The 72,089-nt window shown below is 49.3% G+C and overlaps 1 protein-coding gene across 1 annotated transcript; it reads right to left on the bottom strand.

The window, feature by feature from the left end:
• Positions 1-29,814: 29,814 nt before the first annotated feature.
• On the bottom strand, positions 29,815-58,063 carry LOC140455451 (class I histocompatibility antigen, F10 alpha chain-like). Its single transcript, XM_072550326.1, has 7 exons — positions 57,554-58,063; positions 48,808-49,071; positions 40,555-40,830; positions 37,194-37,460; positions 35,480-35,620; positions 33,619-33,645; positions 29,815-32,054 (listed from the first exon to the last, which is right to left on the bottom strand). Exons 1-7 carry the CDS (start codon positions 57,603-57,605, stop codon positions 31,852-31,854), a joined length of 1,230 nt encoding a protein of 409 aa, XP_072406427.1. The 5' UTR covers positions 57,606-58,063; the 3' UTR covers positions 29,815-31,851.
• Between the last annotated feature and the right edge of the window lie 14,026 nt (positions 58,064-72,089).

Consider the following 72,089-nt stretch of genomic DNA (forward strand, 5'->3'; position numbering starts at 1 on the left):
ACGAGCAGTTACACAAGGATCGACACCAGGAGAGACACGAGCAGTTACACAGGGAACTACACCAGGAGAGACACGAGCAGTTACACATGAACCGACGCCAGGAGATACACGAGCATTTACACAGGGAATGACACCAGGCGAGACACGAGCAGTTACACAGGGAATGACACCAGGAGAGACACGAGCAGTTACACCGGGAACGGCACCAGGAGAGACACGGGCAGTTACACAGGAAACGGCACCAGTAGAGACACGAGCAGTTACTCAGGGAACTACAGCAGGAGAGAGTTAATCAGTTATACAGGGAACGACGCCAGGAGAGACACGAGCAATTACACAGGGAATGACACCAGGAGAGACACGAGCAGTTACACAGGGAATGACACCAGGAGAGACACGAGCAGTTACACAGGGAATGACACCAGGAGAGACATGAGCAGTTACACAGGGAATGACACCAGGAGAGACATGAGCAATTACACAGGGAACTACACCAGGAGAGACATGAGCAGTTACACAGGGAACTACACCAGGAGAGACACGAGCAATTACACAGGGAATGGCACCAGGAGAGACACGAGCAGTTACACAGGGAACTACACCAGGAGAGACACGAGCAGTTACACAGGGAACTACACCAGGAGAGACATGAGCAGTTACACAGGGAATGGCACCAGGAGAGACACGAGCAGTTTCACAGGGATCTACACCAGGAGAGACACGAGCAGTTACACAGGGAACTACACCAGGAGAGACACGAACAGTTACACAGGGAACGACACCAGGAGAGACACGAGCAGTTACACAGGGAACGGCACCAGGAGAGACACGAGCAGTTACACAGGGAACGGCACCAGGAGAGACACGAGCAGTTACAGAGGGAACGGCACCAGGAGAGACACGAGCAGTTACACAGGGAACTACACCAGGAGAGACGCGAGCAGTGACACAGGGAACTACACCAGGAGAGACACGAGCAGTTGCCCAGGGAACTACACCAGGAGAGACACGAGCGGTTACACAGGGAACGGCACCAGGTGAGACACGAGCAGTTACACAGGGAACGACATCAGGAGAGACACGAGCAGTTGCCCAGGGAACTACACCAGGAGAGACACGAGCAGTTACACAGGGAACGACATCAGGAGAGACACGAGCAGTTACACAGGGAACGGCACCAGGAGCAACACGAGCAGTTTCAAAGGGAACTACACCAGGAGAGACATGAGCAGTTACACAGGGAACTACACCAGGAGAGACACGAGCAGTTACACAGGGAACGACACGTGGAGAGATACGAGCAGTTACACGGGGAATGACACCAGGAGAGACACGAACAGTTACAAAGGGAATGGCACCAGGAACGACACAAGCAGTTACACAGGGAACGACACGTGGAGAGACACGAGCAGTTACACGGGGAATGACACCAGGAGAGACACGAACAGTTACAAAGGGAATGGCACCAGGAGCGACACGAGCAGTTACACAGGGAATGACACCAGGAGAGACACGAGCAGTTACACAGGGTACAACACACGGAGAGACACGAGCAGTTACACGGGGAATGACACCAGGAGAGACACAAACAGTTACAAAGGGATCTACACCAGGAGCGAGACAAGCAGTTACACAGGTAACGACACCAGGAGACACACGAGCATTTAGACAGGGAACTACACCAGGAGAGACAGGAGCAGTTACACAGGGAACTACACCAGGAGAGACACGAGCAGTTACACAGGGAACGACACGTGGAGAGACACGAGCAGTTACACGGGGAATGACACCAGGAGAGACACGAACAGTTACAAAGGGAATGGCACCAGGAGCGACACAAGCAGTTACACAGGGAACTACACCAGGAGAGACACGAGCATTTACACAGGGAACTAAACAAGGAGAGACACGAGCATTTACACAGGGAACTACACCAGGAGAGACACGAGCATTTACACAGGGAACTACACCAGGAGAGACACGAGCAGTTACACAGGGAACTACACCAGGAGAGACACGGCCAGTTACACAGCGAACTACACCAGGAGAGAGACGAGCAGTTACACAGGGATCGACACCAGGAGAGACACGAGCAGTTACACAGGGAACTACACCAGGAGAGACACGGGCATTTACACAGGGAACTACACCAGGAGAGACACGAGCAGTTACACAGGGAACTACACCAGGAGAGACACGAGCAGTTACACAGGGAACTACACCAGGAGAGACACGGGCAGTTAGACAGGGAACTACGCCTTGAGAGACCTGAGCAGTTACACAGGGAACTACACCTGGAGAGACACAAGCGGTTACACAGAGAACTACAACAGGAGAGACACGAGCGGTTACTCTGGGGATGGCACCAGGAGAGACAAGGGCAGTTACACAGGGAACTACACCAGGAGAGACACGAGCAGTTACACAGGGAACTACACCAGGAGAGACACGAGCAGTTACACAGGAAATGACGCCAGGAAAGACACGAGCAGTTACACAGGGAACGGCACCAGGAGAGACACGAGCAGTTACACGGGGAACGGCACCAGGAGAGACACGAGCAGTTACACAGGGAATGACACCAGTAGAGACACGAGCAGTTACACAGGGAACGGCACCATGAGAGACATGAACAGTTAGACAGGGAACTACACCAGGAGCGACACAAGCATTTACACAGGGAACGACACCAGGAGAGACACGGGCAGTTACACAGGGAATGGCACCAGGAAAGACACGTGCAGTTACACAGGGAACTACCCCAGGAGAGACATGAGCAGTTACACAGGGAATGGCACCAGGAAAGACACGAGCAGTTACACAAGGAACTACACCAGGGGAGACACGAGCAGTTACACAGGGAACGACACCAGAAGAGACACGAGCAGTTACCCAGGGAACGGCACCAGGAGAGTCACAAGCACTTACACAGGGAACGACACCAGGAGAGACACGAGCAGTTACACAGGGAACGACACGTGGAGAGACACGAGCAGTTACACGGGGAAGGACACCAGGAGAGACACGAACAGTTACAAAGGGAATGGCACCAGGAGCGACACAAGCAGTTACACAGGGAACTACACCAGGAGAGACACGAGCATTTACACAGGGAACTAAACGAGGAGAGACACGAGCATTTACACAGGGAACTACACCAGGAGAGACACGAGCATTTACACAGGGAACTACACCAGGAGAGACACGAGCAGTTACACAGGGAACTACACCAGGAGAGACACGGCCAGTTACACAGCGAACTACACCAGGAGAGAGACGAGCAGTTACACAGGGATCGACACCAGGAGAGACACGAGCAGTTACACAGGGAACTACACCAGGAGAGACACGGGCATTTACACAGGGAACTACACCAGGAGAGACACGAGCAGTTACACAGGGAACTACACCAGGAGAGACACGAGCAGTTACACAGGGAACTACACCAGGAGAGACACGGGCAGTTGGACCGGGAACTACGCCTTGAGAGACCTGAGCAGTTACACAGGGAACTACACCTGGAGAGACACAAGCGGTTACACAGAGAACTACAACAGGAGAGACACGAGCGGTTACTCTGGGGATGGCACCAGGAGAGACAAGGGCAGTTACACAGGGAACTACACCGGGAGAGACACGAGCAGTTACACAGGGAACTACACCAGGAGAGACACGAGCAGTTACACTGGGGATGGCACCAGGAGAGACACGAGCAGTTACCCAGGGAACTACACCAGGAGAGACACGAGCAGTTACACAGGGAACTACACCAGGAGAGACACGAGCAGTTACACGGGGAACGGCACCAGGAGAGACACGAGCAGTTACACAGGGAATGACACCAGTAGAGACACGAGCAGTTACACAGGGAACGGCACCATGAGAGACATGAACAGTTAGACAGGGAACTACACCAGGAGCGACACGGGCAGTTACACAGGGAATGGCACCAGGAAAGACACGTGCAGTTACACGGGGAACTACCCCAGGAGAGACATGAGCAGTTACACAGGGAATGGCACCAGGAAAGACACGAGCAGTAACACAAGGAACTACACCAGGGGAGACACGAGCAGTTACACAGGGAACGACACCAGAAGACACACGAGCAGTTACCCAGGGAACGGCACCAGGAGAGTCACAAGCACTTACACAGGGAACGACACCAGGAGAGACACGAGCAGTTACACAGGGAATGACACGTGGAGAGACACGAGCAGTTACACGGGGAATGACACCAGGAGAGACACGAACAGTTACAAAGGGAATGGCACCAGGAGCGACACAAGCAGTTACACAGGGAACTACACCAGGAGAGACACGAGCATTTACACAGGGAACTAAACGAGGAGAGACACGAGCATTTACACAGGGTTCTACACCAGGAGAGACACGAGCATTTACACAGGGAACTACACCAGGAGAGACACGAGCAGTTACACAGGGAACTACACCAGGAGAGACACGGCCAGTTACACAGCGAACTACACCAGGAGAGAGACGAGCAGTTACACAGGGATCGACACCAGGAGAGACACGAGCAGTTACACGGGGAACGGCACCAGGAGAGACACGAGCAGTTACACAGGGAATGACACCAGTAGAGACACGAGCAGTTACACAGGGAACGACACCAGGAGAGACACGAGCAGTTACACAGGGAATGGCACCAGGAAAGACACGTACAGTTACACAGGGAACTACCCCAGGAGAGACATGAGCAGTTACACAGGGAATGGCACCAGGAAAGACACGAGCAGTTACACAAGGAACTACACCAGGGGAGACACGAGCAGTTACACAGGGAACGACACCAGAAGAGACACGAGCAGTTACCCAGGGAACGGCACCAGGAGAGTCACAAGCACTTACACAGGGAACGACACCAGGAGAGACACGAACAGGTACACAGGGAACTACACCAGGAGAGACACGAGCAGTTACACAGGGAACTACACCAGGAGAGACACGAGTAGTTACTCAGAGAACGACACCAGGAGAGAGTCAAACAGTTATACAGGGAACGACACCAGGAGATACACGAGCATTTACACAGGGAATGACACCAGGCGATACACGAGCTGTTACACAGTGAACGGCACCAGGAGAGACACGGGCAGTTAGACAGGGAACGGCACCAGGAGAGACACGAGCAGTTACTCAGGGAACGACACCCGGAGAGACACGAGCAGTTACACAGGGAATGACACCAGGAGAGACACGAGCATTTACACAGGGAACTAAACCAGGAGAGACACGAGCATTTACACAGGGAACTACACCAGGAGAGACACGAGCAGTTACACAGGGAACTACACCAGGAGAGACACGGGCAGTTACACAGGGAATGACACCAGGAGAGGCACGAGCAGTTACACAGGGAACGGCACCTGGAGAGACACGAGCAGTTACACAGGGAATGACACCAGGAGAGACACGAGCATTTACACAGGGAACTAAACCAGGAGAGACACGAGCATTTACACAGGGAACTACACCAGGAGAGACACGAGCAGTTACACAGGGAATGACACCAGAAGAGACACGAGGAGTTACACAGGGAATGACACCAGGAGAGAGACGAGCAGTTACACAGGGATCTACGCCAGGAGAGACACGAGCAGTTACACAGGGAACTACACCAGGAGAGATACGGGCATTTACACAGGGAACTACACCAGGAGAGACACGAGCAGTTCCACAGGGAACTACACCAGGAGAGACACAAGCAGTTACACAGGGAACGACACCAGGAGAGACACGAGCAGTTACACAGGGAACGACACCAGGAGAGACACGGTCAGTTACACAGGGAATGACACCAGGAGAGACAAGATCAGTTACACAGGGAACGGCACCAGGAGAGACATGAACAGTTACACAGGGAACTGCACCAGGAGCGACACAAGCATTTACTCAGGGAACTACACCAGGAGAGACACGGGCAGTTACACAGGGAATGGCACCAGGAAAGACAAGAGCAGTTACACAGGGATCTACACCAGGAGAGACACGAGCAGTTACACAGGGAACTACACCAGGAGAGATACGGGCATTTACACAGGGAACTACACCAGGAGAGACACGAGCAGTTCCACAGGGAACTACACCAGGAGAGACACAAGCAGTTACACAGGGAACGACACCAGGAGAGACACGAGCAGTTACACAGGGAACGACACCAGGACAGACACGGTCAGTTACACAGGGAATGACACCAGGAGAGACAAGATCAGTTACACAGGGAACGGCACCAGGAGAGACATGAACAGTTTGATAGGGAACTGCACCAGGAGCGACACATGCATTTACTCAGGGAACTACACCAGGAGAGACACGGGCAGTTACACAGGGAATGGCACCAGGAAAGACAAGAGCAGTTACACAGGGAACTACACCAGGAGAGACTTGAGCAGTTACACAGGGAACAACACCAGGAGAGTCACAAGCACTTACACAGGGAACGACACCAGAAGAGACACGAGCAGTTACACAGGGAACTACACCAGGAGAGACACGAGCAGTTACCCAGGGAACGGCACCAGGAGAGTCACAAGCACTTACAAAGGGAACGACACCAGAAGAGACACGAGTAGTTACACAGGGAACTACACCAGGAGAGACACGAGCAGTTACACAGGGAACTACACCAGGAGAGACACGAGCAGTTACACAGGGAACTACACCAGGAGAGACACGAGCAGTTACACAGGAAATGACGCCAGGAAAGACACGAGCAGTTACACAGGGAACGGCACCAGGAGAGACACGAGCAGTTACACGGGGAACAGCACCAGGAGAGACACGAGCAGTTACACAGGGAATGACACCAGTAGAGACACGAGCAGTTACACAGGGAACGGCACCATGAGAGACATGAACAGTTAGACAGGGAACTACACCAGGAGCGACACAAGCATTTACACAGGGAACGACACCAGGAGAGACACGGGCAGTTACACAGGGAACTACACCAGGAGAGACACGAGCAGTTACACAAGGAACTACACCTGGAGAGACACAAGCGGTTACACAGAGAACTACAACAGGAGAGACACGAGCGGTTACTCTGGGGATGGCACCAGGAGAGACAAGGGCAGTTACACAGGGAACTACACCAGGAGAGACACGAGCAGTTACACAGGGAACTACACCAGGAGAGACACGAGCAGTTACACAGGAAATGACGCCAGGAAAGACACGAGCAGTTACACAGGGAACGGCACCAGGAGAGACACGAGCAGTTACACGGGGAACGGCACCAGGAGAGACACGAGCAGTTACACAGGGAATGACACCAGTAGAGACATGAGCAGTTACACAGGGAACGGCACCATGAGAGACATGAACAGTTAGACAGGGAAGTACACCAGGAGCGACACAAGCATTTACACAGGGAACGTCACCAGGAGAGACACGGGCAGTTACACAGGGAATGGCACCAGGAAAGACACGTGCAGTTACACAGGGAACTACCCCAGGAGAGACATGAGCAGTTACACAGGGAATGGCACCAGGAAAGACACGAGCAGTTACACAAGGAACTACACCAGGGGAGACACGAGCAGTTACACAGGGAACGACACCAGAAGAGACACGAGCAGTTACCCAGGGAACGGCACCAGGAGAGTCACAAGCACTTACACAGGGAACGACACCAGGAGAGACACGAGCAGTTACACAGGGAACGACACGTGGAGAGACACGAGCAGTTACATGGGGAATGACACCAGGAGAGACACGAACAGTTACAAAGGGAATGGCACCAGGAGCGACACAAGCAGTTACACAGGGAACTACACCAGGAGAGACACGAGCATTTACACAGGGAACTAAACGAGGAGAGACACGAGCATTTACACAGGGAACTACACCAGGAGAGACACGAGCATTTACACAGGGAACTACACCAGGAGAGACACGAGCAGTTACACAGGGAACTACACCAGGAGAGACACGGCCAGTTACACAGCGAACTACACCAGGAGAGAGACGAGCAGTTACACAGGGATCGACACCAGGAGAGACACGAGCAGTTACACGGGGAACGGCACCAGGAGAGACACGAGCAGTTACACAGGGAATGACACCAGTAGAGACACGAGCAGTTACACAGGGAACGACACCAGGAGAGACACGAGCAGTTACACAGGGAATGGCACCAGGAAAGACACGTGCAGTTACACAGGGAACTATACCAGGAGAGACATGAGCAGTTACACAGGGAATGGCACCAGGAAAGACACGAGCAGTTACACAAGGAACTACACCAGGGGAGACACGAGCAGTTACACAGGGAACGACACCAGAAGAGACACGAGCAGTTACCCAGGGAACGGCACCAGGAGAGTCACAAGCACTTACACAGGGAACGACACCAGGAGAGACACGAACAGGTACACAGGGAACTACACCAGGAGAGACACGTGCAGTTACACAGGGAATGACACCAGGAGAGAGACGAGCAGTTACACAGGGATCTACGCCAGGAGAGACACGAGCAGTTACACAGGGAACTACACCAGGAGAGATACGGGCATTTACACAGGGAACTACACCAGGAGAGACACGAGCAGTTCCACAGGGAACTACACCAGGAGAGACACAAGCAGTTACACAGGGAACGACACCAGGAGAGACACGAGCAGTTACACAGGGAACGACACCAGGAGAGACACGGTCAGTTACAAAGGGAATGACACCAGGAGAGACAAGATCAGTTACACAGGGAACGGCACCAGGAGAGACATGAACAGTTACACAGGGAACTGCACCAGGATCGACACAAGCATTTACTCAGGGAACTACACCAGGAGAGACACGGGCAGTTACACAGGGAATGGCACCAGGAAAGACAAGAGCAGTTACACAGGGATCTACACCAGGAGAGACACGAGCAGTTACACAGGGAACTACACCAGGAGAGATACGGGCATTTACACAGGGAACTACACCAGGAGAGACACGAGCAGTTACACAGGGAACGACACCAGGAGAGACACGAGCAGTTACACAGGGAACGACACCAGGACACACACGGTCAGTTACACAGGGAATGACACCAGGAGAGACAAGATCAGTTACACAGGGTACGGCACCAGGAGAGACATGAACAGTTATATAGGGAACTGCACCAGGAGCGACACATGCATTTACTCAGGGAACTACACCAGGAGAGACACGGGCAGTAACACAGGGAATGGCACCAGGAAAGACAAGAGCAGTTACACAGGCAACTACACCAGGAGAGACTTGAGCAGTTACACAGGGAACAACACCAGGAGAGTCACAAGCACTTACACAGGGAACGACACCAGAAGAGACACGAGCAGTTACACAGGGAACTACACCAGGAGAGACACGAGCAGTTACCCAGGGAACGGCACCAGGAGAGTCACAAGCACTTACACAGGGAACGACACCAGAAGAGACACGAGTAGTTACACAGGGAACTACACCAGGAGAGACACGAGCAGTTACACAGGGAACTACACCAGGAGAGACACGAGCAGTTACACAGGGAACTACACCAGGAGAGACATGAGCAGTTACAAAGGGAATGGCACCAGGAGAGACACGACCAGTTACACAGGGAACTACACCAGGAGATACACGACCAGTTACACAGGGATCGACACCAGGAGAGACACGAGCAGTTACACAGGGAACTACACCAGGAGAGACACGAGCAGGTACACACGGAACTACACCAGGAGATACACAAGCATTTACACAGGGAATGACACCAGGCGAGACACGAGCAGTTACACAGGGAACGGCACCAGGAGAGACACGAGCAGTTACACAGGGAACTACACTAGGAGAGACACGAGCAGTTACACTGGGGATGGCACCAGGAGAGACACGAGCAGTTACACAGGGAACACCACCAGGGGAGACACGAGCAGTTACACAGGGAACTACACCGGGAGAGACACGAGCAGTTACACAGGGAACTACACCAGGGGAGACACGAGCGGTTACACAGGGAACTACGCCTTGAGAGACCTGAGCAGTTACACAGGGAACTACACCTGGAGAGACACAAGCGGTTACACAGAGAACTACACCAGGAGAGACACAAGCGGTTACACAGAGAACTACACCAGGAGAGACATGAGCATTTACAGAGGGAACTACACCAGGAGAGACACGTGCAGTGACACAGGGAACGGCACCAGGAGAGACACGAGCAATCACACAGGGAATGACACCAGGAGAGACACGAGCAGTTACACAGGGAACTACACTAGGAGAGACACGAGCAGTTACACTGGGGATGGCACCAGGAGAGACACGAGCAGTTACACAGGGAACACCACCAGGGGAGACACGAGCAGTTACACAGGGAACTACACCGGGAGAGACACGAGCAGTTACACAGGGAACTACACCAGGGGAGACACGAGCGGTTACACAGGGAACTACGCCTTGAGAGACCTGAGCAGTTACACAGGGAACTACACCTGGAGAGACACAAGCGGTTACACAGAGAACTACACCAGGAGAGACACAAGCGGTTACACAGAGAACTACACCAGGAGAGACATGAGCATTTACACAGGGAACTACACCAGGAGAGACACGAGCAGTTACACTGGGGTTGGCACCAGGAGAGACATGGGCAGTTAGACAGGGAACTACACCAGGAGAGACACCAGCGGTTACACAGAGAACTACACCAGGAGAGACATGAGCATTTACACAGGGAACTACACCAGGAGAGACACGAGCAGTCACACAGGGAACGACACCAGGAGAGACACGAGCAGTTACACAGGGAACGGCACCAGGAGAGACAAGATCAGTTACACAGGGAACGGCACCAGGAGATACACGAGCAGTTACACAGGGAACGGCACCAGGAGAGACACGAGCAGTTACACAGGGAACTACACCAGGAGAGACACGGGCAGTTACACAGGGAACGGCACCAGGAGAGACACGAGCAGTTACACAGGGAATGGCACCAGGAAAGACATGAACAGTTAGACAGGGAACTACACCAGGAGAGGCACGAGCATTTACACAGGGAACTACACCAGGAGAGACACGAGCATTTACACAGCGAACTACACCAGGAGAGACGCGGGCAGTTACACAGAGAATGGCACCAGGAAAGACACGGGCAGTTACACAGGGAATGGCACCAGGAAAGACACGAGCAGTTACACAGGGAACTACACCAGGAGAGACATGAGCAGTTATACAGGGAACGACACCCGAAGAGACACGAGCAGTTACACAGGGAACTACACCAGGAGAGACACAGCAGTTCCACAGGGAATGACACCAGGAGAGACACGAGCAGTTCCACATGAACCGACGCCAGGAGATACACGAGCATTTACACAGGGAACGGCACCAGGAGAGACACGAGCAGTTCCACAGGGAAGTACACCAGGAGAGGCACGAGCAGTTACACAGTAAATTCCACCAGGAGAAACACGAGCAGTTACATCGGGAATGCCACCAGGACAGACACAAGCAGTTATACAGGGAACGGCACCAGGAGAGACACGAGCAGTTACACAGGGAACTACACCAGGAGAGACACGAGCAGTTACACAGTTAATTTCACCAGTAGAGTCACGAGCAGTTATATCGGGAATGCCACCAGGAGAGACACGAGCAGTTACTCAGGAAACTACACCAGGAGAGAGTCAACCAGTTATACAGGGAACGACGCCAGGAGAGACACGAGCAATTACACAGGGAATGACACCAGGAGAGACACGAGCAGTTACACAGGGAACGGCACCAGGAGAGACACGAGCAGTTACACAGGGAACGGCACCAGGAGAGACACGAGCAGTTACACAGGGAACGGCACCAGGAGAGATAGGAGCAGTTACACAGGGAACGACACCAGGAGAGACACGAGCAGTTACACAGGGAATGGCACCGGGAGAGACACGAGCAGTTACACAGGGAATGGCACCGGGAGAGACACGAGCAGTTACACAGGGAACTGCACCAGGAGAGATAGGAGCAGTTACACAGGGAACGACACCAGGAGAGACACGAGCAGTGACACAGGGAACTACACTAGGAGAGTCACTCTGAACAACAGTACATGGATCTACACCAGACGCTAAACTGGAATCTAGAATATGAGAGTCCCACAGTGACGCCCTGTCCACCTGAGTATCTCCTGCCTCCTGCCTGGTTATGAACAAGAGCAGTCCTATAAGTAGACTCCCTTTGTGCCATTATGTCTGAAACTGAAAGTGATGGGCAACACGAGCAGTTACACAGGGAACTACTCCTGGAGAGACACGAGCAGTTACACTGGGAATGATGCCAGGAGATACACGAGCAGTTACACAGGGAACGACAACAGGAGAGACACGAGCAGGTACACAGGGAACGACACCAGGAGAGACATGAAGAGTTACACAGGGAACGACAACAGGAGAGACACGAAGAGTTACACAGGGAACGACAACACGAGAGACACGAGCAGTTACACAGGGAACGACACCAGGAGAGACACGAGCAGTTACACAGAGAACGACAGCAGGAGAGACACGAGCAGTTAGACAGGGAACTGCACCAGGAGAGACACGAGCAGTTACACAGGGAACCACACCAGGAGAGACACGAGCAGTTACACAGGGAACGACACCAGGAGAGACACGAGCAATAACAAAGGGAATGGCACCAGGAGAGACACGAGCAGTTGCACAGGGAACGACACCAGGAGAGGCACGAGCAGTTACACAGGGAATGACACCAGGAGAGACACGAGCAGTGACACAGGGAACTACACCTGGAGAGTCACTCTGAACAACAGTACATGGTTCTACACCAGACGCTAAACTGGAATCTCGACTAGGAGAGTCCCACAGTGACGCCCTGTCCACCTAAGTATCTCCTGCCTCCTGCCTGTTTCTGAACAAGAGCAGTCCTATAAGTAGACTCCCTTTGTGCCATTATGTCTGAAACTGATAGTGAAGGGCCACAGTCCTCAGGCGCTGACTCCTTCCGAGGATGGCCTGGTCTCTGCCTGCCGATTGCACCAGGATACAGGGTGGGAAAGCCACTGAGCCTGACCTGAAGCATGTCCAAACGTGCAGAGCTGTCAGTTCTGTGTGACTTCCCCATTGATATGTGACATCACCCACTGGAGGGGCATTTACAACCTTACCATCTGGCAGGAGATGGGAGAACTGAGTCACGGGCAGCAGCTTCTTGTGAATACCTTGCCAGGATTTCCAAGAAGCACTGCTATACGACTCAGGATTAGCACGCAATGTTTCTTGTTCAGTCATCAAAGCCTCAGCGGTTTGACTGAAGTGCTCTTTAATGTCTGTCCCCATCACCTAGCCTGGCACTGATCAAATTTACCACAGTTCAGCACAGGGGTGATCGCCTACACTTCCTCAGTAGCACAAGGGGAAAATGCCTGTAAGAATTCATTCAGAAACTAAAGTGTGTTTCATTTAAGTCCTAAGGAAAAGTCATAAAAACAGAAACTGCTGGGGAGCAGTGGCCCCAAGCGAGGCCCTGTACCCTTCTGGTAGAACAAGGACTCATTTTCCGCTTGCAGTCTTCAGAACTCAATGTCAAGTTAGGGCCTGAAGACCACCTTCCATCCCCACAACCCCAGCCCTGTCATGCTCATGGGCTGCTAACAGCACAGCCAACAAATTGTCACTCGCTTCTAGTTCCCATTATCACTTTCATCCCTAACTTCCTAACCTTTAGTCTGGCAAACTCTCTCTCTCTCTCTCTGGTTTTCGCCTCTACCCATTCTCCAGTGCCACGCAATCGGCATTAACCCCACCTTTTCCTCGCCACTGTCAGCCCTGGATTCCAAACTTTGCTTTCTCTCCAAAGATTCCACCAGACCTGTTGAGTTTCCCCAGCAATTTCTGATTTCGTTTCAGATTTCCAGCATTCACAATTCTTTGGCTTTTCTTTTGATTAATGTAATGCATGTGTGTTTTGCATAATTTTATGGTATAAATCATTGTTGTGGTTCTGTTCGCTGAGCTGGGAATTTGTGTTGCAGCCGTTTCGTCCCCTGTCTAGGTGACATCCTCAGTGCTTGGGAGCCTCCTGTGAAGCGCTTCTGTGATCTTTCCTCCAGCATTTGTAGTGGTTTGAATCTGCCGCTTCCAGGTGTCAGTTCGGTGAACAGAACCATAACAACGAGCACCCGAGCTACAAATCCTCTCACAAACTATAAACTATTGCTTTAACAAGGTCAGGAAGTTTTATTTTCAAGGTTTTTTTTGTTGCATTAGTACATAAATACATTTCATCCATTTTGTTTATTATCTAGACAAATGTTGTGTTCTCCCAGAGGTCCCTGACAATCTATCAGATATTTGCTTTGCAAATGTGGCTCCCAATTGCTTTACTTTAGGTGCAAGGTTATTCAGGTGAAAAGGCTTAGTGATCCCTGAACTGCACTGAGTGTGCGTTACGCTCTGTCTTGTGCCCCTGGGCCCCCATTCCAATATTAACATTCAGCTGCACATCTAGCCCTAGTTGTTACACCCTTAGCACCATTCGTCACCTGGTTACTCCTGCACCTCTCATTCCTCAACTTCTCAGACCTGAACGCCTCACTCCTGCGTTTGTCACTCCTGCACCCTTAACTCTATATTCCTCAATGTACTCCACTCCACACCCTTCACCGCTGCAGCCTCCACTCACGGCTTCACCCCTCGCTGCCACAATCTCCTTCCCTACAACTCTCTTGCATCTGTCAATCCTGCACCACTCAGTGCCAGATCCCTCAATCCTGAATCCCTCACCGCTGCACCCCTCACTCCTGCAGCACTCACACTTAGACAGGTACATGGATGGGATGTGTGTAGAGGGATATGGAGCAAACACAGGCAAGTGGGACGAGTTTACTTGTGAAAACTGGGCTGCATGAGCAAGTTAGGCCTGTTGCCATGCTGTAGATCGTGATGACACTCATTAACGTACCCCTCGTTCCTGTACAACATAATGCTTCACCCCTCAGTCCTGCACCTCTCAGTTTTTCACCCCTCAGTCTGCCACCCTCACTTCTGCACATCCCCTGCCCCCTCACTGTTCCACCCTCACTACACCCTTCACTGTCTCTACCTTTCATTCCTGTACCCATCCCTTTGGACCCCTCACTGTCTTCAGTCTTCACTTCTCACTGCCCCATCTTTCTTTCGTAGAATCCCTACACAGTGGAAACAGGCCATTCAGCCCATCGGGTCCACACCAACCCTCCGGAAAGCATTCCGCCCATATCCACGCCACTATCCTATCCCCATTTCCTATTGCTAATCCAATTGAACTACACGGCCCTGGGCATGATGAGCAATGTAGAATGGCCGGTCCACCCTAACCTGCACAGCTTTGAATTGTTGGAGGAAACCAGAACACCCAGAGGAAACCCACACAAACACAGGAAGAATGTGCATACTCCACAGAAACAGGTGCCCGAGGGTGGAATCGAACCTGGTTCACTGACGCTGTGAGGCAGTAGTGCTAACCACTGTACCCCCATGTCACCCTGCTGTCCTCAATCCTCTATCCTTCACTTTTCCAATACTTACTTCTCAACCACTCACCGACCGATTAGCCGAACCTCGGTCATGGGTAAGATCCTGGAATCCATTGTGGAGGATGAGATTTCTGAATACCTGGAAATGTTTGTTAAAATAGGGCAAATACAGCATGGTTTCATCAAGGGGAGGTCATGCCTAACAAATCTTCTAGGATTCTTCGAGGAAGTAGCAAGCAGGTTTGAGCAAGGAGAGCCAATGGATGTTATCTACCTGAACCTCAAGGAGGCCTTTGACAAGATGTCCCACAGGAGACTGCTGAGTCAGATATGGGTCCTTGGTGTTAGAGACAAGGTGCTAGCATGGATAGAAGCTTGGCTATCTGGCAGGAAACAGAGAGTGGGGATAAAAGGGTCCTTCTCAGGATGGAAGCCAGTGACAAGTGGTGTTCTTCAAGGGTCAGTGTTGTGACCACAGCTTTTCACTGTATGCATGAACAACCTAGATAAAGGAACTGACAGCACTCTAGCTACATTTGCAAACAATACAAAGAGAGGTGGAGGGAAAGGTAGCATTGAGGAGGCAGGAAGACTGCAGAAGGATTTGGACAGGTTAGAAGAGTGGGCAAAGAAGTGGCAGATGGAGTACAACATGGGAAAGTGTGAGGTCATGCAGTTTGGTAGGAAGATTAGAGGCTTGGACTATTTTCTAAATGGGGAGAAAATTCAGAAGTCTGAATTGCAGAGAGACTTGAGAGTTCTAGTCCAGGATTCTCTCAAGGTAAACTTGCAGGTTGAGTCAGTGGTAAGGAAGGAAGGTGCAATGATGGCATTTATTTTGAGAGGGCTTGAATATAAAAGCAGGGAAGTATTTCTGAGGTTCTATGATGATCTGGTCAGACCACATTTGGAGTATTGTTTGCTGTTTTGGGCCCTATACTCAGGAAGGATGTACTTGTTCAGGGGAAGTTCATGAGAATGCTCTCGGCAATGAAAAGCTTAACATATGAGGAACATTTGAGGAGTCTGGGTCTATACCCAATGGAGTTTAGAAGGATGAGGGAGATCTAGTTGAAACTTACAGAATACTGAATGGCCTGGACAGAGTGGATGTTGGGGAGATGCTTCCATTGGTAGGAGAGATCAGGACCCGAGGGCATAGCCTTAGAGTAAAAGGGAAAACTCTTTAGAATGGAGGTAAGGAGAAAATTCTTCAGCCGGAGAGTGGTGAATCTATGGAATTCACTACCACAGAGGGCTGTGGAGGCCTAGTCATTGAGTATATTTAAAATGGAGATAGATAGGTTCTTGACTGTCAAGGGGATCAAGGGTTACAGGGAGAAAGTGGGAGAATGGTGTTGAGAAACTTATCAGCCATGGCAGAGTCGACTCAATGGACTGAATGGCCTAACTTTTGCTCTTGTGGTTTATGGTCTGTTGGTCTTATTTCTCTCTTTCTTTTCCTACCATTTTGCAGTCCCCAACAATTGCCTGTAACATTGATAAGGGGGAAGTGATCCAACTGGATGAAATCATTTGCAAAATTTATGAACAGCAGGCCAGCTCAGCCAAGCAACATGTCTATCCTGCGATATGTGGGAAGCTATGGGTGCACCATATGCCTCAGATGAATGCGCCTACAGAAGTGTAACCAACTGTAGCAGCTTGAAATCGGAGTTTTGCAAGTGGTGGCTAGACTTACTGCTATGCAGCGTCAGACAGAGAACCATTTGTATAACATGGATAAGGAAGTAGTTACACCACATGGCAGCGGAGTGTGGTCAAGAGGAAATCACCCTCAGCAGTATTCAAAGTGGAAAACTGATTTGCGGGCAGTGTGGAAGTTCCCTGATTCGATCATGTTTGGATACTGGTGACAGCACTGGTCCCTCAGGCGAGTGTGACTGCAGCCCAGTCTGTGGCACCTCTAGGCATGCAGCTAAGTGGGAGAGGCTAAAAAAGTGTGCAAGAGTGATGGTGGTAAAGGATTCCATATTCAGGGGAACAAACCAGCATTTCAGAAGCGGTAAACATGACTCCAGGATGGTGCGGTACCTCCCTGTTTCCAGGGTCAAGAATGTTCCAGAACATCTGCAGGGCATCCTTCTCCTGGATGGTAAACAGCAAAGGTTATGGTCTACATTGGTATCAACGGCACAGATTGGAATAGAGATGAGGTCTTGGAAAGAATATTGTAGAGAGTTCAGGAGGATTTTTTTTTAAAACAAGGAGGAGATTAGGAGCAGTTATCTGATGATTACCCCCAGTGCTACAAGCAAAGGATTAGAAAGTTGGATCGATTGAACACTTGACTAGAGCATTCGTGTGGGAGGGAGGCAGCAGATATTGGGGTCAGTTCTAGGGCAGGACAGACATATGCAAACTTCACGAGTTGCACCTTAACAGGACCGGGACTGAGAAGGAGATTTGTAATTGCTGAAAAATGTAATCTGACTCAGGGAAGCCGAGGAACAGCGCAAATTGGAAGGAGGCAAAACTGGTAACAGGAAATGAAAAAGTGGCAAGTGAAATTAGAAGGAGGTGATTTGCAGTCCAGTATCAACTTAGCTTAGATTCTAAAATGACAAGGTTAATGACTGTCTACCTCAGTACATGTAGCATTCGCAATCAGATAGATGATTTAAATGCACAAATAGAGGTGAGTACGCATGATCTAATCTCCATTGTGGAAATGCGGCTACGAGATGACGAAAATGGCAGCTGAATATTTGAGGACATTTAACATAGAGTTATGGAGTCTTAGAACATAGAAACAGACCCTTCAGTCCAACCAGTCCAGGCTGATCATAATCAGAAAATTAAACTAGTTCCACCTGCCTGTCCTTGGCCTATATCCCTCCAAACATTTCTTAATCATGTACTTTTCTAAACATCTTTTAAACACTGTAACTCTACCTGCATCCAATACATCATCTGGAAGTTCATTCCACATGCAAACCACACTGTATGGAAAAAGTTGCCCCCATGTCTTTTTAAAATCTTTCTCCTCTCACCTTAAGAATATGCCCCGTGATCTTGAAATCCCCATCCTGGGGAAAATCACTCACCTTATCGATACCTGTCGGAGAAATTCAGCCCAGTGGATCAGAGACCACAAACAAGGATCGCAGTGAAATTGACAAGTGGTTTAATGCCTGAAGCGATATTGCAGAAGAGAAGTTGACCAGGCTGGCACAGAACTGATTCTCTGCACAGATGGTCAGATGCGCTTCCCTGAGTGGAAGGTACAGGAAGGCTTTATAGGGGTACAACACAAAGGTGAGAATTGTAAACCAGTTACAGTACAATGCTGAAAATTGTGAAGTGACTAAAACAAGAATAAACTGAATGGAAATTAATCAAACATCCGGCAGTAGCAATTCATTTGTAATTGACAGGGGAGATTCCGGCCTTCTCCATGAGTGGGTGACAATGTCTTCTAGAGGACTCTTCACTGTATTTCCTGTCCATGCGAATATGTGTAAATGCCCCTTCTCCTGGCATTCAGGTCTGTCCATGGTGTTCCTCCTGTAAGCAAAGTCTTCCAGGGCCTCTTGGTTTGCCTGCTTGTTTATGCGGTACAGTTTCAATGGGAAATCAACCTGTCCCTAAGGTATTGGGACCGCCGTGCTAATCTGTGCTGGGAGCTTTACTGCGAAGGCTGTTTGGGAAGTGTATTCTCTGGTCTGGGAGTAGCTTGGCCATGTCTGGTTTCTTTGTTCACCTGTTTGGCCAAGCCTGAGGCATCGTGAGTGTGCTCTAAGTGTGTTGGCAGCCTTGATCTCTGTGTTTCTCATGTGGTCATGCTGTGGATGGGCAGGGTAGCAGATCTTTCTCCCACCATACCTCGCCTGATTTTATAAAACTCTGTAACGTCACCCCTCAACCACCTACACTCCAGTTAAAAAGGTCCCAGACTAGCCAGCCTCTCCTCATAATTCTAACCCTCCATCCCTGGCTACATCCAGGGAAATCTCTTCTGAACCCTCTCCAGATTAATAATATGATTCGGAGATGCCGGTGTTGGACTGGGGTGTACAAAGTTAAAAATCACAAAACACCAGGTTATAGTCCAACAGGTTTAATTGGAAGCACACTAGCTTTCGGAGCGACGGTCCTTCATCAGGTGATAGTGGAGGACTCGATTGTAACACAGAATTTATAGCAAAAATTTGCAGTGTGATGTAACTGAAATTATACATTGAAGAATTGATTGTCTGTTAAGCCTTTCATCTGTTAGAATACAGTGATAGTTTCACTTCTTTAATGTGTAAATCACAAAACCCTTTTTTTAAAAGTTGCATTCTTGGGTTGGCTGTTAACAATGGTGATAGCTAGAGAATATGTTGAAGGTGTTAGCCCCCTGTGTTCTCTGTCTATGACCTGATGTTTAGATTGATCTGTTAGATTGATAACAGAGTTTTACATAAATTCATGCATTTTTGAGCCCTGAGTTCTACATGAATGTATGTAGTTTTTGAGCAAAGTGCAATGTAACTCTGAAAGTACAAAAGAATTCACCGCACAAAATATATGTGTGCATGTGGGTCTTTGTCTGTCTGTGTGTGTGTCTGTCTGGGGTGGGGGTTGTGAGTGTGAGAAAGTGTGTGTGTGTGTGTGTGTGTCTGTGTGTGTGTGTGTGTAGTGAGTGCAGAGTGTCTTAAGTCTGTGAGGGGGTGCATGTGTGCGTGTGGGAGTGTGTGTGTCTGTAATGGTGTGTGTGGGTGTCTGTGTGCGCGTCTGTGTGTACCTGTGTCCGTGTGTATGTGAGAGTGTGTGTGTGTGTAGGAACATCTGTGTGTGTGCGTGTAGTGCAATGGTGGTCACCTGTAGTGTGACATGAACCCAAGGTCCCGGTTGAGGCCCTCCCTATGGGTACCGAACTTAGCTATCAGCCTCTGCTCGGCCACTTTTCTCTGCTGCCTGTCCCGAGGTCCACCTTGGATGATGGTCACCCGAAGGTCCAATGCTGAATGTCCTGGACCACTGAAGTGTTCCCCAACTGGGAGGGAACCCTCCTGTCTGTTGATTGTTGTGCGGTGCCCATTCATCCGTTGTCGTAGCCTTTGCTGGGTTTCCCCAATGTACCATGTCTCAGGGCATCCTTGCCTGCAAATTATAAGATAGACAATGTTGGCTGAGTCACATGAGTACCTGCCATGTACAAGGTGGGAGGTGTTCCTACGTGTAATAGTGGTATCTGTGTCCACAATCTGACAAGTCTTGCAGCGTCCACCATGACAGGGTTGTATGGAGTTGTCCTGAGAGCCGGGCAGTTTGCTACAAACAATAATCTGTTTGAGGTTTAGCGGTTGTTTAAAGGCGAGCAGTGAAGGTGTGGGGAAGGCCTTGGTGAGGTGCTCATCCTCATTGATAATGTGTTGCAGCCCCTGGGAAGTACTGAACAATGAAGGGTACCCTGTCAGTTGCAGCCCGTGTCTGTCTTCAACATATTGTCTAGCTATCACCATTGTTAACAGCTAACCCGAGAATGCAACTTTAAAAAAAGGGTTTTGTGATTTACACATGAAAGAAGTGAAACTATCACTGTATTCTAACAGATGAAAGGCTTAACAGACAATCAATTCTTCAATGTATAATTTCAGTTACATCACACTGCAAATTTTTGCTATAAATTCTGCGTTACGATCGAGCCCTCCACAATCACCTGATGAAGGAGCGACGCTCTGAAAGCTAGTGTGCTTCCAGTTAAACCTGTTGGACTATAACCTGGTGTTGTGTGATTTTTAACAGATTAATAATAACCTTCCTATTACAGTTCAACAATCAATGAAAATAACTGAAATCCCTCATTCCTGTGACCATTCAAGTAAATCTCGTCTGTATTTTTTTGCCCAAGTGTTCACGTCCTTCCTAATACATTGATTCATTCGCAGAATGTGGGCTTTTCTGGCTGGATCAGCAATTATTGCCCATCCCTAATTGGCCTTGAGAAGGTGGTCGTGAGTTACTTTCTTGAACTGCTGCAGTCTGTGTACTGTAGTGCCTTGAATTAAAAGCAGTCCTTTAACTATCATCGGTAAGTTTCGCGTAACTTTGTATCGACCTTACTTTATCCCTCTACCAATCAAGCCCATGATTAGAAATACTTTATTAACTGTTTTGTTAGCCTGTTCTGTCATGTTTGTATCCAAGTCTCTCCAAGTTGCCCTATCCTTCCATACCATTTTAACTCAATGATGTCACAATATTGACTTAGTTACAAATCACACAACACCAGGTTATAGTCCAACAGGTTCAATCGGAAGCACTAGCGTCCAGCTGTGGAGCACTTACAGGATCGGTATCCTTCTATTCCCTTCCTATTCATGTGTTCATCCAGATGTTTCTTGAACGCTGCTATTCTGTCTGCTTCCAACACTCCTCTGGCAGCACATTCCAGGCACTCACCACCTTCTGTGTGAGAAACATACCTTGCACATCTCTTTTCTCTTACTGGAAAATGTTTATTCGTTTACAAAAATTTTTAAAATACAAAGATGCTGAAGAATAGAGATAATGCAACATTATTATGTTACAGTAATATTAGCAATAAACCACCTACTATTCTACAAGATACAATCAACTTATACTTACATAACACAAATTAAACTAAAATGAAATGAAATGAAATTAAGTTACGTTACATTACATTACTCCACCTGTCACACCTCCACCGACGCTCCCATCCACAGCAGCAACAGTTATTATACCTGTATTTATCCTCCTCCCCCAATTCCCTAAACTGCTAGATCCGTCCTCCACGGCTATACAAAGGCCCCAGTCAGTATCACCAACAAATCCGTGTCTATGTAATTTAAAAAGGGCTGCCTCATCTTATAATATCGTTCTGTTCCATGGTGCAGCATACTTGTCAGATAATCTTGGGGGGATGTGCTCCATCACGAGTCAGCGTCACCCCGCAAGATCTGGGGGGGGTTTCTGATGTCCAGTTCACCAGAATGTTTTACCTCACACAGTGTGGAAGAATGTTAAATATCCTCTTCCCGTGCTCACCCAGAGAGGGCAGATTCGGTAATCCCAAAAGAAGAGATACCGGGTCTGCCTCAAGTTCAATGCCCAGGATCTTCTCCAACTTGGCACTCTAGTATCCATGAATCTTGCAACAGGACCAGAAACAATGTGTAAGGGTGCCTGTGCTAATTTTACATCTAGGACATCCTGCACACGTCTCTTTTAAACATCCCCTTCCCCGCACTTTGAACCTATGTTAGAAATGGGGTAAAGTGTTGCTTTTACAGATATAGAAAAAACATACAGAAAAGGGGTACAGCAAGAGAACTATTAACTCTGCAGGTATTTAGGGAAGAGTATCTCTACTTTTCAGTGCATAATTATGGATAATTAAGTACTAACTTTAATGTAGATTTATTAAAGAAAATAATTCCTTTTACCATAATGTTTAAAACAACAGTTTCAGCAAAAAGCTAAGATTACTGAAACATATAAGCGAAACACGAGAAAGATACATTGTTAAGATGTATGTACAAGAATGGAATGTACCTAGGGATAATGAAAGAAGTTACAAAGGGGAACATGGAGATAGGAGTTTAGCCTTAGGACAGCACGTGCAAGGGGGAGAATTGCCAACTTGGAAAGAGAGGGGCAATGAGCGTGGAGCATAGATGGGTGAAATAGTAAGAGAGACTGGGTAATGTCGGGATCGGAAGGGGTGATGTCACTCAGCTCAAAGGGTATAACTGTACACTAACCTAAGTTCTAATTTGCTTTTATTTGCTTATGCAATTAAAGCCCTTACTTGCAAATTCGTAATAAATTGTCTTTTTTCCAGCTTTGGTGGTCTCGTCTAAATTTTATTGAATTTTGTTTCTAACACCTAGTAATTGACCCCTCCCCCTGTGAAAAAGCCTCATACTTCCCACTCTATCTATGCCATTCACAATCTTATAAATTTCTATATAAACTTATAACCTCAACCTCATGCGTTCCAGTGAAAACAAACCCATTTCATCCAACCTTTCTTCGTAGCTAAAATCTCTTATAGCAGATAACATGCTGGTAAACCTTTCCGGGGTTCTCCGTAAAGCATCCAAATCCTTCTGGTGGTTTGGTGACCAGAAATGTATGCAATATTCCAAGTGTGGCCTAACTAAAGTTCTATAAAGCTGCAGCATAACTCGCCTCTCCTTGTACTCAATGCCCCTTTCAATGAAGGCAAGCCATAGGCCTTTTCTACTACTTTTATTTACCTTCAGTGACCTGTGGACCCGCATATTCAGATCCCTCTGCATATTAATACTCCTAAGGGTTCTGCCATTCACTGTATAATTTCTACCTGACTTGACTGTCCTAAGTGCATCACCTCTCGTACAATGGTTGACAAACAATTAGAGAAAGTGTACCTTGCTCAGTAATTAATGCAACCTTCTTATGGCTTGTTGAGTGATAGCAGACTATTTTCTTCATCTGCAATCATTACCACCCTCAACACTGCACACTGGTTGTGCTGACAACACCTGTCTTGCTTGACAACGAGATTCAAGGCTATGGGAGTGGAACAGAATGTAGAGGCCACACTCAGATCAGTCATGAGCTCAGTCAAGGGCAGAATTGACGCAGGCGACCAAATGGCCTTCCCCTGCTCTTAACTCCTATGTTGGGATATCCATTCTTGCAACTCAGGGGAGAGGAACCAAGCCTTTTGGAATCGGGAGCGAGTGAAAGAGTTATGGAGGGTGGAGGGTCGGCAGGGGTGTGGGGTTGAGGCTGAAATTAGATCATAGTAAATGCTGGAGCAGGCTCGAGGGGTTGGATTGCCTCCTCCTGCTTCGCATTCCTCCATTTGTATTTCCTTTAGCTGCTTCCGAAAGCCCAATACCTGCTCCTCATTTCATCCCAACCGTTCAGACAGTGTGATCTCACAGTGTGCATTCCTGTTTCCAACTCAGTCAGAAGCACCTTTCAGGCAGCATCCGAGGAGCAGGAAAATCGACATTTCGGGCCAGAATTCCTGATGAAGGGCTCCAGCCCGAAACGACAATTTTCCTGCTCCTTGGATGCTGACTGACCTGCTGCGTTTTTCCAGCACCACATTCTCAACTCTGATCTCCAGCATCTGCAGTCCTCACTTTCTCCCAAAAGCACATCTTGTCACTCATTACATTGCTGGATGTGGGATCTTGCTGTGCATAAATTGTGTTTCCCTGAAAGTAGAGACTCTTCAATAAAGCACTTTTTGATTCCAAGTGTGGCCTAACTAAAGTTCTATAAAGCCGCAGCATAACTTGGCTATTCTTGTACTCAATGCCCTTTCCAACGACACATCCTGAGGCTGTGAAAGATGTTATATCAATAAAGCCCTTTATTGATAGTAATTGTTCAGTTGACCTTAGCATGGATCAGGAGTGCAGCCACTGCAATAACCTTCTGAGCTACAGCCATGGGCACCCGCACGGGCCCCAGCTATGCCTGCCTCTTCGTCGGATAGGTGGAACAGTCCATCTTCCGCAGCTACACTGGCACCAACCCCCCACCTTTTCCTCCGCCACATCGATGACTGTATCAGCGCTACCTCGTGCTCCCACAAGGAAGTTGAACAGTTCATCCACTTTACTAACACCTTCCATCCCGATCTCAAATTTACCTGGAACATCTCAGACTCCTCCCTCTAGACCTCTCCATTTCTATCTCGGGCGACCGACTCAACACGAACATTTACTATAAACCGACTGACTCCCACAGCTACCCTAGATTACACCTCCTCCCACCCTGCCCCCTGTAAAAAGGCCATCCCATATTTCCAATTCCTTCGCCTAAGCTGCATCTGCTCCTAGGAGGACCAGTTCCAATACCGTACAACCCAGATGGCCTCCTTCTTCAAAGACCGCAATTTCCCCTCAGACCTGGTTGACAATGCTCTCCACCACATCTCCTCCACTTCCTGTGCCTCTGCCCTTGAACCCGGCCCCTCCAATCGCCACCAGGACAGAACCCCACTGGTCCTCACCTACCACCCCACCAACCACCATATACATCGTATCATCCTTCGTCATTTCTGCCACCTCCAAATGGACCCCACCACCAGGGATATATTTCCCTTCCCTCCCCTATCGGCGTTCCAAAAAGACCACTCCCTCCGTGACTCCCTCGTCAGGTCCACACCCCCACCAACCCAACCTCCACTCCCAGCACCTTCCCCTGCAACCGCAAGAAATGCAAAACTTGCGCCCACACCACCCCCCCCCCCCCACTTCCCTCCAAGGCCCCAAGGGATCCTTCCATATCCGTCACAAATTCACCTGCACCTCCACACACATCATTTACTGTATCCGCTGCACCCGACGTGGTCTCTTCTACATTGGGGAGACAGGCCGCTTACTTGCAGAACGTTTCAGGGAACACCTCTGGGACACCCGCACCAACCAACCCAACCGCCCTGTGGCTGAACACTTTAACTCCCCCTCCCACTCCACCAAGGACATGCAGGTCCTTGGCCTCCTCCATCGCCAGACCATGGCAACACGACGCCTGGAGGAAGAGCTCCTCATCTTTTGCCTAGGAACCCTCCAACCACAAGGGATGAATGCAGATTTCTCCAGCTTCCTCATTTCCCCTCCCCCCACCTTATCTCAGTCCCAACCCTCGGACTCAGCACCACCTTCTTGGCCTGCAATCTTCTTCCCGACCTCTCAGCCCCTGCCCCCTCTCCGGCCTATCACCCTCACCTTAACCTCCTTCCACCTATCGCATTCCCAACGTCCCTCCCCCAAGTCCCTCCTCCCCATCTTTTACCTTAGCCTGCTTGGCACACCCTCCTCATTCCTGAAGAAGGGCTTATGCCCGAAATGTTGATTCTCCTGCTCCTTGGATGCTGCCTGACCTGCTGTGCTTTTCCCGCAACACATTTTTCAGCTCCTTTCTGAGCTACAGGATAAAGACAAAATTAAGCAAAGCCTCATGTTTCAGGAAACAAACACATGGAACTAAGCTGAGGGCAAGGTGCCCCCAGAGTAGAATGGTACTCCCTTCTGAGGTTAACCTGTGGCCTGTTTTCACACCTTGTCTGACCGGGAAGCAGTAAATTTACATCGTCGTGCCCTCTTGTGATTAATCACTCCCGCATTATGACATTGGATCAAGGTTGAAATCACATGCTTGTCATAAGAGGTCAAATGCATCATATTACACTGGTTTGCCAGTGTACATTACGTGTGTATTCCATCTATGACCTATTTTTTAAAAAAATGTTGGCACCCCATCTCCCATCCTGTTCAATTTTGGTGGGACTGTGTAGTGCATTCATTGATCGCCAAACCTTAAAATGATAGAGTGGTTATGTTGCAGGAGACCAGCTCTCTACAACTGTTCATCTCACTCCCCTGTACTCCAGTCCCTCTACAGATGTTTGCTCTTCAAATGCTTAACCTTTTAGAATATTCCGAGATTGAATACTCCCCCATCACAGTTTGAGGCAGTGTATTCCAGATCCTCACTGCTCGTGCTGTCATTAGTGTGCCTGGCATGTACCTTGAAGCAGTGTCCCCTCATTCCCAGGTCAGCAGGGTTTTGTTACGTTACTCTGTCTAAGTCCCTCTTGGTTCTGAACTCTGTGATTATATGGCCTCTCAGGACAGCAGCCTTGCCTTCTCTATTCTGTCGACATAACCAAATCCTGGATGTAAGTTTGTTCACTGAGCTGGAAGGTTTGTTTTCAGATGTTTTATTACCATGACGAGGTAACATCATCACTGTGAGCCTCTGGTGAAGCGCTGGTGCTATGTCCCGCCTCTTTATTTATAGGTCTTGGTGTCTTAAGGTCAGCGATATCAGTTCTGGTTCTTTTTATTAGAGGATGGTAAATGGGGTCCAAATCAATGTGCATATCGATGGAGTTCTGATCAGAATGCCAGGTTTCTAGGAATTCTCAGACATGTCTTTGTATCGCCTGTCCTAGAAAGTCATGTCCATCTTTGTCTGTTTGTATAGAAACTAGTGATAGTGGATCATGTCTTTCGGTGGTGAGCTGGTTTCATGCATCCTGGTGGCTTGTTTGTCCAATATAGTGTTTGTTGCAGTTCTTGCATGGTATTTTGTAAATGATGTTCGTTTTGCTGGTAGATTTATTGGACCCTTGAGGTTCATTAGTCACTGTTTAAGGGTATTGATGGGTTTGTGGGCTAACATGATGCAAGGGGTCTGAGTATTCTGGGAGTCATTTCTGATATGTCCTTGATGTAAGGTAACACGGCTGTAGTTTTTGGTTGTATTCTGTCTGCTTGTTTGGGTTGGTTTCTGAGGAACGGGCGGTTCTGAGGAACATACGAGAATCCCTAGAAACCTGGCATTCTAACCAGAACTCCATCGATATACACATTGATTTGGACCCCATTTACCATCCTCTGATAAAATGAACCAGAAACGTTATCACTGACCTTAAGGGGGGCACGGTGGCTCAGTGGTTAGCTACTGCTGCCTCACAACACCCAGGTTCGATTCCAGCCTCTGGTAACTGTCTGTGTGGAGTTTGCACATTCTCCCTGGGTTTGCTCCAGTTCCCTCCCACAGTCCAAAGATGTGCGGGTCAGGTTAATTGGCCGTGCTAAATTGCCCATAGTGTTCGGTGTGTTAGTCGGAGGGAAATGGGTCTGGGTGGGTTACTCTTCGGAGGGTCAGTGTGGACTGGTTGGGCTGACGGGCCTGTTTCCATACTGTAGGGAATCTGAATCTAATCGGTGGGCTGTGTTTATTGGGTACGTATTCTTCTTGAAAACATTGTACAGATATTTATCTTCCGCTTTTTGTAGTTCTTGGGTGCTGCAGTGTGAAACAATATGCTGATGCAACTCCATTCATGGGTGTTGGGGTGATTGCCTCTGAAGATGAGTCTTTGGTCTGGGTTTGTTGTTTTCCTGTCGAACACAATCACCCCAACAAACCCAGACCAAATACTCAACGTCAGAAGCAATCACCCCAACACCCACAAACAGAGCTGCATCAGGACTGTATTTCAACGGGGATACATGAGCACCAACTACCAGGAAATGACATCACCAACCTTAAGAAACCAAGACCTATAAATAGAGAGGCGGGCCATACCACCAGTGCTTCACTGGAGGCTCAGTGATGTTGTTACTTAGTCATGGTGACAAAATGTCTGAAAACACACCTCAGCGAGCAAACCTACATCCTGAGCTACAAATCTTTTCAAAAATCACTACTTACTGAATCCCTCAGTCCCAAGCACTATCCTGTTGAAAACTTTGCTGTATCTTCCTTCCCGTCTTTACATCTGCCTGGTCTGTGATATTCAGAATTGTACCTGTGCTACTTCGGGTCAAACCACATTATTGCTATGTAAAGCTCACTGGTTAGCTCAGTTGGCTGTATGGCTGGTCTGTGATGCAGATCATGGGTTGATTTGCTGCGCTGGCTGAGCTGACCATAAAGGATTCTCCTTCTTAATCTCTCTCCTCACACAAGGCATGGTGACCCTTAGGTTAAACCACTACCCTTCATTGCTGTCTGATCAGAGAGAGCGGCCCTCCAGTCTGGTGAGAACTATGGTGATTTTACCTTTATTATAACTTCTCTGTTTTTCCATACTAATCCTCCATTTAAAAGTCCAGGGGCCCAGATGTCATTTCAAAATTCCCCACCACCTTCAGCAATTTGTGCGTACATTGCATACACCAGTTGGCGTTTAGACAAACAGGAAGTGACATCATCAAACCTCCAAGATTTGGAGGGGGCTGGTTTTGGTAATTACTGAAGCAATGTTTCCCCACATCCATCTGGTTTGCTAATATTTTTAGGACAGAGGTAGAGAGGTGTCTTGTTAGATGAAGGAATGAAAGGCGATTGAGGATAGATGGGGGCAAGGAATCTGTAACAACAGACAGATCAGCCATGATCTTTTTTAATAGTAGATCAAGGCTCAAGCAGCCAAATAGTCCACTACTGCACGTAAGGTGTGGGACAGGAAGTAGCCATTTCTGGGAATGGCGTCTTCATAGTCGGCATCAAGATGAAGCAATCTGCGGAAGGTGTCCTCTCCCACCCCTTTCCCCCCATCTCATTCCCACACCCGATCTTCCTCCCTCGCCCTCCCCTCCTACTCTACACTCCCCTTATCCCATACCCCTACCTAAACACCTTCCCCCTTGTTCCCTGTCATGTCCTCTACTGTATCCTTCCCACCTGCATCAAAATGGGATCAGAATGGAAACGTTGACGGATTTACCATTCCAGACAGAGATGGTGTTCCCAAGAGATAACGCAGGACCTGTCTGTTGAAGTTGAAGATGAGAATTTAGTGTCAGACACGCCCACAAACCCAGTTTTTAAATTCTTTATTTGTTTTCACAAAACATGTAAAAATAAAACAGAATAGCAAAGAGGAATAATTGAAAATTATGATATTTTAATACATTATAATTCCCAGCTTCAAGCAATTATGCCCTCAGATCAATAATCTAATCATGAAATCTTTCACATTCTCTCCAAGACCAAATTATATAAAATCCAGGTGGGACTGGATGGGTTAGATGCAGGAAGAATGCAACCGATGTTAAGCACGTCCACAACTCGGAGTTACAGTCCAAGAATAAAGGGTAAGTCATTCAGGCCTGAGATGAGAAAGAATTTCTTCACTCAAGAGAGTTGTGAAGCTGTGGAATTCTCCTCCAAAAGCTACTGGGGCCACTTCATTATCCATATTACAGGTGGAAATGGATGCAGCCCTTGCAGCTGAAGGGGTCAAGGGATACGGGGAGAGGGCAGTAATGGGATACTGAGATTGTATGATCAGCCATGATCGTCCTGAATGGTGGTGCAGGCTCAAAGGGGTAAATGGTCTACCCGCACCTATTGTCTATATTTCTATGTAAAACAAGAAACCTCTAACACCCCACCTCTATCCTCCTTACATGAGCCTTAACTCTTGCCTCGGCACATTAATTTCCCTCCAAGGAGTAATCCAAGCACAGCATTAACCCTCCTACTAGTGCATTAATCTCCTTCCAAGAATTAACCCATTCAGAACATTACTTCTCCCATCGAATTCAGCCACCATTCAAGAATCAAGTGCCCCTTTGATTATTAAGGTTTTAAGCCTGACTCAAAGCATTAATCGCGATTCGAGTGGTGCTGAAAAAGCACAGCAGTCCCGGCAGCGTCCGAAAAGTAGGAAAATTGACTTTTCGGGCAAAAGCCCTTCATCAGGCATTAATCCACTTCCGACCACTTTAAAGACCCTCCCATAAACATTAAAATTCACCAAGTACTAACCCTAACTCTTGTGCATGAAGACACTTTATGCAACAACCATGTTGAGCATTGATGAACTCTTGGCTTGGGAGGCTCTCTCGGAGTATTAACTCCCCAGTCTGAACTCCATCCCTTCCGAGGATTAATATGCTCGGAGTACTATTCCCACCTCCACCCCACTGAGAATTACTTTGTTCTGAACATTAAATCACCCCACCTCCCCTCACATTAAAACTCCCTAAGCACTAACCCATTCTACTATCAAATAAATGATGTTAGTTCACTCCCGATGCTAAGCTGCCCTTGAATGTATTATAGATTATAACACAATGTCTGGTTACAAATATATTATGCAAGAATTTTGAAAATCTTGGTCCCAATTATCTGTTATAAGGGTATTTGGTGCCAGTTTTCCAGTGTGTTTGATATGAAGTGTGAGACTGGACCTGTATTCAATGGAGTGGTTCTGACCCTTGGTCAGACGCAGCTGAGAGAGCAGTGCCCACTCACTCTTTCCCTTCTGTGCTCTCTTGATCTTTATTGCTTATTCTCCCAGGTCTGAGAGAGAGCCAGAGACCCTCTGCAATTAATGAGGCAGGTAAATGGAGGACAGGGAGAGTGTGGAGAGGATTCTTCCTGGATCAGGAAGGGCTCAGGGGGGCACCTTCAGTACTGCCTGATCTGATGCCTCTGGCCCTTGGAAAGGACACTGAGTGGATCAGCTGATCATGGAGTTACGGATCTGGAATGTCACATACAGGGGAAAGGATGACCAAATTCCTTGCTTACTTGGCGTTTGTCCACCAACCCGGTTCCCAAGAACAATTCACGGTGGTTTTTAGACTATTATTAAAACACACCTTTTACCATTTGCCATGGTGGGATTTGAACTCTGGTCCCCAGACCATTAGCTTGGTGATTAACAGTGCTGTGATTTTACCACTATATCACGGTTACCAAGGTAACTGAACATAAAGCAAGTTTAAAAATGCAGATTGTTACAGCAGCAGAGTGTGAATCATCAAATTTATAAATTATTTCTGTCTAATTCAGATCACATCAAGTGAATGAAGAAAGTGTCACAGAGAAGCAAGAGCTGCAAAACACTATTTTTCAATTTCTACCGTCATGTGATCAGGGGCAGCCCCAGTATTGGGCAGAGAAGGGTCTGGCTTCGTAACCAGTGGTTCCTCCACACTCTGCATACTGCCTCCTGTACTGGTATCGCTGGAAGGAGGTGTGACAAGAGGCTTTGCACTTTCACTGGTGTCTGAACTGTTGCCGTGTAGTGTTTGGCTGCCTTCACAACCTAATGAAGAGAGAAACGGCGAGAGGTCAGTGAGTCCAGCTGCACAAAGAGCACAGTCTCTGCCAGGTCACTGTGGCCCAGGGGACCCGGGCCGAGTCATGTGGCCCACGACACTGACTGACCGGCTCGGGGTTGGGTGGGGGAAGCTGGATCCCTGTAGGAAGCCGTCCCTTTCTCCAGTCACTTACCCACGCCCAGTCTCCAGGCAACAGGACGGCCCACTCCCGGATCATTCGCAAAAAAACAATAGCAGCTTGGGAATCTCTGGGATATCTGTCCAGCATGGGGAGCTGTGCAGACCATACCAATGCATTGATCTCGCAACCTGGAACACATATCTGTCCAGGACTGGAAGTACTGTAGACCACAGTAGTGCATGGATCTATGCAACTGGACGCAACATGTGCTGACCACAGTAGTGCATGGAGCCAGAAACAGATGATGAAAGACTGGATCAACTGAGCTTGTGTTTTCTTTAAAGAAATAACTCACCCAGACCCCACTATACATTTCCTCTGACTAACGCACCTAACCTACCCATCCCTGAACATGGCCAGTTCACCTGACCTACGCACCTTTGGGTTGTGGGAGGAAACCGGAGCAAACCCACACAGACACGGGGAGAACGTGCAAACTCCACACAGACAGACGCCCGAGGCTGGAATCGAACCTGGGACCCTGGGCCTATGAGGCAGCAGTGCTAACCCCTGAGCCACCATGCCACCCTTCAACTGGGCTTCTATTTGCTGGACTTTAGAAGATTGGGGGCATGGGGAAGGATCTCATAGATACACATAAAACCCTGATGGGACTGGACAGGTGAGATGCAGGAAGAATGTTCCTGATGTTGGCCAAGTCCAAAACTGGGACTCAATAAAAATAAGGATTAAGCCATTCAGGACTGAGATGAAGAAGAATTGTTTTCAGAGAGTTTTGAACCTGTGGAATTCTCTCCCACAGGAAGCTGTTGGGGCCAGTTTGTTAGATATAGTCACGAGGGAGCTCGATATGAGCCTTGGGCCCGAAGGGATCAGGGGTATGGAGAAAGAGAGAGTGGGAATGGGATACCGAGATGGCTTGGTCAGCCATGATCAGATTGAATGGTGGTGCATGCTGAAGGGCCGAATGGCCCACTCCTGCAGCTATTTTCAACATTTCCCTGTTTCCAATCTATCTGTGCAACCTGGGGAACTGGGTAGATCTTGCCAGTTTCATTGATCTAGAAACCAAAACAAGATATTTGTCATCATGGGAGTGTTGTGCAGACCAGTATTCTGCCATCGCAGTGAGAAAGCTGACCCATTCGGGGGAGAAGTGGGAAGTTTGCTGAGCAATTCTATATTCACTGGCAGCGCACACATTCAGTCAGCAATGAGCGCATGGGAAGATCTCCACGTTCCTCTCCTCTGACTGTCCCCTTCTCCGACCCCCCTCTTCCAGCAGCACCATACCCCCTCGCCAGCAATTTCCCCCTGCTCCCTCAGGTGTGAGGCTGTCATCATTCCCTAGAACAGACCATCCCTTGACAAACAATTGCACTTCAATCTATTTCGAATGTACTCACTGGTTGATGAGCCGCTGGACTCTGACCCTGAAAAAAAACAAACACATACACACAACTTCAGTCAACGGGAGATCAGTGTGAAGACAGTGCAACCTTTGACAAACTTCGGGAGCAAATGATTTGATCATGTGGTGAGTCAGAGTCATGACAGGGAGGAGCAGTAAATTACTGCAGATGTCAGAATCGGTACTGGAAACAAAACATGCTGGTGATCCCAGCGAGTCAGGCAGCAGCCACGCAGAGACAGCAAGCTAACATTTCCAGTCTAAATGACTCTTCGTCAGAATCACCTAGACTCGAAACATGAGTTTGCTCTCTATCCACGCACACGGCCAGACTCGCTGGGATTTACAGCATTCTTCGCTTTCAAACACTTGGGTGAAATTGTTGAGGGGTTGCTTCCATCAGAGTTGCGAAGACAGGCAATGGAAATGACTGACGCAAACAGGTATATGGAGGTTACTTCCTGCTGAGGGAGTGCCACACTGTCAGAGGGTCAGTACTGAGGGAGTGCCGCACTGTCAGAGGGTCAGTACTGAGGGAGTGCCACACTATCAGGGGGTCAGTACTGAGGGAGTGCCGCACTGTCACAGGGTCAGCACTGAGGGAGTGCCGCACTGTCACAGGGTCAGCACTGAGGGTGTGCCGCACTGTCAGAGGGTCAGCACTGAGGGAGTGCCGCACTGTCACAGGGTCAGCACTGAGGGAGAGCCGCACTGTCACAGGGTCAGTACTGAAGGAGTGCCGCACTGTCACAGGGTCAGTACTGAGGGAGTGCCGCACAGTCAGAGGGTCAGTACTGAGGGTGTGCCGCACTGTCAGAGGGTCAGTACTGAGGGTGTGCCGCACTGTCAGAGGGTCAGTACTGAGGAAGTGCCGCACTGTCAGAGGGTCAGTACTGAGGGAGTGCCGCACTGTCAGAGGGTCAGTACTGAGGGAGTGCCGCACTGTCAGAGGGTCACTACTGAGGGAGTGCCGCACTGTCAGAGGGTCACTACTGAGGGTGTGCCGCACTATCAGAGGGTCAGTACTGAGGGAGTGCCGCACTGTCAGAGGGTCAGTACTGAGGGAGTGCCGCACTGTCAGAGGGTCAGTACTGAGGGAGTGCCACACTGTCAGAGTGTCAGTACTGAGGAAGTGCCGCACTGTCAGAGGGTCAGGACTGAGGGAGTGCCACACTGTCAGAGTGTCAGTACTGAGGAAGTGCCGCACTGTCAGAGGGTCAGTACTGAGGGAGTGCCGCACTGTCAGAGGGTCAGTACTGAGGGAGTGCCGCACTGTCAGAGGGTCAGCACTGAGGGAGTTCCGCACTGTCACAGGGTCAGCACTGAGGGAGTGCCGCACTGTCACAGGGTCAGCACTGAAGGAGTGCCGCACTGTCACAGGGTCAGTCCTGAGAGAGTACCGCACTGTCAATGGGTGCATCGTGAAGGAGTGCGTCTTTGCTTGAGCAGCTGAACTATGCCAGTTGTGGTGTACTTGAACGGCTGCAGTGAGTTCCGGGTACATTTTCTAAAGATGGCATTTTTGGATGGTTGCGGTCCCTTCCATCTATTTTTTTGGAAGCATAAAACCTTCCACAATGCTCTGCAACGGAGCGTGGGCAAGTGTCACTATGCATTGTGGGTATTATTGGTTCCTCAAACACGTACATGGCAATTGATTATTTGGTCATTCTATCTCTACGTGTACTAACTCACTGTTCTGATTTCGAGATGACCACGTTACCCACTGGATTGGTCTTTAAAAGTGCCCTATAACAGTGAGGCTTCCTTTTAAGTCCTGTCCCAATACACCTGTTGTAAAATGCAGGGTGATGACTGTGAGGTATGGATGGAGCTGAATAAATTATCACTCTCACCATGTGTGAAACAGCTGGGGAACCTTTTCTTCACTTCAGCTTTGTGCTTCCTGTAGTAAATGCCAGCTGCGATGCAGAAAATGAGCAGCACAAGCACAAAGATAGCGCCAATCATCCCTGGTACCACACTGCCACCTTTCTCTGAAAGAACAAAGAACACATCGAGTCTCGGCCCCTCATCCCAGCCTGAAATATCCCGATCCAATGGAATAGGTAAACTTTCTTCGACTCCGGCCTGCGCAGTTCTGGTCACAGTCCCAGTTGTTCAGGAGAGGGACAATGGGCCTTGAGCCACGGAGCACTCAAAAATCAAATCGGTTTGCAATTTGGACAGTGACCGGGGCGATCTTTGCTGAGAAAGTTCAGACCCCCCCACCCAGCAGTCAGACAACTGCTGGAAAAGGCAGCGATGAAGCTTGGTTTCTCTCCTCCCTGAGCACGCAAGGATCCCTTCCACACAAACAGAATGCGACTCAGGAATACCACTCCTACTCTCCTCTTGCGCAAAGCCTTTCCACCCAGGTTAGTCCAATTGCCTCCTTCTTCCCATTGCTTCCTGGCATTCCTCATCCCTGGTTATTCCCATTCCTTCTCCTCCTGGGCAATTCCCATTCCTTCTTAGAGTCCTACAGCGTGGAAACAGACCCTTCGGTCCAACCATTTCACGCCAAACATAATCCCAATCTAAGATAGTCCCACCTGGTCCAAATCCCTCCAAACCATTCCTACTTATTCAATTGTTTTTCAAAATGGAAACTGTGCCCACCTCTGCCATTTCCTTAGGAAGTTCCTTCCATATGTGAACCAACTCTGTAAAACATTTGCCCCTTGTGTCGTTCATAGATCTCTCTCCCGTGACCTTAAAACTATGGCCCCACTTAGGTTTGAAATCTCCCACTTCTGGTGCTCAGTCTCCCAAAGGGTGTTCCCACTGAGAACACTGCCAACTCTGCCATGGATATAGGGCATGGAGGTAGTAGGGCTGGGACAAAGATCAAACGCCATGCTGTTGGCACCAAGGTGTCCCCCACAAACACTGTGCACTGAGGCATGAGGAAAGACAATAGCCTTTGGTATTGTCGCTGGACTATCAATTCAGGACACTCAACTAATGTCACTGGACCCCGGGTTCAAATCCCACCATAACAGAGGGTGGACTTTGAGTTCAATATGAATTCTGGCATTAAGAGTCTAATGATGGCTATGAAATTGTAGTCATGGGAGAGCCACCCGGTTCATGAATGCCCCGTCGGGGAGGGAAACTGTCACCTTTACCCAGTCTTGTCCGCACGTGACTCCAGACCCACAGCAAGGACTCAACTACCCTTTCGAAAATCAGGGACGGACAACAAATGCTGGCTATGCCCACGTCCCGGGAACGAATGAACAGTGTCTTGAAAGTGAACATCTCCCCGGCCTGCCACCTCCCAGACTGAGAATACAACCCCCGAGTTTCTGGATCACCATTCCACTCTCATCTTGATGATCCGTGTTCCCAGTCTACTACATTCCCCTTCCTTTCCCCACATTCCGACCATTCCTCACCCAGAAGCATGACTCATCCTGGCTTTCTCTCACTCTTTACGCTCTTGTGCCGATTTCGGAATCCAGATTTCACTCCCGTTTCCGGTGCTGGGTAATCAGTTATCCCTCCTCCCATCCTCCCGCCCAGTGTATTCCCGTTCGGAGTCTGTGGGTCAGTCCCATCTCTTACCCCATATTATCTTCAGTGGTGCAGGCAGGCTGCTGTGTTCAATATGGCAGACGTGATTCCGGTCATCCCCGGGCTCGATCTGGAAAGTTACCCGAATTTGGTAGGTGCCATCGTGGTTGGGTAGAATGCCTGTGCTGTGGGTTCCGGAGACTGGCACTCCGTCTGCAAACCAGGTCACATTGATTGATCGTGGGTAAAAGCCAGTGACCAGGCAGTGGAGGTTGACATTATGCCCATTTGTGTAGTAGACATTTGCCTCAGGGACAACTGTGTGAGAGAGAGAGAGAGAGAGAGAGAGAGAGAGAGTCACTTTAACTGCAATGGCTCCCTTGGACTGGTTTTACTTTCCCATATTCCCAGTAATTTTGGTGAAATAAGAAGTACAGACTCAGGGATCAGTCTGTGTGGGAATCTCAACCAAGTCCCGCCCTCTTGGCAAATCAGTCCATTGAGCACCGGAGCGTCCAGCCGTCCTCAGTACTGCCCTCACCTTGCTGCGGTTCAGCAGATTAACTGTGGCCCACTCACTAACAGCTCTGGGAAATTCATGCTCTTCATCGACACAGAACGACAGCAGCATTCGATGAGGAAGATGATAAAAAAATGGAGACGGCCTTGAGAGAAACCAGAGTCAATCCCGGTGAAGAGTGCTATGGATTGTGCACTGCACACCGACCCGGTTATTGTGTTCTGTGCCTGGTGTACTGTGCTGTGTACAGTGCCCCGTCCCTTGTACACTGTGATGTGTACAGTGCCCTGTGCCCAGTGTACTGTGCTGTGTACAGTGCTCTGCCCCCTGTGTACTGTGCTGTGTACAGTGCCCGTGCACTGCATGCTGTGCTGTGTACAGTGATCCATGCCCTGCGTACTGTGCTGTGTACAGTGCCCCATGCCTTGCATACTGTGCTGTGTACAGGGCCCTGTGCTCTGCGTACTGAGCTGTGTACAATGCCATGCGCCTTGTGTACTGTGCTGTATACAGTGCCCCGGGCCCTGCGTGCTGTGTTCAGTGCCATGCGCCCTCTGTCCTGTGCTGTGTACAGTGCCCCGTGCCCTGCATACTGAGCTGTGTACAATGCCATGCGCCTTGTGTACTGTGCTGTATACAGTGCCCCGGGCCCTGCGTGCTGTGTTCAGTGCCATGCGCCCTCTGTACTGTGCTGTGTACAGTGCCCCGTGCCCTGCATACTGAGCTGTGTACAATGCCATGCGCCTTGTGTACTGTGCTGTATACAGTGCCCCGGGCCCTGCGTGCTGTGCGGTGTACAATGCCATGTGCCCTGCGTGCTGTGCTGTGGACAGTGCCCCATGCTCTGCGTGCTGTGCTGTGTTCAGTGCACTGTGCCCTGCGTACTGTGCTGTGTACAGTGCCCCGTACCCTGCATACTGTGCTGTGTACAGTACCACGTGCCCTGCGTACTGTGCTGTATACAGTGCCCCATGCCCTGCTGTGTACAGTGCTCTGCGCCCTGCGTGCTGTGCTGTGTACAGTGCCCTGTGCCCTGCATACTGTGCTGTGTACAGTGCCCTGTGCCATGTGTACCGTACTGTGTACAGTGCCTGTGCCTGCGTACTGTGCTATGTACAGTGCCCCATGCACTGGATACTGCGTTGTGTACAGTGCCCTGTACCCCGCGTACTGTGCTGTGTACAGTGCCCCATGCCCTGTATACTGTGCTGTGTACAGTGCCACATGCCCTGCGTGCTGTGCTATATACAGTGACCCGTGCCCTGCATCCTGTGTTGTGTACAGTGACCCGTGTGCTGAGCTGTGTACAGTGCCCCATGCCCTGCGTGCTGTGTTCAGTGCCCCGTGCATTGTGCTGTGTAATGTGTCCCGTGCCCTACATGCTGTGTACAATGCCATGCGCCCAGTGTACTGTGCTGTGTATAGTGTCCCATGCCTGCGTGAAGTGCTGTGTACAGTGCCCTGTGCCTTGTGTACTGTGCTGTGTACAGTGCCCTGCATACTGTGCTGTGTACAGGCCCTGTGCCGTGTACAGAGCCCCGTGCCTTCTGTACTGTGCTGTGTACAGTGCCCCGCGTCATGCGTACTGTGCACAGTGCCCCACGCCCTGCATACCTGTGATGTGTACAGTGTCCTGTGCCCTGCGTACTGTGCTGTGCACAATGCCCCGCGCCCTGCGTACTGTGCTGTGTACAGTGCCCCATGCCCTGCGTACTGTGCTGTGCACAGTGCCCTGTACCGTGCATACTGTGCAGTGTACAGTGCCATGCGCCCTGTGTACTGTACTGTGTACAGGGCCCAGTGCCCTGCATACTGTGCTGTGTACAGTGCCCCGTACCCTGCGTGCTGCGCTGTGTACAGTTACCCATGCCCTGCATACTGTGTTGTGTATAGTGACCTGTGCCCTGCATACTGTGCTGTGTACAGTGCCCTGTGTTCTGAGCTGTGTACAGTGCCCCATACCCTTCATGCTGTGTTCAGTGCCCTGTGTACTGTGCTGTGTACAGTGTCCCGTGCTCTGCGTATGGTGCTATGTACAACGCCATGCGCCCTGTGTACTGTGCTATGTACAATGCCATGCACCCTGCGTGCTGTGCTGTGTACAGTGCCACATGCACTGTGTGTTGTGCTGTGCACAGTGCCCTGCATACTGTGCACAGTGTCACGTGCCCTGCGTACTGTGCTGTGTACAGTGTCACGTGCCCTGCATACTGTGCTGTGTACAGTGTCACGCGCCCTGCGTACTGTGCTGTGTACAGTGTCACGCGCCTTGCATACTGTGCTGTGTACAGTGCTCCGCGCTCTGCGTGCTGTGCTGTGTACAGTGCCCCGTGCCCTGCGTACTATGCTTTGTACTGTGCTGTATACAGTGCCCCGTTACCTGGGTACTGTGCTGTGAACAGTGCCCTGTGCCCTGCGTGCTGTGCTCAGTGCCCTGCGTACTGTGCTGTGTACAGTGCCACGTGCGCTGTGTACTGTGCACAGTGCCCTGTACAGTGCCACGCGCCCTGCGTACTGTGCTGTGTACAGTGTCACGTGCCCTGCATACTGTGCTGTGTACAATGCCCCATGCCCTGCGTGCTGTGCTGTGTACAGTGCCCCATGCCCTGTGTACTGTGCTGTGTATAGTGCCCCGTGCCTTGTGTACTATGCTGGGAGCTGTGTCCACACTTCCTGTGCTCTGTGTCGACTGTTTTGTGACTTGCTTTGTATTCAATTGTACGTGCCCTGTATGTTTGCTGTGGGTTGCCTGTGTTCCCTACACTCTCTGCCTTGTGGATGTTGTGTTGATCCAATGCCTGGGTCGTCTCCGCAGCGAGTGTGCCACACTGGACAGCCATTTCATTGCATTTTACGCTGGGCTTGTGACAGCAATGTTTGGGTCTGACCTACCTTTGCGATTCAGGAATGCCTGACCATAACCACGGTACGTGTTTAACCAATCGACGCAAATTCTCTTTGTGTACTGTTTCTTGTACTCGTTGTCATCCTTGTTGCTGTTCCACTTGTTCTGGGTCGACACCGCGTACGGGGAGGCAGCAACCCAGATACTGTGCTCCAGGTCGAAGCTGATCAGCTCTTGCCCGTTGAAGGCGTACTGCCGTTTTCCAGTGACAGTCCCATCCTCCAGTACCTCACAGCCTGAGGTGTACTGCAGGTAGTTCAAACCTAAATACAACCAGAACCCAACAGACGTGAGCTTAAACCCAGCTTCTGCATTACGCGTGATCACACCTTAAACTCTAAACCGATATTCAAGCGCAAGCCTGTCATCGAATCTCAGAATCTCAACAGTGTAGAAACAGGCCCCTCGGCCCGACAAGTCCACCCTGACCCTCCGAACAGGATTCCACCCAAACCCATTCCACATTCCTCCACATTTACCTCTGACGAATGCATCTAATTGACACATCCCTGAACACTATGGGCATTTTAGCATATCCAATTCACCCTAACCTGCACATCTTTGTCTGTGGGAAGAAATCAGAGCATCCAGACGCAGATTTAGGGAGAACGTCTGTGTGGAGTTTGCAGAGTCACCTGAGGCTGGAATCGAACCCAGGTCCCTGTTGGTACTGTGAGGCAGTAGTGCTAACCACTGGGCCACCGTGCCGCCCTGCATTCACATGACAGTGAGAATGCAAAACAGTACAATGCAGGTACAAGCCCTTCCTCCCACCATGTCTGTACAGACTGTGAGGGCCAGCAATTGAATATGTTAACCACTGCGCCCCATGAGTGCCAACAGGGCAGTATGGTGGCACTGTGTTTAGCACTGCTGCCTCACAGCACCAGTGACCCAGGTTTGATTCCAGCCCAAAGACCTGCAGGTTAGATAGATTGGCCATACTAAATTGTCTTGTCGTATCCATGGTTATACACACTGGGTGGATTAGCATGGTAAATGCAGGGTTATGGGGATGGGAAGGGTCTGGGAAAAGATGCCCTTCAGAGGGTTGGTACCATTCTAAACTAACCCCACACACATGTGCACATTCCATATCCTTTGATTCCCTACCCGTTTGTGTGTCTGTCTAAATGCCTCTTAAATATTGCTGTTGTATCTGCTTCTACGACCTCCCCTGGCAATATGTTCCAGGCATGTGCAACCCTCTGCATGAAAAGACGAGCCTCATACATCATTTTTAAACTTATCTACTCTCACCTTAAATCTGTGCCCCTTACTACTTAACATTTTCACCATGTCAAAGAGACCGCAACTACCCACCCTATCCATGCCTCTCATAATGTTACACACATCTGTCAGATGACCCCTCAGCCTCTAATGCTCTAACAAAGACAATCCAAGTTTGTCCAACCTCTCCTGACAGCAAATACACTGCAATCCAGGCAACATCTTGATAAACCTCTTTTGTACCCGCTCCAAAGCCTCCATATCTTTCCTGTAGTGTGGTCACCAGAATTGTAGGCAACACTCCAAGTGTGGCCAGATCAAAGACTTAAACAGCTGCAACATGACTTGCCCAAGTTTTATACTCAATGCCCTGACAGATGAGAACGAGCATGCCATACACCTTCTTTACCACGTTATCCACTTGTGTTGCCATCTTCAGGGAGCTAAGGACTTGCACCCCAAGATCCCCACAATGCTCTTAAGTTTGTATTGTACACTTTCCTCTTGCATTTGACCTCCTAAGATGCATCACCTCACACTTGTCCGGACTAAACTCCATCTGCTAATTCTCTGTCCAACTTTCCTAATGATTTATATCCTACTGTATCTTTTGACAATCTTCCTCAATATCCACACTTCCATTTTGAGTCATCTGCAAACTTACTAATCAGACCACCTACCTTTCATCCAATATTACCCAACAGAGGTCCCAACACCCATCCTTGCAGAGCACCACTGGTTATAGACCTACAGTCAGAACAATGCTCCATCGCTACTCTGTCTACTATGGCCAAGCCAATTTTGCATCTGACTTGCCAACACACTATGGATCCCAAGAGACATAATCTTCTGGACCATCATTCTGGAACATGTCTGATCTTGTCAAATACCTGAGTGAAGTCCATGCAGACAATATGCACTACCCGAGCCTCAATAGTCATCTTTGTCACTTCCTTGAAACTTCACTTGAATTTGTGAGATAAACACAATTGTGCCCAAAGCCACGCTAACTATCTCAAACAATATCCATTCCTTTCCAAACGTGAGGATATCCTAACGTTTGGAATCTTCTCCAACAATTTCTCTATCACTGATGTAAAGTTCAGCAGCCTCGAGTTTCCCTTTGCCTTCCTTAAACAACAGAACAACACTGACTCTTCCCCATCTTCCGGGACCTCGCCTGTGGCTAAAGAGGATTCGGAGATCTCTGTCAAGGCCCCGGCAATTTCCTCCCTTGCCTCCTTCAGTATCCTGGGATAGATCCCAGCAGGCCCTGGGAACCTATCCAAGTTGATGTCTTTCAACACCACCTCCTTCTTAATATTGACATGACCCAGAATTTCAACCACCTCATATAGCCCTCCTTAATCTTCCCATCATGCATATCCTTCTCCTGGCTGAATACTGATGAGTAGTACTCATTAAGGACCTCACCCATTTACTCCTTGCATAAATTCCACCTTTGTCTCTGAATGAACTTGCCCTTTCTCTGGTTAACCACGTGCTGCTCATGTATCTATAAAATATCTTGGCATTCTCCTTATTCCTACTTACAGCCCCATCTAACCCACCAAATCTCATGCTGAAGTTCTTTTCTGCTTCCTTTATATTCCTAAACCTTAGATTCCTAGATTCCCTATAGTGTGGAAACAGGCCCTTTGGCCCAACAAGTCCACACCGAGCCTCTAAACAGTAACTCACCCAGTCCCATTTCCCTCTGACTCATGTACCTAACACTATGGGCAATTTAACATGGCCAATTGACCTAACCTGCACATCTTTAGACTGTGGGAGGAAACCAGAGCACCCGGAGGAAACCCACACAGACATGGGGAGAATGTGCAAACTCCACACAGACAGTCACCCCCGAGGCTGGGATTGAACCTGGGACCCTGGTGCTGTGAGGTAGCAGTGCTAACCACTGAGCCACCGTGCTGCCCCAAAACCTTACATATGCTTCTTTTTCTTTTTTGACTAAACTCTGAATATCTCTTGTCATCCAGGGTTCCTGAATCTTGCTGTCCTTGTCTTCCATTGTCACAGGGACAAGCTGGTCCTGGCCTTTGGTCAACTGGCCTTTAAAAGGCTCCCTCATTTCAAATAGGAATTTACCCTCTAAAAAGCCACACCCAGTCTCATTTCTCCTGTCCCTGCTTAATACTGTTGTAATCAGCCTCCCCCAATATATTTCGTCTGAGGACCAGTTTTACCCTTAACTATCGTCAAACTTATGGAATTACAATTACTGTTCCCGAAACGTGCCACCACTGAAAATGGGATCACTTGCGCAGGCTCATTTCCCGATAAGTAATCGAATGCACCCCTTTCCTAGTTGGGACTATCTACATTTCAGGAAACCTTCCTGGGTGTACGGAACCAATGCGCATGAGCCAAAGAGAACTCCTACAGCATGCCCCAAAGACTGCTGCCCTGAAGCTCTTCAACCACGTTCTGAAACAGACTCACTACCACAGCCCTCCAACCTTTCAGCTCAGCACTGTCCCCATGACGTGTCCTACCTGCCTATCTTCCTTCCCACCTATCCACTTCACCCTCCTCTTTAACCTATCACCTTCATCCCCACCCCCATTCACCCACTGTACTCTTTGCTACCTCCCCCCACCCTCCTCTCTGACCTATCACCTTCATCCCCATCCCCCATTCACCCACTGTACTCTTTGCTACCTTCCCCCATCCTCCTCTCTGACCTATCACCTCCACCTCCCCCCATTTACCTATGCTACTTTCTCCCCACCCCCACCCCCTCTCACTTATCTCTTCACTGTGCAGGCACCCTGCCTCTATTCCTGGTGAAGGGTTTTTGCCCGAAACGTCGATTTTCCTGCTCCTCGGATGCTGCCTGACTTGCTGTGCTTTTCCAGCACCACTCTAATCTAGATTGCTACCTGATGGACTCTGACCTCCAGTATTATGAAGTGCTTCAAGAGGTTAGTCATGCTTCACATCAACTCCAGCCTACCCAACTGCTTGGATGATTTGTAATTCACTGACCAGTGCAATCGGTCCACAGCAGATGCCAATTCCTTGGTGCTACATTCAGCCCAGGAACATTGGAAAACAAGAATACCTATATCTGGCTCCGACTTATTGACTACAGTTCCGCCTTCAACACAACAATTCCAAACTCATCTCTGACCTCGGTGACCTAGGTCTTGGCTCCCTGCTCTGTGACTGGATCCTCCACTTTCTGACCCACAGACCACAATCAATAAGAATAGGCCAGAAGACCTCTTCCAGCATAATCCCCAATGCTGATGCCCCACAAGGCTGCATACTTAGCCCCTTTCAAAACTCCTTTTGCACTCACGACTGTGTAGACAAATTCTGACCCAAATCAATTCACAAAATCTGTTGATGACACCATCGTCGTGGGTCGGATTTGAAACAATGGCGAGACAGAATGCAGGAAAGTGGGTGAGTGCTTACGGCATGGTGTAAAGACAATAATGTCTTCATCAACATCAGCAAAATGAAGGGGCTGAATGTGGTCATTGACTCCAGGAAGCAGAGTCATTGCACTCCCCCTGTCTGCACCAATGGTGCTGAAGTGGAGGTGGTCGACAGCATCATGTTCCCTGGACGCGATGGTCACCAACGACCGGTCCTAGTCCACCCATGTTGATGCAATGGTCAAGAAAGCACAACGCCGCTACTTCCTGAGGAGGCTAAGGATATTTGGCAAGTCCACAAGGACTCTAACCGATTTTTATAGATGTACCGTACAAAGCATCCTCTCTGGATGCATCAAAGTCTAGTGCTGCAATTGCTCTGCCCAAGAAACTACAGTCATGGACACAGCCCAGACCATCACACAAAGCTGCCTCCCATCTACTGATTCCATCTACACTTCCTGCTGCCTAGGGAAAGCAATCAACAACAAAGATCCGTTCCACCCTCTTCCATCAGGCAGACGATATAAAAATTTGAATACCTATACGAAGATATTCAAGAACAGCTTCATTCCCGCTGTTATCACACTTTTGAACGGACCTCTCAAATATTAATTCTGATCTCTCTCTCTCTCTCTGTCTGCAGCTGTAACACTATATCGTGCATTCTACTCTGCTACATTGGGGGACGTCGTATGGTACGATCTGCCAGTACAGAATGCAACACAACACTTTTCACTGTATCTCAATACACCAATCAATCAAATTTGTCCCATCCAGCCCCGAAGTCACCACGGATCCCAAACAACTTAATCTTCTAGACCAGTCTACCATGTCTGACCTTATCAAATAAGTATTCTATGCAGACAACGTCCATTACCCTAACCTGAAAAATCATCTTTGTCATTTCCTCAAAAGACCCAATTGAATTTATGAGATAAGACCGCTGTCAAAGATAAAATCACTCACCTTAGCAACCGTGCTGTTTTCTTTTAAAACATCTTTCCATAACCTGCTTACACAGCTGTTCCTGTATCACCCATTGGCTATTGGGAGGCCTACAGTATAACCCCAGAGTGACTGGAGCTTTCAGCTTCCTGAGTCCTACCCTCCCATCCTCACTGGATGAAGTCTCCAAGATGTCCTCTCTCAGTACAGCTGCACTTTCTCCTTAATCAGGAATGCAACATTGAAACTCTGGAACGCTGAACTGTCAGTCCTGCCCTTCTCTGAACCAAGCTTCTGTAATGACTCTAACATCACAGCACCATGTACTAACCCAGGCTCTAAGCTCAGAACCTTACCTGCTATACACAGGTTTGTGCTAAAACCATATATTCCCCATTACAGACCACCCTGAGGACCTAGGTCAAACACTAACAGGAGTAAATATTCCCCATTACAGATCTCCCTGAGGATTGCTCTGGGTCACACATTAACAGGGGTACATATTCCCCATTACAGATCTTCCTGAGGACCTGGGTCACACACTAACAGGAGTACATATTCCCCATTACAGACCACCCTGAGGACCTGGGTCACACACTAACAGGAGTACATATTCCCCATTATACACATCCCTGACAGCCTGGGTCACACACTAACAGGAGTACATATTCCCCATTACAGATCTCCCTGAGGACCTGGGTCACACACTAACAGGGGTACATATTCCCCATTACAGACCACCCTGAGGACCTGGGTCACACACTAACAGGGGTACATATTCCCCATTATACACATCCCTGACAGCCTGGGTCACACACTAACAGGAGTACATATTCCCCATTACAGATCTCCCTGAGGACCTGGGTCACACACTAACAGGAGTACATATTCCCCATTACAGATCTCCCTGAGGACCTAGGTCACACACTAACAGGAGTACATATTCCCCATTACAGATCTCCCTGAGTACCTGGGTCACACACTAACAGGAGTACATATTCCCCATTACAGATCTCCCTGAGTACCTGGGTCACACACTAACAGGAGTACATATTCCCCATTACAGATCTCCCTGAGGACCTGGGTCACACACTAACAGGGGTACATATTCCCCATTATACATCTCCCTGATGGCCTGGGTCACACACTAACAGGGGTACATATTCCCCATTACAGATCACCCTGAGGACCTGGGTCACACACTAACAGGGGTACATATTCCCCATTACAGATCACCCTGATGGCCTGGGTCACACACTAACAGGAGTACATATTCCCCATTACAGATCTCCCTGAGGACCTGGGTCACACACTAACAGGAGTACATATTCCCCATTACAGATCTCCCTGAGGACCTGGGTCACACACTAACAGGGGTACATATTCCCCATTACAGATCTCCCTGAGGACCTGGGTCACACACTAACAGGAGTACATATTCCCCATTACAGATCACCCTGAGGACCTGGGTCACACACTAACAGGGGTACATATTCCCCATTACAGATCTCCCTGAGGACCTGGGTCAAACACTAACAGGAGTACATATTCCCCATTACAGATCTCCCTGAGGACCTGGGTCAAACACTAACAGGGGTACATATTCCCCATTACAGATCTCCCTGAGGACCTGGGTCACACACTAACAGGAGTACATATTCCCCATTACAGATCACCCTGAGGACCTGGGTCACACACTAACAGGGGTACATATTCCCCATTACAGATCTCCCTGAGGACCTGGGTCAAACACTAACAGGAGTACATATTCCCCATTACAGATCTCCCTGAGGACCTGGGTCAAACACTAACAGGGGTACATATTCCCCATTACAGATCTCCCTGAGGACCTGGGTCACACACTAACAGGAGTACATATTCCCCATTACAGATCACCCTGAGGACCTGGGTCACACACTAACAGGGGTACATATTCCCCATTACAGATCTCCCTGAGGATCGCTCTGGGTCACACATTAACAGGAGTTCATATTCTCCATACAGACCACCCCGAGAGCCTGGGTCACACACTAATAGGAGTTCTTATTCCCCATTACCGATCACCCTGAGGACCTAGGTCACACACTAACAGGGGTACATATTCCCCATTACAGATCTCCCTGAGGACCTGGGTCACACACTAACAGGAGTACATATTCCCCATTACAGATCTCCCTGAGGGCCTGGGTCAAACACTAACAGGGGTACATATTCCCCGTTACCGATCACCCTGAGGACCTAGGTCACACACTAACAGGGGTACATATTCCCCATTATACATCTCCCTGACGGCCTGGGTCACACACTGACAGGAGTACATATTCCCCATTACAGATCACCCTGAGGATCGCTCTGGGTCACACACTAACAAGACTATACGTATTCACCGTTAAGGATTTCTTGTGGCCTCGGTTTCTCACTAACATGAAAGTGTGTTCAGCATTACAAATTTCCTGCAGCCTGGGTGACACCTTAATGCAAGAATACGTCTGTCCATTCCAGCTGTTCTGTGAACCTGGTCCACTCTCTAACACAAGTATACATTTACTGTTGCAGCCTTCCTAGGAACCTGGGTCACACTCTAACATGAGAGTTTGTTCACCATTGTACTCTGTGAAGCCAGGTCACTCTGTAACCCATGTGAGCACTAACCTTCTTTACTGCTGTTTGTTCTCCGTTGTGCTATCTCCACATTGGTGAGGGACAGACGCTGTCGGTCAATCAGCCGCTGTGTCTCCTGTTCCCAATATTGATCCTTCAGTGATGTCTGCATCCACGGCTGCCGAGGGATATCCTTCTTGATCACACTGTCAAAGTAGGTTATCTGGACATCATCCAAAACTCCAACATGAATGAATTTAGGAAAATCATTGCTGTTCAGCATCGAGGTGTAGTAATACCTCAGGGAGTGTGATTCTGTCAAAGATAAAAACCAAATCTGTCTCAGGGTGATCAATAAAACCATAAGACCTAGGAGCTGAGGTGGTCTACTCAGCCCATCGCGTCGGTTTCGATGAGATCATGGCTGATCTGCTAGTCTGCAAATCCTCTTCCCTACCATTTGCCCCATAACACTTGATTCCTGACTGATTTGAAATCTCAGCCTTGAAAATCCATAACAAACCCGCCTCTAGATTTATTTGTGAGAAAGAATTTCACCGATTCACCACCCTCAGAGGGAAAGGACTTCCTCAATTCTGTCTTAATCATGCAACCCCTTATTCTGAGATTATTCCCTCTGGCCCTGGACCTTCCCAGAAGGGAAGCAACCTTTTGGAGCTCAGGTTGAGGTTCTGGACGTTCCAAACCCAGTATGGTGACCAAACGGACATTGCAGCTCAGCGAGCAAACTTACACCAGGGGGAACAACCTTTCCGCATCTCCCCCGTCGAATCCCGGAAAAATCTTTGATGTTTCAATAAGATCAGGTATCATTCTCCTACAGTGCAATGAGGCCCAAATTATTCAACCACTCCTCACAACTCACTCCCTTCATTCCTGGCACCAGCCTAGTGAACATTCTCCGGTCTGCCTCCAATGCTCGCACATCTATCCTTACAAAAGAGGCGCAAAACCTTTCACAGTATTCCAGCTGTGACCTGACCAAGGCCTTATATAGTTTCATCAAAACCTTCCTAATTTTATATGCCAATCCCTTTGACATAGACACCAACATTCCATTTGCTTTTTCTAATATCTGCTGAACTTACACGCCAGCTTTTTTTGTGATTTACACAGAGACTCTCATATTCCTCTGTGCTGTAGTTTTCGGCAGTCTTTCTCCATTTAAATAATATTCAGCTCCCCAGTTCTCCTGCCAAAGTGAATTACTTCATATTTTCCCACAATATATTCCATTGGCCATGTTTTGTCCACTCACTTGTTTATATCTCTTACTGATTTTTTCTAACAGCATTAGCACTTGTCTTCCCACTTACTTTTGTGTAATCCATCAACTTGGCTACAGTAACTCCTTCAAGTTATTGACATATATCATAAATATTTGTGGCCCCAGCACAATCTCTGGTGCACTCCACCTAGGCTGCCATCTTGATAATACCCTCTCTTAGCCCAACTCTCTGTCTTCTATTAGTTAACCAATCCTATATGCATGCAAAAGTATTGCCTCCAACAACAGGAATACTTCACTTATTACATAGCTTAGCAAGTATTACTTAATCAAGTGCCTTCTGAAAATCTAAGTATATTATATCTACTGTTTCCCTTTTATCTATCCTGTTTGTTACTTCCTCAAAGAATTTGTATAAATTTGTCAGGCATGCTTTCCCCTTCATGAAGCTTTACTGACTCTGTTCATTTATATTATGTGTTTCTAAATTCCCTGCCATTACATCCTTTTAAAGAGACTCTAATGTTTCTCCCGTAACAGATATTAAGCTAACTGGCCTATAAATACCTGTCTTTTTCCTATCTTTCCTTCTTAAATAGAGGTAGGAGAAAGGGGGGACTGTAAATACTGGAGAGTCAGAGTTGAAAAGTGTGGTGCTGGAAAAGCGCAGCAGCTCAGGCAGCATCAGAGGAGCAAGAGAGTCGACGTTTCGGACATAAGCCCTTCATTAGAACATTCCTGATGAAGGGCATATAGCCAAAAGGTCGACTCTCCTGCTCCTCGGATTCTGCCTGACCTGATGCGCTTTTCCAGCACCACACTTTTCAACTTCTTAAATTGACATGTTTGACAGTTTTCCAATCTGCTGGGGCTTTTCCAGAATCGAACTAGTCCTGGAAGATTCCAGCCAGTGCATCTACTATCTCTACAGCTACTTCCTTTAGTATCCTCAAATACATCCCATCAGGTCCATGGGACTTAATGGTTTTTAAACCCCATTAGTTTCCTCTGTTGAAAGGTATTTACGTCCTCTCCTCCTTTTGTCACTTAATTATGTTGCAATGTTGGAATGTTATTAGCATCATGTACTGTTGAGATCATTGGAAAGTATTTATTCAGCTCCTCTGCCATTTCCTGGTTCTCCAGTGTTAGTTCCGCAGTCTCGTTTTCCTAGGGACCTGCATTTCCTCTCTCTGCCTTTTCAGATATTTAAATAAGCTCTTGCTGACTGTCTTCTTATTACTTTCAAGTTTCCCTCAAGTTTTAACTTTTCCCTCTTCATTAATTTCTTGGTCTTTTTTCATTGATTTTGAAGGTGTTCCCAATCGTCTGGCTTGCTACTAATTTTTGCCACATTTAATTTAAACTTATCTTTAATTGGACGATCTCGTTAACCTCCCTGTTGGCTCATGCTCTTTCTAAAGTCGCCTTCTACTCAATGGGATGGACCATATATAGTCGAGTAAAAGTCAATTCTTTTTAAGGTTAAGTTTATGGAGTCAACTATTAGCTGGATACCACTTTCGAGGGGCTGAAATTCATGCCCGTCAAAATCTTTACCATATCATTCGCAGAAGCCCAACTGATCTCTAAACAAATAAAGAAACAAAAACATCGATTACGGTAATTCTGAACACCCGGAGTGGAGCGAGCCAAGTGGCACACTAACTCATAAATGTTGACTAGATTACTTTCAGTGTGGAAACAGGCCCTTTGGCCCAACAAGTCCATACCAAACCACACCCATTTACCCCTGCACCAATTTAACATAGCCAATTCACCTAACCTGCACATTTCTGGACTGTGGGAGGAAACCGGAGCACCCAGAGGAAACCCATGCAGACACGGGGGGAATGTGCAAACTCCACACAGACAGTCGCCTGAGACAGGAATTGAACCCGGGTCTCTCGCGTTGTGAGGAAGCAGTGCTAACCACTGTGCCACCGTGCCACCCATGACCTGCTACCTGTGAAGAACTAGGGTTGACTTTTACAAGTCATATATGGAAAATTCTAGATTTTTTTGGCCGAAAATAAGGGGTTGACTTTAACAGGAGATCGACTATTACACGAGTATATATGATATCTCTGCTGTGAGGTTGTAAATGTCTTTAAATATCAGCCATTGGTCCCCAGTCTTCAAACTTTTTTCCCAGTTCATTCCCGCCAACTCTACACTTATTCTTTTGTTTGAGTGTAGCACAATTGTTTCTGACCCAGGTTCCTCCCTCTCAAACTGAACGCTAAATTCTACCAGGTGATGGTCACTTATTTTGACTCTAACACCATTTATAAAGCCTGTCTCACTATACAGTACCAGATCCAAAAGAGCCTAACCCTTGGTTGGGTCCATAACATATTGGTCAGGAATCTGTCCTGAATTCTTCCTCATGGCTACCTCTGTCAATCAGACTACCCCAATGTCTATGAAGATTAAAGTTACCCATTATTAATGTACTACCTTTGTTATATACCCTCATTATCTCCTGGTTCATTCTCTGTCCCGTTAGGGGTCCATAAACTAATCTCCTTGGGTTTCCTTCCCTTGACATTTCTGACGTCCACCTGTATGACTTCTACACCTTCTGATCCAAAATCATTTATTGCTGTTGTATTTACCCCAGCAGGGTACAAACACTACCTCACCAGCCTTCCCTTCCTTCCTGTCTTGTTGAAAGGTCCCAAGCATCTGAATATTTCATTCCCAGCTTCAATCTCCTTGGAATTTGTCTGTGTTTGTGCCATTTGTTTCATTTATTTTATTGCAAAAACTGCAAGCATTCAAACAAAAATCCATTAACTTTACCTTTTCCAAAACATTTTCCTCCCATGTTACCCTTTTTGCCACTGTTTTTTCCATGTCCTTTCCATTCCAGCTATGGTATTCCAAGTAGCTTATTCGGTCATATTTCGCTTTGTAAGTTTACATTCCCCCTCCCCCCCACCATCCGTTGAAAACCCTCTTTACAGCCCTTATTATTTGAGTCACCGGGGCCACAGGTCTCTGGTTAGTTCAGGCTAAGCCCATTCCATTGAAATTCCTTATACCCCAGTGTTATGCCACTGCCCATAAACTGAAACCCGCTGTACCCTCACCAATCTCTGAGCAACACATTTAGCACCCTGACCTTTTTAAACTTATGGTGAAAAGTGTGGGGCTGGAAAAGCACCACAGGTCAGGCAGCATCTGAACAGCAGGAGAGTTGACATTTTGGGTATAAGCCCTTCATCAGGAATGTGGTTGGGAAGGGAGGGGGGAAGAAAGGGGGTTCAGAAATAAATAGGAAGGAGAGGGTGGTGGGAAGGTAGCTGGGAAGGCGATAGGCAGATGCAGTTGGTGGGGGGACGGTGATAGTAATAGACCCTATGCCAGTTTGCCTGTCGGGGTAGTAATTCAGAGACTCTTACCTCAGAGGTTCTGCTTTTCCATTTAACCCCTAACTGTTCAAGACCTTTCAGCAGAACCTCCTTTCTGGTCCACCAAATGTCATTGGTACCAATCGTTTCGACTCAAGTTCCTCCCTCGCAAACTGAATGCCAAATTTCACCATGTGATACACCGCACTCCACCCCCAAGCCCAGGCTGGGCAAGTCAGCTTTTGGAACACCTGCTCACCACTGCTTGGAACTTTCCCTAACCCCCTACTTATCCCGTCCATTCTCACAACGACAACCTTACTCCTTTCCCCACTTGAATGGCTCCATGTTGCAAGGTGCCATGGTGGGTTGACTCATCCCCACTTACATCGAACAATCCTGGAGGGATTGGGACCGGTGATGGCCAGGATTGTGTTGGAATGAGGGACTGAATGAGGGATGTGGAATGTGGTTTGTAGGGAACCCTGATAGTGCGCCTGATCAGAAGCACTATGTATCCATGATAATAAAACCTGCTCATACACTACTGGAGGTGAGAATGGAGGAGGCTGAGATGACAGGTTCAGGAATGTAACAGACAAATGAAGACAAAGTCAAAGAGGTGTAAAGCATGGACACACATCCTTCTGTCCAACTCATTCGTGCTGACCAGATATCCAACATTAATATAGTCCCAGTTCACAGCATTTGGTCCGTATCCCTCTGAACCTATTCATATACCCATCCAGATGCCTATTAAATGTTGTAATAGTACCAGCCTCCACCACTTCCTCTGGCAGCTCATTCCATACACGCACCACCCTCTGTCCTTAGGCTCTCTTTAAATCTTTCCTCTCTCACCTTACACCTATACCCTCTAGTTTTGGACTCCCCTACCTTGAGAAAAAGACCTTGCCTATTTACCCTATCCATGTCCCTCGTAGAGTCGTAGAGAGGTACAGCATGGAAACAGACCCTTCAGTCCAACCTGTCCATGCCGACCAGATATCCCAACCCAATCTAGTCCCACCTGCCAGCACCCAGCCCATATCCCTCCAAACCCTTCCTGTTCATATACCCATCCAGATGCTTATTAATTGTTGCAATTGTACCAGCCTCCACCACTTACTGTGGCAGCTCATTCCATACATGTACCACCCTCTGCATCAAAAAGTTGCCTCTTAGGTCACCCGTCAGCTTCCGAAGCTTCAGGGAAAACAGCCCCAGCCTATTCAGCCTCTCCCTATAGCTCAAATCCTCCAACTCTGGCAAATCCTTTGTAAATGTTTCTGAAACTTTTCAAATTTCACAACATCCTTCCTATAACAGGGAGGCCAGAGTTGTACAGTAGTCCCCCTTGTACCTGTGTGGTGTACGTTCCAAGACCCACCGTGAATGTCTGAAACCGCGGATAGGTGTGAACCTATTCATTTCAATGGGAAACTTCGTTTCCTGGCAGTCCCCTGGTCCCTGGTTCTGGAATGTTCCCTATAAAATGTTCAGGCCGCAGTAAACCGTGGGTAACTAAAACCGTGGAAACTTTCAACTTCAGTTTGACACTTCCAGAGAACAAACCATGTTTACAAACCAAGTTGGGAACATAAGAAAGGAAATACTCAGGAAGACCAGTACTGAGTAAGTGCTACACTGTTCAAGGGTCACTACCATGGGAATGCTACACTCTCAGAGGTACAGTACAGCAGGAACACTGCGTTGTTAGAGAATCAGTACTGTGGGAATGTTAAACAAAACAAAAACCCTGCAGGTTCTGGAAATCAGAAACAAAAACAGAAATTGCTTGAAACACTCAGCAGATCTGGCAGCATCCTGTGGAGAGGAAGCAGAATTAACGTTTCGAGTCCAGCGATCCTTCTTCAGAACTTCCAATGCTGCCAGACCTGCTAGAGTGTCAAAGGAACAACATTGATAAAGTGCGATGCTATCTGAGGCTCAGCACTGAGGGAACACTGCATTGTTGGTGAGTCAGTATTGTGGGAATGCTATAGTGGCAGAGGGCCAGTACTGAGGGAACACTGCATTGTTGTTGGGTCAGTATTGTGGGAATGCTATAGTGGCAGAGGGACAGTGCTGAGGGAACACTGCATTGTTGGTGGGTCAGTATTGTGGGAATGCTATAGTGGCAGAGGGACAGTACTGAGGGAACACTGCATTGTTGTTGGGTCAGTATTGTGGGAATGCTATAGTGGCAGATGGACAGTACTGAGGGAACACTGCATTGTTGGTGGGTCAGTATTGTGGGAATGCTATAGTGGCAGAGGGACAGTACTGAGGGAACACTACATTGTGGTGGGTCAGTATTGTGGGAATGCTATAGTGGCAGAGGGACAGTACTGAGGAAACACTGCATCATTGGTGGGTCAGTATTGTGGGAATGCTATAATGGCAGAGGGACAGTACTGAGGGAATAGTGCATTATCAGAGGGCCCATACAGAGTAAGTAACAACACTGTCAGAGGACCAGTACAGTGAGAATTCTGTAGTGGCAGACAGACAGTACTAAGAGAAAGTGCACTATCGGAGGGTCAATACTGAGTAATTAGCCACACTGTAGGAGGAATTCTACAGTGGCAGTGGGCCAGTACTGAGGGTACAGTGCACTATCAGATGGTCAGTTCTGAGGAAATAGCTATACTGTACAAGGTAAAAACAATGACTGCAGATGCTGGAAACCAGATTCTGGATTAGTGGTGCTGGAAGAGCACAGCAGTTCAGGCAGCATCCAAGGAGCTTCGAAATCGACGTTTCGGGCAAAAGCCCTTCAAGCTTTTGCCCGAAACGTCGATTTCGAAGCTACTTGGATGCTGCCTATACTGTATAAGGGTCAGTACTGTAGGAATGCTGCAATGTTAAGAGGAACAGTACTGAATAAGTGCTACACCATCAAAGCGTCCATACTGCAGGAATGTCAAAATGTCAGAGGGACAGTATTAAGTGCGAAACTTGAAGGGAGCTTGGCACTATTGGAAGTGCGGCCTTTCACATTAGATGTTAAATCAAGGTCCCTTCTGCCACTCTTGTGGTTTTCAAAGGACTCTGGCGTTCCATTTCAAAGAACAGCAATATCTTTGGGAATGATATTGATCTCTGAAGTGGCACCAGCAAGGTGGATTATCTGATTAATGTAAAATAGCAGGATCTTGTTTGTTAAACTGATTGCCTGCCACACTCATTTTGCACTAGGAACTGTATTTCAAAAGCCACTTGCTTGACTGCAAAGGGCAGTCAATCAGATGTGTTGAAATACACCCATCCTCAGCATTTCCCACAAGCCTATCACAACCTCACCCACACACTCTCAAGCATCGATCTGCACTCAGCTTTCTGATGGCCTTTATCGTACATGAACTCTCCTTTCTCAGTAGAATCTTTCTGCTCCTTTACTGTTTCATTGATTGCTCTCATTGTCACATGCACTTTTCACTGCCACTTGCGTCAACTTTAGACTGGGCCTCGCCCTAAGGGTAGACTTTGCTCTCCAAGTGGAATTCTCGTCCTTTAATAGAATTACTTCAATCTTATACTCCTCAAGACTTCTCCCCATGCTAAATTGCCCATAATGTTCAGGGATATGGAGGTTAGGTGCATTAGTCAGAGGAAATGTAGAGTATATGGGGAAGGGGAATGGGTTTTGGGTGGGCTACTCTTCGGAGGGTCGGTGTGGACTTGTTGGACTGAAGGGCCTATTTCCACACTGTTGTCGTATTCAAAACAAGTTGAAAGATGGGTCAGGAAAGATTGCAAAAGTTCAGAAATTCTCCCACAGCGATCCAATCGATGCGAAAACTAAAATTCTGGATTCGTGGTGCTGGAAGAGCACAGCAGTTCAGACAGTATCCGAGATTTTACTGCTCCTTGGATACTACCTGAACTGCTGTGCTCTTCCAGCACCACTACTCCAGAATCTGGTTTCCAGCATCTGAAGTCATTGTTTATACATACATCTCCTGGCCTCTCTGACCTTCTCCACCCTGCTGTCAGGAGACCTGGACACAAATCCCATTGGAATCTCCCAGACTCTGCTGCTTTCAATGTGTGAAAGATCAGGCTGGCTGTATAACAGGCGGCTGATCAAACATCCCCCATTTCAAACTCTCCCCAAGAGATTCACATTCACCCCAGACACAGAGAGAGAGAGAGAGAGAGAGAATGGAAAGCTGAATTCTGTACTTACCGGGAGAGACCCGGGAAAAACACAGGGAGATGGAGAAAAGGATCAGCAACATTCTGGGAATCCACTCTCCCTATTCCCATCAGGGACTGGGAATAAAACACTCCGAGAGCGAACAAATCAATTGTTGTTTATAAACTGGAAAACAAAAACCAAGTTTCCCGAAACACCACTTTCGGTTGAACTTCGACCATTTCCCGGTTACAATCAGGAACTGGTTAGACTCTGAAAACCACTCAATTACAGGGAGGAGCAGTGACTCGTCACCAGTTACCGGGAGGATAGATCTCAGACAGGTTACAATTCAGACTCTGAAACGGGAACAGTATTTGGACAGCCTCCTTCAGGCGGTGATAAACGCATCAAGTCTCTTGAAGTGAATTTGACAAAGTCCCAAGCCACATTTTTTTCATTTTCCACCCTCCGTGTTACTGAGGGGTAGCCACAGGATGAACAGGGTCCCTGATTACTCCCGGGGGAAAAGGCTGCAGTGCTCTGACATTGCCTTCTGCAGGATGTCCTCAATGTGAAGGGTTCCCCTCTCTCACAGACTGCCATCAGGCGGATTGGGAAGATTGACGGGCTGAGAAACAGGGCAGGCAAGGAACAGCAACTCCTGGAGCGGAACACACAAAAAGCAGGAAGTGCTGGAGAAACTCAGCAGGTCTGGCAGAGAAAACAGAATCCAGTAACCCTTTTTCAAAACTTGGTGAAAACGAACAGATGAAAGATTGATGGGAAGGTGTGAGCAGGGAGTGGGTTCGAGCCCAGTGAACTGAAGGTACAGCCCTCAGTGTGGGCTGATGGTAACGTGGGATCATTGAGATGCCAGAATGAAATGGGGGGCAGGTATCTCAGAGGGGCCCAGAGGAGATTAGATTACATTAGATTACTTTACAGTGTGGAAACCATGTACAGAGAGCCCAGTGTGGGGGTTAATGGGGTGGGTCATGTAGAGAGAGCCCAGTGTGGGGGTAATGGGGTGGGTCATGTACAGAGAGCCCAGTGTGGGGGTTAATGGGGTGGGTCATGTACAGAGAGCCCAGTGTGGGGGTTAATGGGGTGGGTCATGTACAGGGAACCCAGTGTGGGGGTTAATGGGGTGGGTCATGTACAGGGAACCCAGTGTGGGGGGGTTAATGGGATGGGTCATGTACAGAGAGCCCAGTGTGGGGGTTAATGGGGTGGGTCATGTACAGAGAGCCCAGTGTGGGGGTTAATGGGGTGGGTCATGTACAGGGAACCCAGTGTGGGGGGGTTAATGGGATGGGTCATGTACAGAGAGCCCAGTGTGGGGGTTAATGGGGTGGGTCATGTACAGAGAGCCCAGTGTGGGGGTTAATGGGGTGGGTCATGTACAGAGAGCCCAGTGTGGGGGTTAATGGTGTGGGTCATGTAGAGAGAGCCCAGTGTGGGGGTTAATGGGGTGGGTCATGTACAGAGAGCCCAGTGTGGGGGTTAATGGGGTGGGTCATGTACAGAGAGCCCAGTGTGGGGGTTAATGGGGTGGGTCATGTAGAGAGAGCTCAGTGTGGGGGTTAATGGGGTGGGTCATGTACAGAGAGCCCAGTGTGGGGGTTAATGGGGTGGGTCATGTACAGAGAGCCCAGTGTGGGGGTTAATGGGGTGGGTCATGTACAGAGAGCCCAGTGTGGGGGTTAATGGGGTGGGTCATGTACAGAGAGCCCAGTGTGGGGGTTAATGGGGTGGGTCATGTAGAGAGAGCCCAGTGTGGGGGTTAATGGGGTGGGTCATGTACAGTGAGCCCAGTGTGGGGGTTAATGGGGTGGGTCATGTACAGAGAGCCCAGTGTGGGGGTTAATGGGGTGGGTCATGTACAGAGAGCCCAGTGTGGGGGTTAATGGGGTGGGTCATGTACAGAGAGCCCAGTGTGGGGGTTAATGGGGTGGGTCATGTAGAGAGAGCTGAGTGTGGGGGTTAATGGGGTGGGTCATGTAGAGAGAGCCCAGTGTGGGGGTTAATGGGGTGGGTCATGTACAGAGAGCCCAGTGTGGGGGTTAATGGGGTGGGTCATGTAGAGAGAGCTCAGTGTGGGGGTTAATGGGGTGGGTCATGTAGAGAGAGCCCAGTGTGGGGGTTAATGGGATGAGTCATGTACAGTGAGCCCAGTGTGGGGGAGTTAATGGGGTGGGTCATGTACAGAGAGCCCAGTGTGGGGGTTAATGGGGTGGGTCATGTACAGGGAGCCCAGTGAGGGGGGGTTAATGGGGTGGGTCATGTACAGTGAGCCCAGTGTGGGGGTTAATGGGGTGGGTCATGTACAGGGAGCCCAGTGTGGGGGTTAATGGGGTGGGTCATGTACAGAGAGCCCAGTGTGGGGGTTAATGGGATGGGTCATGTACAGTGAGCCCAGTGTGGGGGTTAATGGGATGGGTCATGTACAGGGAACCCAGTGTGGGGGTTAATGGGGTGGGTCATGTACAGAGAGCCCAGTGTGGGGGTTAATGGGGTGGGTCATGTACAGAGAGCCCAGTGTGGGGGTTAATGGGATGGGTCAAGTACAGGGTGCCCAGTGTGGGGGTTAATGGGGTGGGTCAAGTACAGGGTGCCCAGTGTGGGGGTTAATGGGGTGGGTCAAGTACAGGGTGCCCAGTGTGGGGGTTAATGGGGTGGGTCATGTACAGTGAGCCCAGTGTGGGGGTTAATGTGGTGGGTCATGTACAGGGAGCCCAGTGTGGGGGTTAATGGAGTGGGTCATGTACAGAGAGCCCAGTGTGGGGGTTAATGGGGTGGGTCATGTACAGAGAGCCCAGTGTGGGGGTTAATGGGGTGGGTCATGTACAGGGAGCCCAGTGTGAGGGTTAATGGGGTGGGTCATGTACAGGGAGCCCAGTGTGGGGGTTAATGTGGTGGGTCATGTACAGAGAGTCCAGTGTGGGGGTTAATGGGGTGGGTCATGTACAGGGAACCCAGTGTGGGGGTTAATGGGGTGGGTCATGTACAGAGAGCCCAGTGTGGGGGTTAATGGGGTGGGTCATGTACAGGGAACCCAGTGTGGGGGTTAATGGGGTGGGTCAAGTACAGGGTGCCCAGTGTGGGGGTTAATGGGGTGGGTCAAGTACAGCGTGCCCAGTGTGGGGGTTAATGGGGTGGGTCATGTACAGAGAGCCCAGTGTGGGGGTTAATGGGGTGGGTCATGTACAGTGAGCCCAGTGTGGGGGGGGGTTAATGGGGTGGGTCATGTACAGAGAGCCCAGTGTGGGGGTTAATGGGGTGGGTCATGTACAGTGAGCCCAGTGTGGGGGTTAATGGGGTGGGTCATGTACAGAGAGCCCAGTGTGGGGGTTATTGGGGTGGGTCATGTACAGAGAGCCCAGTGTGGGGGTTAATGGGGTGGGACATGTACAGAGAGCCCAGTGTGGGGGTTAATGGGGTGGGTCATGTACAGTGAGCCCAGTGTGGGGGTTAATGGGGTGGGTCATGTACAGAGAGCCCAGTGTGGGGGTTAATGGGATGGGTCATGTACAGAGAGCCCAGTGTGGGGGTTATTGGGGTGGGTCATGTACAGTGAGCCCAGTGTGGGGGTTAATGGGGTTGGTCATGTAGAGAGAGCCCAGTGTGGGGGTTAATGGGGTGGGTCATGTACAGAGAGTCCAGTGTGGGGGTTAATGGGGTGGGTCATGTACAGGGAGCCCAGTGTGGGGGTTAATGGGGTTGGTCATGTAGAGAGAGCCCAGTGTGGGGGTTAATGGGGTGGGTCATGTACAGAGAGTCCAGTGTGGGGGTTAATGGGGTGGGTCATGTACAGAGAGCCCAGTGTGGGGGTTAATGGGGTGGGTCATGTACAGAGAGCCCAGTGTGGGGGTTAATGGGGTGGGTCATGTACAGAGAGCCCAGTGTGGGGGTTAATGGGGTGGGTCATGTACAGAGAGCCCAGTGTGGGGGTTAATGGGATGGGTCATGTAGAGAGAGCCCAGTGTGGGGGTTAATGGGGTGGGTCATGTACAGAGAGTCCAGTGTGGGGGTTAATGGGGTGGGTCAAGTACAGGGTGCCCAGTGTGGGGGTTAATGGGGTGGGTCAAGTACAGAGAGCCCAGTGTGGGGGTTAATGGGGTGGGTCATGTACAGAGAGCGCAGTGTGGGGGTTAATGGAGTGGGTCAAGTACAGGGTGCCCAGTGTGGGGGTTAATGGGGTGAGTCATGTACAGAGAGCCCAGTGTGGGGGTTAATGGGGTGGGTCATGTACAGTGAGCCCAGTGTGGGGGTTAATGGGGTGGGCCATGTACAGAGAGCGCAGTGTGGGGGTTAATGGAGTGGGTCAAGTACAGGGTGCCCAGTGTGGGGGTTAATGGGGTGAGTCATGTACAGAGAGCCCAGTGTGGGGGTTAATGGGATGGGTCATGTACAGAGAGCCCAGTGTGGGGGTTAATGGGGTGGGTCATGTACAGTGAGCCCAGTGTGGGGGGGTTAATGGGGTGGGTCATGTACAGGGAGCCCAGTGTGGGGGGGTTAATGGGGTGGGTCATGTACAGAGAGCCCAGTGTGGGGGTTAATGGGGTGGGTCATGTACAGAGAGCCCAGTGTGGGGGTTAATGGGGTGGGTCATGTACAGAGAGCCCAGTGTGGGGGTTAATGGGGTGGGTCATGTACAGAGAGCCCAGTGTGGGGGTTAATGGGGTGGGTCATGTATAGGCAGCCCAGTGTGGGGGTTAATGGGGTGGGTCATGTAGAGAGAGCCCAGTGTGGGGGTTAATGGGGTGGGTAATGTACAGAGAGCCCAGTGTGGGGGTTAATGGGGTGGGTCATGTACAGTGAGCCCAGTGTGGGGGTTAATGGGGTGGGTCATGTACAGGGAGCCCAGTGTGGGGGTTAATGGGGTGGGTCATGTAGAGAGAGCCCAGTGTGGGGGTTAATGGGGTGGGTCATGTACAGAGAGCCCAGTGTGGGGGTTAATGGGGTGGGTCATGTACAGAGAGCCCAGTGTGGGGGTTAATGGGGTGGGTCAAGTACAGGGTGCCCAGTGTGGGGGTTAATGGGGTGGGTCAAGTACAGGGTGCCCAGTGTGGGGGTTAATGGAGTGGGTCAAGTACAGGGTGCCCAGTGTGGGGGTTAATGGAGTGGGTCAAGTACAGGGTGCCCAGTGTGGGGGTTAATGGGGTGGGTCATGTACAGAGACCCCAGTGTGGGGGTTAATGGGGTGGGTCAAGTACAGGGTGCCCAGTGTGGGGGTTAATGGGGTGGGTCAAGTACAGGGTGCCCAGTGTGGGGGTTAATGGAGTGGGTCAAGTACAGGGTGCCCAGTGTGGGGGTTAATGGGTGGGTCAAGTACAGAGAGCCCAGTGTGGGTGTTAATGGGGTGGGTCAAGTACAGGGTTCCCAGTGTGGGGGTTAATGGAGTGGGTCAAGTACAGGGTGCCCAGTGTGGGGGTTAATGGGGTGGGTCAAGTACAGAGAGCCCAGTGTGGGGGTTAATGGGTGGGTCAAGTACAGAGAGCCCAGTGTGGGGGTTAATGGGGTGGGTCATGTACAGAGAGCCCAGTGTGGGGGTTAATGGGGTGGGTCATGTACAGGGAGCCCAGTGTGGGGCTTAATGGGGTGGGTCATGTACAGAGAGCCCAGTGTGGGGGTTAATGGGGTGGGTCATGTACAGAGAGCCCAGTGTGAGGGTTAATGGGGTGGGTCATGTACAGGGAGCCCAGTGTGGGGGTTAATGGGGTGGGTCATGTACAGAGAGCCCAGTGTGGGGGTTAATGGGGTGGGTCATGTACAGGGAGCCCAGTGTGAGGGTTAATGGGGTGGGTCATGTACAGGGAGCCCAGTGTGGGGGTTAATGGGGTGGGTCATGTACAGAGAGCCCAGTGTGGGGGTTAATGGGGTGGGTCATGTACAGGGAGCCCAGTGTGGGGGTTAATGGGTGGGTCATGTACAGAGAGCCCAGTGTGGGGGTTAATGGGGTGGGTCATGTACAGGGAACCCAGTGTGGGGGTTAATGGGGTGGGTCATGTACAGGGAACCCAGTGTGGGGGTTAATGGGATGGGTCATGTACAGAGAGCCCAGTGTGGGGGTTAATGGGATGGGTCAAGTACAGAGAGCCCAGTGTGGGGGTTAATGGGATGAGTCAAGTACAGAGAGCCCAGTGTGGGGGTTAATGGGGTGGGTCATGTACAGAGAGCCCAGTGTGGGGGTTAATGGGGTGGGTCATGTACAGGGAGCCCAGTGTGGGGGTTAATGGGTGGGTCATGTACAGAGAGCCCAGTGTGGGGGTTAATGGGGTGGGTCATGTACAGGGAACCCAGTGTGGGGGTTAATGGGGTGGGTCATGTACAGGGAACCCAGTGTGGGGGTTAATGGGGTGGGTCATGTACAGAGAGCCGAGTGTGGGGGTTAATGGGGTGGGCCATGTACAGAGAGCCCAGTGTGGGGGTTAATGGGGTGGGTCATGTACAGAGTCCAGTGTGAGGTCATTCATTTACTTTTCTGCTCCCTGCTCACTCCTGGAGCAGGATTATATGAACAGAATTTCGCATTAATGCTCACAGCCTTCCTGTCAGTGTAACCCACTCCCCCTGTCAGTGTGACTCCCTCCCCCACTCTCCTCCTGTCAGTGTGACTCCCTCCCCTCACTCTCCCGTCAGTGTAACCCCCTTCCCTCACACTCCCCCTGTCAGTGTAACCCCCTCCCCTCACTCTCCTCTGTCAGTGTAACCCCCTCCCCTCGCTCTCCCCCTGTCAGTGTGACTCCCTCCTGTGGGAAATAAGAAATGTAGTTTTCTGCTGGCGATATAGAAAGGTAGTTGTTGTAAGTGCTAGTGGAGTGTAATTTCTGTCGATGGGGGAGGGGTGAGACATTATACAAATGGTCACGGAATTCTTGTAGCGTGTCCTATACTTAAGGGTAAGACTTTAATGAATATAGGGGGTCTTTTAAAGAAGTAGTTTTAAAGAAAATAGTTTGAAGCTCGGAAATAACGATGGAGTGTTGTAGCTGACCACAAAAGAAGAAGGAAGGGTATTTTCACAATATAGCTTGTAGTAACAGAACAAGGAATGCAGACATTCAGGAATGGTTTGGTACATAGATAAGGGAATTGAAAAACAAGTGAGGTAACCGACTTGTGATAGGACCAATGAGCAAAGGGAAGCGTAAGCCTGCAACACACAAACTGTATAAAAATGATTGTATAACTGATATCTTTGCACTCATCACCAGGCTAGAGAGGTGCCCAGACTTGCAAGTTTGTAATAAATTGTCCTTGTTTTCATGGCTTTGTCTCCAGCTGATTTATAAGTGAGTTTTGTTTCTAACACCTTGAAGGCTACAGTTATACTGCAGAACACCGAGTGTGAGACAGCTAGCAGGCCAAGGCCAAAACTCTCCCACTCCCATTCTTTGTAATGGTGGCTCTTTGTGTTGCTGGTCCTGAATTCTCCGCATGTCATTTTCCTGACTTTTGGTGTTGTCCTTAATTGTCCTTCCCTTGTCACCCTCCATCGTCAGTGCTGGAGGATGGACAGAATGGAGTGACCTAGGGATCAGTGTTAGGGGATGGACTGAGTGGAGTGACCCAGGGGTCAGTGTTAGGGGATGGACTGAGTGGAGTGACCCAGGGGTCAGTGCTAGGGGATGGACTGAGTGGAGTGACCCAGGGGTCAGTGCTGGGAGATGGACTGAGTGGAGTGACCCAGGGGTCAGTGCTGGGAGATGGACTGAGTGGAGTGACCCAGGGGTCAGTGCTAGGGGATGGACTGAGTGGAGTGACCCAGGGGTCAGTGCTGGGAGATGGACTGAGTGGAGTGACCCAGGGGTCAGTGCTGGGGGATGGTCTGAGTGGAGTGACCCAGGGGTCAGTGTTGGGGGATGGACTGAGTGGAGTGACCCAGGGGTCAGTGCTGGGGGATGGACTGAGTGGAGTGACCCAGGGGTCAGTGCTGGGAGATGGACTGAGTGGAGTGACCCAGGGGTCAGTGCTAGGGGATGGACTGAGTGGAGTGACCCAGGGGTCAGTGCTGGGGGATGGACTGAGTGGAGTGACCCAGGGGTCAGTGCTGGGGGATGGACTGAGTGGAGTGACCCAGGGGTCAGTGCTGGGGGATGGACTGAATGGAGTGACCCAGGGGATGACGTAGATAATTGACAGTGAGATTTGGTGAAGTTTGGTTTGTCGCTTTCATGATAGTTTTCAGATCCTCCTTTGCCAGCCCGGTGTGTGTGATCGATTTCAGATTCTCCTTTGCCAGCCCGGTGTGGGTGTGATCGCCTGATCTGTAGCATCGTCCCAAAATTTCACACTGAGTGAATCAGCCAGGAACTGCTGCCTGGGGACACAGCGACGGGTATCACTGTCAAAGTAACCTGTTTGTCATCCACTGACCATCGCAACAACAGTGACTTCAGGGAAATCTTGTTCTCCTGAGACAATTGTGCATTTTATAATTCGTGAGTTAGTAATATAAACGGTTCGAGGAGCTGGTTATCAAACTGCAGAACAAGCACTGGAAGGGAAACTGGGAGGGAGAGGAACTAGCAAACAAGACAGAAAGTGGCTGGTGGGGGGGAAAGAGGAAGAGAGACTTGGGGGATGAAGACAGCCAGACTGGGGAGGGAAAGGAGGTAAAAACAATAACTGCAGATGCTGGAAACCAAATACTGGATTAGTGGTGCTGGAAGAGCACAGCAGTTCAGGCAGCATCCAACGTGCAGCGAAATCAACGTTTCGGGCAAAAACCCTTCATCAGGAATAAAGGCAGTGAGCCTGAAGCGTGGAGAGACAAGCTAGAGGAGGGTGGGGGTGGGGAGAGAGTAGCATAGAGTACAATAGGTGAGTGGGGGAGGAGATGAAGGTGATAGGTCAAGGAGGAGAGGGTGGAATGGATAGGTGGAAAAGGAGATAGGCAGGTCGGACAAGTCCGGACAAGTCAAGGAGACAGTGCTGAGCTGGAAGTTTGAAACTAGGATGAGGTGGGGGAAGGGGAAATGAGGAAACTGTTAAAGTCCACATTGATGTCCTGGGGTTGAAGTGTTCCGAGGCGGAAGATGAGGCGTTCTTCCTCCAGGCATCTGGTGGTGAGGGAGCGGCGGTGAAGGAGGGGGGAGGGACAGAGACTGGGGGAGGGGCAGAGACTGGGGGAGGGACAGGGACTGGGGGAGGGACAGGGATTGTATAGATAGGGACTGGGGTGGGACAGGGACTGGGGAGGGATAGAGCTTGGAATGGAAGATAAATACTGGGGATGGGAGAAGAGAGAGATACTGGGGAGGAACTGGGTAGTAAGGGAGACTGGAGAGCATGAAGGAGGGACACTGAGGAGTGAGGAGATATTGTGGAGGGTTTGGAAATGATATAAAGAAGGTCAGAGGTGAAGAGGATGTGGACAAGAGACTGGGATCTGGAGGAATAGAATGGGAGGGGTTACACATCGGGAAGGACAAGAGATGGGCGTAGAAGGCAAAGGTATTGAAGGGGAGAGAAAGGGATTGGGAGGAGCAAAGGGAGTGATGAGGGGGATAAAGACTGTGAAGGAGAGGGAGAGAGAGATTACACAGGACAGAAAGAAACTGGGATGGGGAGCGGGGTGGAGGGGTTGAGACCAGGGACGGAAATGAGACTCTGGGGAAGGTTGGATAAGATTCTGGATTAGTGGTGCTGGAAGAGCACAGCAGTTCAGGCAGCATCCAAGGAGCTTCGAAATCGACGTTTCAGGCAAAAGCCTTTCATCAGGAATAAAGGCAGTGAGCCTGAAGCGTGGAGAGATAAGCTAGAGGAGGGTGGGGGTGGGGGGAAAGTAGCATAGAGTACAATGGGTGAGTGGGGGAGGAGATGAAGGTGATAGGTCAGGGAGGAGAGGGTGGAGTGGATAGGTGGAAAAGGAGATAGGCAGGTAGGACAAGTCCGGACAAGTCATGGGGACAGTGCTGAGCTGGACGTTTGGAACTAGGGTGAGGTGGGGGAAGGGGAAATGAGGAAACTGTTGAAGTCCACATTGATGCCCTGGGGTTGAAGTGTTCCGAGGCAGAAGATGAGGCGTTCTTCCTCCAGGCATCTGGTGGTGAGGGAGCGATGGTGAAGGAGGCCCAGGACCTCCATGTCCTCTGCAGAGTGGGAGGGGGAGTTGAAATGTTGGGCCACGGGGCGGTGTGGTTGATTGGTGCGGGTGTCCCGGAGATGTTCCCTAAAGCGCTCTGCTAGGAGACGCCCAGTCTCCCCAATGTAGAGGAGACCGCATCGGGAGCAACGGATACTATAAATGATATTAGTGGATGTGCAAGTGAAACTTTGATGGATGTGGAAGGCTCCTTTAGGGCCTTGGATAGAGGTGAGGGAGGAGGTGTGGGCGCAGGTTTTACAGTTCCTGCGGTGGCAGGGGAAAGTGCCAGGACGGGAGGGTGGGTCGTAGGGGGGCGTGGACCTGACCAGGTAGTCACGGAGGGAACAGTCTTTGCGGAAGGCCTCCCCACCCCTTTCTGCTTTCCAATACCGATCCAAACTAGAGACCCAGACAGACACCCAGCAACTATGGCAAGGACTGAATGATACCACATGCTCTAAAAAAGAGACAATGTAAGTTAGCAGACATTGACACATCCCTCCCAGATTGTCTCAACACCTTCTATGCTCGCTTTGAGCAGAATTTCGGCGGAGAGGTAACGCCTACCTGACAAGTCCTCACCAACCTATCCCAACAGTCACTGTATCAGAGGTCAGATCAGTTTTCCTTCATGTGAATCCAAGGAAAGCGATGGGACCAGACGGAGTACCAGGCCGTGCACTCAGAGCATGCACAGAGCAACTGACAGAGGTCTTCTCGGACATCTACAACCTCTCCCTGGAGCAGGCCACTGTCCCCTGCCTGTTTCAAGAGGGGGCCAACATCATCCCTGTGCCTGAGAAGGCTCATGCTGCCTGTCTCAATGATTACTGCCCAGTGGCCCTAACTTCGGTGGGCATGAAGTGCTTTGAAAGGCTGGTCATGGCATTAATCAACTCCAGCCTCCCCACAATTCTCGACCCACTCCAATTTGCCTATCGGACCAACAGATCCACATCAGATGCCATATCACTTGCCCTTCACTCCTCCCCAGAACATCTTGACACCAAGAGCAGCTACGTAAGAATCCTACTCATTGACTACAGTTCAGGCTTCAACACTATCATCCCCTTGAGACTGATGACTAAGTTTAGTGATCTCGGACGAAGCCTTACTCTCTGCAACTGGATCCTCAGTTTTCTGACCAACAGGCCACAATCAGTGAAGATTAGGGACAATATTTTATCTTCACTAACACTCAACACTGGAACCACCACCCCACACCCTCACACCCCACACCCTCCACACCCTAACCACAGCGATGCATACTCAATCCCCCACTGTACTCGTTGTATACCCATGACTGCGTCACCAAATACCAGACTAATGCCATTTACAAGTTCGCTGATGACAGCACCATAGGCGGTCGAATCTCAGATGGTAATGATACAGGCTACAGATGAAAGACCTGGAAAAATGGTGCACTGAGAACAACCGAGCTCTCAATGCCAGAAAAACCAAGGAACTCATTATTGACTTTCGGTGGGATGTTCCTCATGTCCCCCCTAAACATTAACAGCACAGAGGTGGAACGAGTGGACAGTGTCAAGCTCCTGGGAGTGGTCATCCACAACAAGCTTTCTTGGACTCTTCATGTGGACACACTGATGACAAAGGCCCAGCAATGTCTCTCCTTCCTCAGGCAGCTGAGGGAATTTGGCATGACGCTCTGCCAACTTTTATAGGTACGTCATCGAGAGCATTCTGTCTGGATGTATCACTACCTGGTATGGCAACTGTACCATTCAAGATCGGAGACAGTTACAGAGAGTGGTGAACTCAGCCCAGACAATCACAAAGGTCAACTTCCCATCTATAGAATTCATCTACCTGGCCCACTGTCAAGGAAAGGCCGCCAGCATTCTCAAAGATCCATCCCACCCTGGCAATGATTTTCTATATACCCTACCATCGGGGAGAAGGTACAAACGCCTGAACATATTCACCAGCCGGTTTCAAATCTGTTTCTACCCGACTGTTGCTAAAATACTGAATGGACTCACAAACTCGTAGCATTTGCCTGTACCTGTGTTTTTGTTTTGCTGCTGTTTTAATTATTATTTACTTATCTATGCTACTTAACTCTGTGGTCTGCCTGTATTGCTCACAAGACAAAGCTTTTCACTGTGCCCCAGTACACATGACAATAAATTCAATACAATTTTGCTGTCAGCCCTGAGCTGTTCAGTTCCCTAACAACCAATCACCTTGCTGTTGGCAGGCAGAGGAGCTCTGTCATTACAACTGGCCATGAGGCCACAAACCAATCAGCTTCACTTTAAACTACCCCTCAGCCCCAGTTTGCTGCACATTACTGGAGTACTGATCCGTATGATATCCCTCAGGTTTACCTCATCGAATGTGAGTTCCCTGATTGTGGCTGTTAACTTCAGCATGGGTTTATGAAGGACAAATCATGTTTGACTAATTTGCTGGATGTCTTTGAAATTGTGAGAAGCAAAGTGGATAATGGGGATCCTTTAGGTGCAATGTATCTGGACTTTTGGCAGGCATTTGATGAGGTGCCCCACAAAAGGATAATTCACAAAGTTGGATCATATGGGACTATGGGTAATTTATTATCTTGGGTAGATGACTGGCTAATGGACAGAAGACAGAGAATCGGGATAAATAGAGTTTTTTTCCAGATGGCAAGATGTTACGAGTGGGGTGCCACAGGGTTTGGTCCTTGGGCATCAGTTATTGACAATCTACATTCACGACTTGGAAACAGGGAGGGAAGGCCCGGTTGCCAAAAATAGGCGGGACGGTAAATTGCAATGAGGAAACAGGAACCTTACAACAGATAGGGTTGGGGAGTCAGCCAAAATGTGGCAGATGGAGTTTAACCCGGATACGTGTGAGGTCATGCATTGGGGTCGAGCAATGGGAAGGTGACCTTTTATCTACATGGGCAGAGACTTGTGATGCTGAGGTACAGAGGGAGGTGGGTGTCCTCATTCATGAGGTACAGAAAGCTAGCATGCAGGTCCGGCAGATAGGAAAGCAAGTGAATAGGATATAAAGGGAAGGCCGTATTGTTGCAGCTATACAAGGCATTGGTGAGACCGCACCTGGAGTGTTGTGCACAGTTTTGGTCCCCTGATTTGAGGAAAGATGTAATGGCATTGGAGACAGTTCCCCCAAGAGAGTTTGTGAGATTGATCCCAGAGATGAGGGGTTTGTCACACGAAGAGAAATTGACCAGTAGGCCGATACTGTCTGGAGTTTCGAAGAATGTGGGGAGATCAAATTGAGGTTGTCAAGATGATAAAAGTCATCGATAAAATACATGAGGAGTGGATGCTTCCCCTTGTGGGGCATTCTCAGATGAGAGGTTGTAGGATGAGAGGGAGCAAATTTCAAACAGAATTGGGGAGAAGCGACTTCTCCCAAAGGGTTGTGAATCGGTGGAATTCATTCCCCCAAAGTGCGGTGGATGGTGGGATAGTGAGTAAATTTAAGGAGGAGTTAGACAGATGTTTAATTGGTAATGGGGTGAAGGGATATGGGGAGAAGGCAGGAAAATGGGGGTGAGGAGCAGAACAGCCATGATGGAATGGCAGAGCAGACTTGATGGGCCGAATGGCCTAATTCTGCTCCTAGATCTTATGAACATGTGACTTGGTGACAGGATACCAGCCTTGGTGGAGATATTTCAGCTGAAACCAACAGCTACACAAACAGGGTTCACAAAAGGTATCGAATTCCTTACTTCCAAAACATGCAGCCATCCTTGTAAATCCCTGCTGGAAAACAGGGCTTTCCCACTTCAGTCCACAATATTAAAAATCACAATAAAATTACACCGTTTTTGCACATTTCAAACTGAGGGCCATCCACACCACAGCTCACATTTTATTATTGACAGAGACAAAAAAACTGCAGGCGCTGGGAATCCAAACCAGAGAGGCAGGAGGCTGGAAGAACACAGCAAGCCAGGCAGCATCAGGAGGTGGAGAGCTCGTCGTTTTGGGGATAACCCTTCTTCAGGACTGGGGGTGGGTGTGGGGGGAGCTGCAGATAAAGGGGGTAGTCCCCCCTGTCCTCACCTACCATCCCACCAGTCTCCACATCCAGCACATCACCCTTAAACACTCCTGCCAACTCCAACAATTACCGCACCACTAAGAACATCTTCCCCTCCCCACCCCTCACTGTTTTCCGCAAGGACCACTTCCTCTGCCAGACCTTGCTTTGCACCACTCTCCCCACCGAACCCCCCCAAACCCCCAGGTACCTACCTCTGCAACCGGACAGGATGCAAAACCTGCTCAACACACCCCTCACCTCCATCCAGGGCCACAAACCTTCCTTCCAGATGAGATAGAGATTCACCTGCCTCTCTTCCAACCCAGTTTACTGCATCAGGTGCTCCTGGTGTGGTCTTCTCTACCTCAATGAGGCCGAATGGAAACTGAGGGAACGGTTCACCGAGTATCACAGCCGGGTCTGTAGAGGCCGATCGGACTTCCCAGTCCCCGCCCATTT

This window comes from Chiloscyllium punctatum, chromosome 30 (assembly GCF_047496795.1).
Source record: "Chiloscyllium punctatum isolate Juve2018m chromosome 30, sChiPun1.3, whole genome shotgun sequence".
Lineage (NCBI taxonomy): Eukaryota > Metazoa > Chordata > Chondrichthyes > Orectolobiformes > Hemiscylliidae > Chiloscyllium > Chiloscyllium punctatum.

What these genes read in the sequence shown, in the direction of transcription:
- LOC140455451 (XM_072550326.1), bottom strand. Translation starts at nt 57,605, where the DNA reads ATGTTGCTGATCCTTTTCTCCATCTCCCTGTGTTTTTCCCGGGTCTCT. An exon ending in TTTTTCCCGGGTCTCTCCCG is followed by an intron (nt 49,072 to 57,553) that starts GTAAGTACAGAA and finishes TATCTTTGACAG; the next exon opens with AATCACACTCCCTGAGGTAT. An exon ending in ACCACTGAAGATAATATGGG is followed by an intron (nt 35,621 to 37,193) that starts GTAAGAGATGGG and finishes TTGTTCTTTCAG; the next exon opens with AGAAAGGTGGCAGTGTGGTA.